The 72,089-nt window shown below is 41.0% G+C and overlaps 1 protein-coding gene across 1 annotated transcript; it reads left to right on the forward strand.

Annotated features, from left to right (window-relative positions):
* The first annotated feature begins 9,226 nt into the window (after window positions 1–9,226).
* RIC8B (RIC8 guanine nucleotide exchange factor B) lies at window positions 9,227–40,959 on the forward strand. Its single transcript, XM_063133427.1, has 10 exons — window positions 9,227–9,328; window positions 12,519–12,566; window positions 18,503–19,111; window positions 21,383–21,477; window positions 30,756–30,918; window positions 31,850–31,945; window positions 33,291–33,435; window positions 34,566–34,710; window positions 35,187–35,306; window positions 39,862–40,959. The coding sequence occupies exons 1-10, from the start codon at window positions 9,251–9,253 to the stop codon at window positions 39,971–39,973; spliced, it is 1,611 nt and encodes a 536-aa protein (XP_062989497.1). The 5' UTR covers window positions 9,227–9,250; the 3' UTR covers window positions 39,974–40,959.
* Window positions 40,960–72,089: the final 31,130 nt, after the last annotated feature.

Here is a 72,089-nt window from a genome sequence, read left to right on the forward strand (position 1 = left end):
TCACGAAGAAGCAGAGTAGCTGTAACTGCAATACACCCCGGTCTTACAATTGGGTCACTACCAATTTCCTCTTTTTTAAAAAAAATGGTGGGAATTTAAAGTGAGAGGGACGTATAAACTCCGCTCTTGTCCATGCTTCCTCTGCCCAAGACCCCTTCCTCCCAGCTATTTCCCGTTCAGCAGAGTTCTAACACTGGAAATAATTCTCATCAGGAGAAAAACATCTGAGGAGAGGTGGTTTGGGAGGGACCACAGGTGAGGGGAGGATATAGCAGCTCCCTCCCGCCTATGCTGTGCTTTGATCCCGTCCTCAGCTTTATAGGTATTTGGCACGAACCATATTCTGTCCCACAAGTGGTACCTCAAAGTGGCATTAGGCAAGCCATTATCTCTCAGTGTAGCTCAGTCCACAATCTGTAATATGGCGATAGTAATTTGGCCTACCTTTCTGGCATTTTGTAAGAAGTAATGATAGTATAAGTGAACTGCTTGAACACTCTGGCCCTGTTCAGACGCCGTGCTAAGCGACGGTGGTTAAGCATTTTGAGCTAAACATTATGACTTAGCGTGTCGTGTGAACTATTCCTAACCATGGTGGTGACAGAACCACAGTTTAAACAGACTCACTAACCATTTGCTGCAAAAGGATTAGTGGCCTAGTCGTGGCTTAGTGTGTCATCTGAACAAGCCCTCCGAGTATGACATGTCAATGCGAACTATTATTAGCTTCCAGAATAACTCGTGCAAATCACGAAACCATATGCAAATCTCCTTAATTTGCATAAGGGACTCCTCAGATTGCAGAATTTGCATTTTGTTGGCACAGAATTTTGGAACTCTCTTTGCGGGGCAGCGTACACACGGCTTTGGCTATAGTGCACCCCAAACAGAGAGCGGGTACAAACAAGGTGCAGGACATCAGAGCCCTTGCATGTTCAAATAATGAAACAAACCAAATAAAGACCAGCGGTGCAGTGAAGGAAAAAGCAAACTGTGCCAGGCCAACAATGCTATCCAAAGTGAGCTGATCCAATCAAGTACCTGCTCAAAGCAATATTGTGACGAGCAAAGGAGATTGCCTATTCTAGTACCCTTTGACAGCTTTTTGCTTTGTTCATGTACTCCACTAGTTTTAGTGCACCATTCTTACATTCCTATTGAGAAATTTTAAATGATCTTGAAGGAAATTTGTTGGGGAGAGAAATCTAGTCCATCTTTTTAGCTAAAGGTAAACAAAGCAAGTTTCTTCCCTTCTTTAACTGCCACAGTAGCTCCTTAAAGATGCTGTGCTGGATTAATTGTTATCCTCAGTTTCCTTTCTGAGGCTTCTTAAAATGGCATGTGATAAGTGTTTATATAGGCTCCAGTTTACACGTAACTTCTTTTCACGATGCACCTTGCTATTGATCACATGTGTGTTACCTGGACCAAGGGAAAACATGTAGCATTGGATGACACACTGCCTTATGTTGGCTGTGTTTCCTACCACGTTGTCAGTATTTGTACAACTGCATGGTTATGGGTCCATATTGACAAGGAATGAAATTCTGGTCGCTCCACTCATGTAGAGTATTAGAGTGTGTACGAAAACTCCGTGGGAGCCAGCATACAATCTCCCATAGGGCAGCTCTAGTCTTCTGGGGGGCATGCAGCTGTTCACTCTAAGGTGAGGTCCTTTGGCACATCCACACCCATACCTTTGAGCACATCCAGTAGATTGCTGTTACCAGCCCCACATGGTTATAGCGCTACTCCTGTGAGATCTAGGAAAGGGAAGGTATGGAAGGGCCCCGTGGAATGAACACCTTGGGCTCAATGTTGTGCACCCAGCAGTATGGACAGGTCCTGCCCTAGCATTAGGCAGAGTGAGGTGGCTGTCTCGGACAATGGATGCTGGGGTGTTGGGATGGCAGCAATGGCAGACGCCTGGCCACTCATTTTGAGTCCTTTGGCTGTCCCTCCTCTGTTCAAAGACAGAGCTGTGTGTGCCACAGAGCCTGATCTACACCTGTTATTGAAGGAAGATTCACTTGCCAGACCACTTGGCTTTTCTACGTGGAGTTGGGATTGTGACGGCGGACTTCTTGTCCTTCGTCTCAGACAGAAACATATCTTGGGCCAGCCTTGAGCATGGCAGCTGGCACAAAAGCCACCTACTTGGGAAGGGAGAGCTATACAGACTCCTATGGGGCAGACATGCGTCTGTGTTGTGGGTGGGGCAGGTGGGATTGCACCCAGCCTAATGATACCAAGGAAGCAACATGTTAATATTGTCGAACAAAACAAGTAGGTGAGACTCAAAATGCAAAAAAAAAAAAAAAAAACAAGAACAAATTATTTTGTTCCCTAGAGCTTGATACAAAAACTGCTTTCCTGGTTTCTTTGCCAGGATATTTCCATTCACTTACGCAAACATCAAAGTTGTGCCTTTGGACCTGTTCTATGTTATGTATTTGTGTGTGGGAAATTATTGTATTTTTGGGAGACTTTTTTTCCATTGGTATTTTTGGTCAGATTCATAGTTCTTTGTGAATTTTTTTGTAGAAAACTATTAACATAGGCTTTTTTGCTTTATATTATAAAAAAAGAAAAGGCGCCAAGCAATTATGGTGGACTTATTACCCTATGGGTAAGATATAATTACAAGGAGATATGACATCAGGCATTTTAATAATTGTTTTGTAAATAAAATATTTGATAGCACTCGACAGTGGTGATAACCGTGTTTATGGTTACAATGGAAATGTGTTATTTGTACAGTTACCAAGATATATGAAGGATTTTCACACTTAAATAAAAAAAATCCAAACAAATGAAATGAAGAATCTTAGCTTAATTTATTTGAAAAGTTTTGTTGTAAGCAGGTAATATGTGTTGTTGTTGTTGTTGTTGTTGTTGTTGTTGTTGTTGTTGTTGTTGTTATTGCAATGTAGTACAATTCTCAAACTGTCTGTCAGGAGAAAACAGCTAGCATGCAGGAGGGAAAGACACACACATAGGCCTGGTTTAGACAAGATGCTAAATCATGCTGCTTAACCACAAAATGGTTAAGGGAATCCCTTACCATTTTGTGGTTAAGCAGCATGGTGTAGCATGTTGTCTGAACCAGGCCACAGGCTTAGATCCTAAGTACATGTAAGGAAAGTTTCCTGTCCCCTCCTTGTAAGGTGGCCACATGTCCTTATTTTTTTTTAAACGGAGGACTGCCGTCTGTTTGCAACAGCTGAATTGCAGATTTTTTTAGTTCTTCACAATATTTTATGTTTAAACAAGTCTGTGCATTATTGATTGTTGATTTACAAGTATTTATAAACTGTTTACAGCTTAAGATTTCCAAGCGGTTTATGCAAATCATAAAAAATATGTTAACAAATACGTAACGTGAAAAGACCAGAAAAAGAGAGCCTTTTTTTAGTTGTTGGTTTTTTTTCATTCTGAAGCTCACTAGGATATGGACGTACAAAAAAATAAAAATAAAAAACCTCTGCATATGTTTTGCGACCATAAACTATAACAGCAAAAATCAATGCTTCTTTACTTCAGAGTAGTTTTCAGAACAGTAATTGTACTTAATTCCTTCCAGGATCTCGTGCAACATGGCAAGTAAAGTGCATATTAAATGCCTCTGTTCTCATACTCTGTCTTTGATGGATGGTCTGCCCCCTAACCTGTGTAACAGATCCCTAATGCTTTCCCCCACCCCCACCCCAAACAAAGGGAAAGCTACTGCAGGAGGGGAGAATTCAGAACAGAGAGATGTGGCGGGGGTGGGGGATGTGCATAACCCTTTTCTGGATGTACATCCTAATCTTAAACACACTGATGTTGTTGGAAAATCTGGCATGACTAACAGCAGAGTTACCTTATGAAGAGAAAGCATGGCAACACAGTATTTAGTATTGGAGGCAATAAACACAGACTAGAACCAGTTTAAAAGAACTCAGCCCTGTTCAGAAGACACCTTAAACCACAGTGGTTAAGTCTTTTTTGTTAACAGGGCCATTCAAATCAGCTTAGTTTATTAGTGGTTTTATTTATATTCATTGTCAGAGAAGACTATCTAACACTGTTTTAACTACAATTTTGTTATTTGCTACCCCTCTGGAGAGACCACATGGCGCTTGTTGCAGAGGCAAGAGAAAGGAAGCAGGAAAAAGAAACTGATCAGAGAACAAGGGGAATGAACAAGACATTCTCTATTGCCTCCTAGTGTCTGGAAGCATGTGGAGTTCTTCCTAGCAGCCAAGAGATGTGTGAATCTTTGGGCTCAGCTAAAGTGACTTCCCAGTAAGCTCACACAGAATCATTCTTACGGTTGTAGCCAGATGGTGTGTGCACTTTCTTGTAAGAAGATTCTGGTGACTCCAACAGGGCATACTCCCCGCAAGTGCAAATATGATTGCAGAATTTTTTTAATATGCTTTCTGCTAAAGCCTGTATCCCGCACACTGTGAAATTGTCATCCGGCCAGATCTTCTTTCTGGTACTGCTATATACAAACAAATGCATTTTACAGTGTGATCACATACATCAAGAATGCAGAACCAAGTCTGGTCCATTTGCGGTCCCAGTTTGGCCATCCAGGGTTCGCCAGATAGCAATACCTCCTTTCCCCCAACCACTGATCTTTTGGTGATTTCCTGGCTCGCTCTTTCTTTCTTTCTTTCTCCAGATTCTAGGTTGAAATGCCTCTCCTAAGGTTTAGCTACTGGGAGTAAGACCTTTAAGCTAAAATATGCTGGAATCTTTGGTATTTTGGGTCCGCCCTTTTGCCATTGGGCCAACCCACCAGTGGAAGGCATCTTGAGGGTTTCTCTGAAGTGTAAGTCTGGCCCCATGGGCCAGAAAAAGGTTCTCTGAAGTCTGGCCCCATGGGCCAGAAAAAGGTTCAATATGCCATCTATACAAGTATGAAGAGAGTGGGTTTTACATAAAACACAGCAACTCTGACAGGCTTTCATTGCCTTTGGGAATTCTGAGGAGGGGAGGCAGGGAGGGAGGGAGGGAGAAGAGACTCAGCATGCGCAAAGCTGTGAGAACTACATTCACTCCAATGAATCCCAATTTTTTTTGTCAGGCTACCTCTTGCTTCGGAGATCACCAGCCTTTGACAAAAATGGCCTCTGACCTTCCCCAATCCTGCAATTCTGGTATGATTGACCTCAAAAGCCATGAAATTCGCAGGCAGGCAGGCACTTCTTTTAGAGGTTGAGCTAAAGCTAGCTAATATGGGGAAAGCTCATGGCATGTGCTCAACTGAAAAGCTCTGTCAAGTCTTTGGGGAGGAAGACGCCATTTCTTCTGCTCCTTTCATTTGGATGCCAGTTCTAAAACATTTTTCTCACTACCAAAGGTGTGAACTAAAGCTGACCGCAGATTAATACCTCCCTGCATTAACCGGTTTAGAGGACCACCGAGCAATCCCAGACTCAAGTATTTTGGCTCACTACTGTTGTGGGGAAGGTTTGGCAATTGGCTCTAAAGCCTTTTCTCTTAACATTTATTTATATTTATTTAATTTTTTTTAAATCTAGGTTTGTAAACTAAGCATTTAATTGTTCTGGCAAGATGTTTCAGCAACTTGCTTCTATAGGAGTCTCCAGCATCGTGACCTCAAGGTGTGTTCAGTCATGCAGTCACACATCAGAGAGAAATGACTAAGCTCTTCAAGGTTGCTAAGTGAATCTAGCATCTCCCAGAGTAATGGAGCACTCACTGCTGAATGAGAAAGTGCCTTCTTGTGGACTCCGATCACGGCTGGAACTCCTTTGAAGTGAGAGGCCCAAAAACTTCAGCCTGCGGCAACCTGGAGAACAAATATTAAGTGCACAAGGCAACTTCTCATTTGCTCCTCTATTTCTGACAGATGCATGCAGCTGTCCCCAACCTGGTGCTCTCCAGATGTTTTGGACTACAACTCCCAGCATTCCTGACCATTTGGCCATGTTGGATGGGGCTTATAGGAGTTGATGTGGCAGTAGCAGTGGCTCTTAAGTCCTTTGGCTCACTTCTGCAATCATGAAGAAGCATAATTCCCATAGAGTAAACCCATTGCTTCTTATTTTACCCCGAGTTGGTAAAAATGGAAATGGAAAAAGAGAAATACAGGTCATGGAGGATGTATGGGTTGTGGCTTTTTTTATTATTGATGAAGCCAATGGGTGCCATATTGGTCCCAGAGACCATGGTTGCAGTTGTCACAGTCCATTGAACTCTGGGATTTATACACAAGAACACATGTTTAGCTTCAGGCTGCAGTCACATAAAAGCATATTTTCTAGGAAGGGAGGACATTTTTCTAACAATTTCAGTCTTCCTGTCAATTAAGCTCAATGCTTCTTATTTTGGCTGGGATGAACAATTAGCTAGAGAGAGCAGGGTTTTTCCTGTATTTATATCCCATTTTTCGTTTGCCACAAAAAAGAATGAAAGAACAAAAATGTTGAAAATACAAGTGGGTCAAAACAGGCCAATGAAGAGCTTTGCTTTTGTTCCCCTCCTGTTGCCTGAAGGGTGACTGGCTGCTGATGGAAGTCTCCATTAAATTACTTACTAACTCATAAAAAAAATAGTCACTTCAATTGAGGCACCCAGTACAACCAAAGGTTTTAGTCACAAAAGTCCTGATCAAGATACCCCTTGCACAAACTGCATCCACTGTAAGTAATGGGAACAGATAATGAAAAACAACCACGTGAATCCATTTCAGAAAAAACAACAAAGCATTTTGTGGTGCCTGAAGGACTAACACATTTCTTTCATCAGATGCATGAAGTTATATCCTGAGTTATGCATGGCTGTATACAGTGACGTCAAAGGGAAATTAAATGTAGAAGCTATAGACAATGAGGTTCTTCACATGAGACTTTTATCATGCACTCATGGTTGGTCATGTACAGAACTTTACAGGTCCTTTTCATGACATCATCACTCTCCAGTGCGTCTTCCATCATTTTTAAACATTGTTCTGCCATTTTTTTTAACAAGCTGAAAATGAAGTAATAAATATAAACTGATGTCAAAGAGGTGGTTTCTTCCTGGAATCGTTCAATATTGCAGCGCCATCTACTGGTTGTATATATGGAAATTGCCCACAAAGCAAACAGCGGGGGCGGGGGAGCATGTACTGTGTCAATCATAATCCCACACAGACTCTGGAAGATGAATCAGAAACAGAATAAAAAGAACAGTAGTTAGAAAATATTTTAACAAAGTAACACATGAAAAAGCTCCCTGGAAGAAATAGTCTTCGCAACTGCTTGTCAAAAGGCAGATTAACTTCCTTTGGAAGAATACTTCATTTTGGTTCCACCATGGAAAAGGCTCTTTCTCCTCATATTTTCCTGCCATAGTTCAGACAATGAGAGAACAAAGGGCTGGTCCTCAGTAGGTGATCTTAAGGATCAGGCATTTCAAATGATTGAATCTTCTTGTGTAAACATCTGGAATCAGTTTCCATGTGGGTCAGGTGGATCACCTGCAGCCTCCCACCTCACCTCACCCCAGAAGCTTAAAGGGCAACCTTGGATATTTACTAAGCTGACTTATACAGGAAGCCAACTCCAGGTGTTGCTGCAGCCACATGGAGCCCCTGCTACTTGAAAGCTACTTCACTGCAGAATCAGCCTTTCCACACAGGTATCATTCACTGTATCTATGTCTTATCAAAAATAACTATGCGTTAGAAAAGGGGGCAATGCATTTTTTGCCCTCTTTTTTGTCCCTACATGTGGGAGATTGAGGGGGGCAAGAAGTGGCTGTCATACTCATAAGAATATAAGAATTGCCATGCTGGGTCAGACCAAGGGTCCATCTAGTCCAGCACTCTGTTCACATGGTGTCAAACAGCTGTCAACCTGGGACCAACAAAGCAGGACATGGTACAACAGCACCCTCCCACCCATGTTCCCCAGCAACTGGTGCATATAGGCTTACTGCCTGGGATACTGGAGGTAGTACATAGTTATCTGGACTAGTAGCCATTGATAGCCTTCTCCAGGAATTTATCCAACCCCCTTTTAAAGCCAACCATTGTTCAACTATGCACAGTGTGAAGTACTTCCTTTTATTTGTCCTGAATCTCCCCCTAATCAGCTTCATGAGATGACCCCAGGTTCTAATATTATGGGAGAGGGAGAAAAGTGTTTCCTTATGCACATTCTCCACACCATGCATGGGGTGGTGCCAGTCTTGATCAGGGCCCTATAGTGAACTTTGAGGTAAAAAAAAGATGTGCTGCACACTTAACACAGCTTGTAGTTTAATCCTTACTCACAAAGTAATATGCATGCCTATTCAGAAGTCAGCACCATTAAATGCAATGAAACTTACTCACAGGTGCAGGAATATACCATTAAACAAAATGATGGGAGAAAAAAATTGCATGGCTGTATGTCCTACTTTACAGACGTGAGGCTTCTGCTTGAAGGACTCTCTTGTCCAAACACAGTTTAAAGAAGACCATAAGAAGATAGAACAGAAACTTTGAATTGCAATAAAGAAAAATCATCAGGGAACACCTGGACAGCAGATGAATCAGCACACAGGTCACCTGACCAGTTTTTTCCACAATTTCATTTTATTATGCTGAGATGTATTGTATTTAAATTATAGTATTTCCCTCTTAAATTTAGGTCCATAATATAAATTAGCACATGCAAATTTTGTGCAAATCAATGTCCTTTTTGAGTGATGCATGCCCATTTTTTTAGTGATGTGTAAGTGGCTGCCCAGGAGAAAACCTTGGCCTGGATTGAGCCCCAAACCAATAACATCAAACGTTTTATCAATTCTAATTCATTGATGTCACGCAGGAACCCCACCCACCCAAAATTCCTTTGTTGGAAGGACGGCCCCACCTCAAACCGCAGAAAGACCAGGAGGCCCACAATGCACTGAATTCCGTCGAGCACCTCCTAGTAGAGTCTCAAAGCTCACCGGGAAATGTAGTCTTTCCTTAGAACCGCCCAACCTATTTTTTTTCAGCGCGCACCCCTTACCCCGAGGTAAACAGAACCCAGCCAATGGCGAGTGACCCGCCCGCCCACTCGGCTTCCTGCCAGCCAATCGGGGCAGACATCTTCCTCTGCGGGGCTCGAGTGCTGGTCTCGCTGTGGCGTCATTCGAGGTGAAAGGTAGAAGGGTCAGGGAAAGGGAGGCTGACGCTGCCGTTCCGAGCACCGCTGGAGCTGAAGCTGCCGCACATCGGCGGGGGGGAGGCGGGGGCCATCCGGCCGCGCCCTGCTCCGGGATGGCGTTGGAAGCGGCGCTGGCGGCGGTCAAGGGGCGCGACGGGGCTGAGCGCGTCTTGAGCCGCTTCAATGAGCAGGTAACGACAGAGCCCCGCTCACCCCGCCTCCCTGGGCGGCAACGCCCCCCGGGGAACGCGCCTGGCCCCTCATCATAACGCCCGGCCACACCTCCGGCGCTCCTCAGTATAACGCCCGGCCACTCCTCTCGTCATCCCCACCGGCGCTTCTGGTGCCCGGCCGCTCCCACCGGCGCGCCTAGTCCCTCAGTATAACGCCCGGCCACGCCCGCCAGCGCTTCTGGTCCCTCAGTGTAACGCCGGTCCCTCGGTATGGCGCCCTTCTGCCAACTCCGTGGACAGCTTCCATGGACGCCCAAACCATGGGCACCGACTGGCCAGCGGGATGGGAGGAGGAGGAGAAGAGATCCTCCTGCTATTGTTCTTCAGATCCTCTCTCCCCCCAAGTGTACAGCTACTGGCCGGATATTGGGAGGTTCTATTAGGTCTGAAGCATATTGAAGCCCGGTTATATCCCTCCAATAAGTTCCCTTGCTGTTTCGCTAGCTGGAAGACTCGGTGTGCTCCTAAGGCTGCCATCCTTTGCAGGCTTACTTGGGTGTAAGCCCCTCCATTGAATGCAGTGGGACTTACTTCCGAGTAAGTAGGCAGAAGATTCACCCTCCGTGCTCCTCCCTTTGTAGCAACAGATTCTTTTCCCTGTCAAATATAAATGGTATCAACCCTCTCTACCTCACCCACCCTCACATATTTTTATTTCAAATTGGTATTCAGCCCCACCCTCCATGTATCAAATTGTGTGAAGTTGTGTTATTTTCTTTGAGAAACATTCTTATAATTTATCCAGTGTACTGCATTATATGTCCCCTGCTCCTTTCATGTGTAATCTGTTCTGTAGTTCCCTCTCCCTCCTGGGGTCCATCTTCATCCACAGGCTGCATTGTCTTTTCTTTTTTCAATTTAAATAGGTGGTTTCTACATTATTTTCAGAGTTTCTCCAGAATAGATCTTGATGATAATAATTAAAAATAATAAATTTATTTCTTACCTGCCTCTCCCTCTGGATTGAGGCGGGAACAACATTGAATACAAAAATACTATAAAATGCTTAAAACTGATTAAAAACATATAAAACTAATACTATTAAAATAACAGTCGGATATCTTAAAATTTGACTGGGTAGGCCTGCTGGAAGAGATCAGTCTTTATAGCTTTTTTAAATTCAGAAAGACTTAAGTTGGCGAATCTCTCCCGGCAGGCCATTCCACAGCCTGGTCTTGCCATATAATTCACATCTTCCTAATAAAATACTTTTTGTCATTTTTAGAGAAATGGCGTGCTCCCTCTCTTGTATAGCCATATAAAAAAGTAAACATCTGTAACAAATTTAAGAGGCAGTTGTAGCAAAAGTGCCTGGCACGATGTGGGAGTTAGCTACACTCTTCTGTAGACTGCAAACTGGTTGGCTAGGATTAAAGGACCTGTATTACGTTGTGTAGAATGCAGAGGTTATGGAACAAGAAATGCTTTTAAAAAATTAAGATCCATTAAAATAATTAGTATCTGGCATTCCTAGTCTTTCCACAGTGCCATAGCTACTAAACCCACCCACCCCATCTAGTGTTCTCTGGTAGTGTGAGGAACAGAAACCAAAACACCTCATTCAGCTATATTAGATGGCTGTTTGTTTCTCCGTGCTGTGTATTGAGCCATTATGTATCCGTGCCCCTCCTATGGGTAGAATGCTCTAAGCAAGGTTACCTTTGAAGCTTCAGCTGGCCTACAGAGTGGTTGCCTAGTTACTAGAGTGCCAGCTATAGCAACACTGTTCCACTGATCTACATTGCTCGCTAGTGTATTGTGAAGGTAATTAAAATGTCTGATTAAAGCAAACTCTTTGGACCCTGGTTGAAATATTTATTTCTTGATGGGTGTGCTCAAAGCACTATGTAGCTTAGGGTCAAAATTCAGGTTGTAGCTTGTACCAGGACATATTGGTACTTGTACAGAGTAGTCCCTCGCGTTTATGTGGAGATTAAATTGTCAGGCTCGTGCGTTCTATCTGCTGATGCAATAATTCTTTCACAGCTGAATATTTTAGTAGGCATATCCACTTACTTGTGGTTTCCATTTAGTTACCATGGCTAACAGCTAATTATCGACCTTTTCTTTATGAACTTCTTTTCAAAAACCATCTTATCAAATGGCCATCACCATAGTCTTGGCAAGCACCCTTTTGCTGAGCAATTGAATATCTCTTCATAGTATTTTACAGTGCAATCTTGAGCACAACTACCTGAGCACTGCCCCTACCTGGTGCCCTCCAGATGTTTTGGACTACAGTCCCTCAGCTCCAGCCAACATGATCAATGGATTACCCCCCACCCCTTGGTTTCAGCGCCACCTCTAGACTGGTGCAGTTATGTGGAGAGTGAACGGGCTTTGAGTCCAGCAAATGCAAGGCTGCCCCTGGTTCATCCCATTTCAGGGCCTGCCAGTAGCAGAACTCCTACACCTGCTTTCCACAGGCATACCAGGGGCATCCAGGTAGCCACTGTGCCAGCAGAGCTCCTCTCTGTCAGCGGTGGAGTACTTATGACCCATCCTACCCATGTTCTGATGGCCATTCAAAGGGCGGGCAGGTAAGGATTGCTCTGCTCAGCTCTAGAATGATCATTCATAATTTAAAAATAAAATTAATGAGGGCCTCAAACTTCCATATCCTGTTTTAAGCATGAGTATAGTAATGGGAAACTAGCTTATTTCTGTATCTATTTACGTCAAAGATGGAAGTGCATAAAGCTAATTCGTTTAGTTTAGGTTAGGGTGACCATATGAAAAGGAGGACAGGGCTCCTGTATCTTTGCATAGAAAAGGGAATTTCAGCAGGTGCCATTTGTATGCATGCAGCACCTGGTGCAATTCACCCTTCATTACAACAGTTAAAGCTGCGGAAGCTATACTAGAGTGACCAGATTTAAAAATGGGCAGGGCATCTGCAGCTTTAACTGGTGTGATGAAGAGGAAATTTCACCAGGTTCTCCGTATATACAAATGACACCTGCAGAAATCCCCTTTTCAATACAATTGTTAGATACAGGAGCCCTGTCCTCCTTTTCATATGGTCACCCTAGTTTAGGTTTTAAGTAACGTTGATTAAAAACCTATTCTAACAAAACCAAAGTGTATACTTGAAAGTGAAACCGTTGATACATAGTTTTTTTAAAATAAATTTTGTTTGTTTTTTCAGAATAGAGCGACTTTCAAGTTTGAACCCTCAGATGAAGAAAAAAGAAAGGTAAGTATTCATATTAAAGCTGGCCTTGGAAGAGCATGTGCGTTTTCTTTAGGTTTCACATGGTACATGGCATAGTATGGTTTTCATGTGCAAACTGTTTGTATTGCTTTAATACTATAGTATTTATACATTTATTTGAAGTGTTTTAGTGCTGTTCTGTAGCCAAAAACGCCAAAGCAACTTACATGTAATCAGTTAAACAAGATGGTCCCTAAAAAGACACAACACACAAGAAAAAAAGGAATGGGGAAGGAAGAAGGGAGGATTAATTCTTTTAGCACAGCTGGTGGAATAGCCCTGTTCTCCCTCAGCTCAGACTGCTAGAATCACTCTTGCTGGTGGCAGTTCAGGGAGGAGGAGCACAACAGGTCCATTGGTTCTTTTAATTTCTCTTAGTCACTTCAAAAGCATTTTGTTTAGGATCATCCGTTTGACCCAAAGCCCTACAAATGCACATGGATGAATATTCATCTTCATTGTTTTGTGAGCTGAGTGTATTAGGACGTAATACGACGTACGTCTTAAAGAGTAGATAAGCAGATGGCGATCCCATTGAGTACAGGCTTTCCTGTTTGCTGTACTGCCAGGTTTGACTCCAAATACACTTTTCACAGTATGTGCAGACATGTGTCTGAATGGGGAGAGCCTGTGTGGATTCGTAGCTTCCATATATTAAAAAAATGTAATAAATTAATATAGAAGGAAAAGACAGACTCTTCCTTAAATGGAAACTTTTGTCTTAAGAGTTTTGCAGATGGTTGGTGTTGGAAGCAAGGAACTTCCAAATCACCTTGAGTGGCATTTTGGGGCAGAAAGGCAGGATACAAATTGAATGAATGAATAAACATTGTAATATATATTTTGAAATAATAATAATAATATATTTATTTCTTACCCGCCTCTCCCTTTGGATCGAGGCGGGGAACAACATTAGAACAGGAATCAATATATCTTAAAAATTCATGATTTAACATTGATCTGGATAGGCCTGCCGGAAAAGGCTAGTCTTTAAAGCTGCCTTAAAATCACACAGATACTATGGGGTATGCCAATTGGATGTACTTGTTCTTTTGGAAATGGTCATGGTGGAAATAGAATATGTAGGAGAGCAATCGTATTGCCCCTATGTCATAGGATAGTTTGGATTCCTGAATCCGAGTTTGGAGATAGCACTCAGACCTTGGAGCCAGGAGTCCGACCTCCCTCTCAGATGGTGCAAAGGGAACCATGTTGCTGCCTCTTAGGAAGGGAGAAGGGGTATGCCAGTGGGAGGGGACGGCTTATGCTGTATCCACAAGTCTCCCCAGCCCCTCCCAACACCTCAGCTAAATGGGCAAAAAAGCCCTTCTAGCTAAATTGCAGAGCGGGAGGTGCAGCTGAGGCAAGGATCTGAGTTCAGAGGCTTATAATTATCAAGAGCAGATCCTATAGGATTGTGCCCTAAAAGAACTTTATTCTCTCTCTTTGTATCACATAGTTTGTAAACACAGCCAAAGCCACTGAATAAATTAAGGAAAATATTAATAGGGTAATCATGATTTGGTTGGTTTTTTTTAAAAAAATGACCACACCATTTAGTCCTTGATAAATCCAAGAAGTAGGCATTGATGCATAGCAGAGAGATTCAAGGGGTTATCTTTGCCTGTGAGAAGTATGATTAAGTTGACTGCATTATCAAAGTTAATCTAATTGCAACAATGGTTTGTTATATTACTGTCGTTACCTATAACTTAAAATTTCTAAAAGCATAAAGCATGGGTAAGACTGAATACTGTTCATCTACAAAACTCATACATACTCCCTAGCAAAAGCATTGAATGATGGAGGAACCTTTTCAGCCCTGCTAGAATGTAATTAATGTTTAATAAATTAGACCTTTTGCCCCGGAGTTTGTTGTTCTCCCTCTCCCCCCACCCACTGACTAAGTCATCAGCTGCAGTGCAATCTGGTCTTTCTCTGGCGAAATTCTACCACATTTCTTTTAACTATAATAAGAACCAATTGGATATTTAATACATAGAGAAACTCTAATTTCCTGATTGCTTTTGACTTAAGCGTGGGGAAGTGAAAATATTTTGCAGTATAAATCCTGAAAATAGGAACTGAATATAAATATGATACTCTGCCTTTCTGAGAAGGCAGTCAGCCTAGAACTATACAGATGCAAGGTATATATTACACTGACACACTAAGTGAACTTATCTGCAACTTAATAAGGGCAGCTCATATTCTGTTCCTATTAAATCCTTAATTGCTGGTGGTTTCTAGTCAGTAAGTCATTGGCATCTATTTCCCCTGCTTCTAACATCTCATTTGACTCTTACCGACTTAGCAAAAATATTACACATCTTTCCCTGTAGCCTTCACCACTGTTATATTGTGCTGACCTAAAACCCTGTGACACGCAGAAACTTAAACAGTGGTTGCCATCCCCTGGTGGTGGGTTTTTTATTATTATTATTATTATTATTTACATTACTATACCAATTAAATCAATTAAAAGCAATATGCAAAATTTAATACCACAAAAATATGCAACATACACAGAAACATATCTAAATACAATTATAAATAACTTTATAAACAACTATAAAAACAGATCCAGGATTGATGAAGCTCGTCACATATTGCTAAATGCCTGGGAGAAAAGTCTTAACCTGGCGCCGAAAAGATAGCAATGTTGGCTCCAGGCGGGCCTCGTTGGGGAGCTCATTCCACAATTGGGGGGCCACCACTGAGAATGCCCTCTCCCTTGTTGCCATCCTCCAAGCTTAAATGGTGGTCACCATCCACTGGTAGCAGGTACATATTAACTAGTTGTGGAGGGTTGCACTTCATGTGATCCTCTTCTCTTGGTTCATCATCCCCTCTCTCATAAACTCCTGTCACCTTAATTTCTCTCCAGTTTAACCTTATGCCCTTCCAGTAACTTGTGGACACAAGTTACAAAAAATATTTGAAGGTGCATTCTACTTCTAGAATCCAAACCCCAGCATACAGCTTAAATTAAAGTGTAACTTTTTTCATGACACTTAAATGCCATGATTTATTTATTTATTCCTTGTCATGGTATATTTACAAATGCTTCTCGAGATATGTTACCTTGTATATAGCTTAAGTGAACCTTACCCAACCTGCTAGTTTAAAACATCTACCATCAGCCTCAGCTAGCATGATCATTGATTGGGGTTGGTGGAAATAGTAGTCCATAACATTTGAAAGGCACCAGCTGGGGAAGCTGTCGTATGTCAACCCTCTTTAGCTAGTAATTCCCATCCATGTTGGGAGTCAATGCAGGTGGGCAATTCCACAAACCATGTTTATTTGTTGCAGCAAAAATAACAAAGAATTTTGGAGCCATTTCTTGTGGCATAAGCTTTTACGGGCCAAAGAGCCAATGTTGTCAGCTGCATAAGATAGTACTTAAGTGGATGTGGCTTGCCATAATCAGTGGGCAAGCTGCGGCTAGCATGGCACAACAACCATGCTAAGAAACTTAAGGCCCAATTCTGGCAACGTTTAGACAGAAAAAAGTCCTGCAAGCCAAGGCATTCCCCAGCCAGCGTGTACGACTTTTTTCTGTCTAAACATACATAGGATTAGGCCCTTATTCTTCATGTTTAGCAGGACTGGATGTCCCTATCCCCCTGCCTGGCAACTTTGGCTCACCTTCAGTAGCGATTGTTATTCTCAGAGCTGCTTGCAGCTAAGATTTTAGCTAGTCCCTTATTATAGTCTCTTAACTTGTTATGTGCCCTACCAGTGCAACAGTAGGGATGTTTTTTTGGTCCATACAAGAGTTTGTGTGAACTATAGAGAAAGTGAAGAGGAAGAAAGCAGTTTATTTATAGTCTACTTTATTCCTGAAGTTCTCACTGACTTGACTATCATTCTGCCCAATGAAAGGCTTGCAGGACTAGATTGAATTCAATAAATTAAAAACATGCCTATCTCTTGAGCCCCCTATGGAGGGCTTAATTAAAATCAACTCAGAATTTAAAATTGAGGGGGCCCTGGGTCAAAAGACATAATGAGCTAAAAAAATCTTAAGGCTAGGCCAGGAGAAGGCAGCATGGCATGATGCCAATTATCATTTGTTTGGGAGAGGGGAACGTTGTGTACTTTGGAAAATAAACTCCAATGAGACCAAGTACTGGGGACTGGCAGTGGTCTTGTACAAAGTGGTATACGGGTCTTTTTTCTGGCTGAAAAAAAATTGGTGGGGTTTTGTTTTTGTTATTTGCTTGCCTACTGTTTGTGTACTTTCTAACTGCCTATTTGTAAAGATGAAGTTGTAGAGTTGTGGAAGGAAATCTGCTGCAGAATAGTCCTTTTTTGTTTCTTAGTCTCCATAGATGAAAACACAACAGCTGCAAAACTCAGCTAGATCTCTGCAATCCTAGAATTGGCTTGATGAAATATTTGACAACAGTATATGTGGGGACCTTCTTTTGGGTTTCCAAAAGCAGATTTCCACATATTATTCCCTCTATTTTCAGTTCAAGTTTTTGTGTGCTCATGCACATGCAGCCAAAAGTGCACCACCCCTGCACAGGAAGGGAGGTATTGGCAGACTCAGAGTAACCCCCAGGTTTATAGAACTACAAAAAAAATCTGTAGGAGGGAGGAGGGAAAAACATGAAACAGCCCTGTAAGGACTTAGTTGCCGTGGAATGATGGCTGAGAGGGGAAAAATAACTTCAGCATTGGAGGGGGGATGCAGTGGAGTGGCTGGAAAGAATAAGAGACATATAGATATTAAAAGGGTAGAGAAAAATAGCTTATTGTCTGGATCTGTCACTTCCTGTTTCAAACTCAGGTTATTTTTAAATTCTGCAGTGAAAAAGTGAGGGCTGCCCATAGAAATGACTATAGAAAAGTAAGATTTTAATATAAATGGGATGGGCACAAATATGTCCACCCCACAAATTCCAAAATGGAGAGGGGAACCTGCAAAAATAGCCTGATGTCGATTAGTATGCTCAGTAGCAAGAATACTGACTGCTGAGGGTGGGGAAGGAATGGAATGTAGTGGCTGGAAGGAACCCTGAACAGAAATACTACACACTGCAGCATTTTGTTGTAGTGCCCCACTTGTGGGGGTTTATTCTTGCATTCCTTTATTTATCTGATTTCTGTCTCTATTGTAATGGGTGGTATCTGAAATAGACTGGAGTATACCCTAAGGCCCATGTGGGTTTTTTTGGAATGATACTTGCTACTTTCCCTCTAATGGCTTATTAAGTAAGCATTTATGAGCCTAACACAAATTATTATCTGATGTTAGTGCAACAGATAATTAATTAAAAGTTCATCTTTGCATATGATGGTGTTCCAGAGAGAACTTTCTCTGTCTCAAAAAGAATCTTCATTGGACAAAGAGCACAATATGTTTAAATGTTAGCCACCCATTTTTGCTATTTGGAAATACTATAAACCACTGCAGAGTTTCATAGATTGCTTCTTATTTAATATGGATGGAAACCCTTGAAGCAGAGGCTGATACACGTAAGAACTATATAGCTGAAACTTAAAGGATGCACAAGTTGTTACTCTTTTTGCACAGTATAATTTTCTTTTTATTTAGAACACCGAGTTTCTTTGGCTATGTCCACACATTCAGAAACATTTAATTCTTTGTGTGACACAACCAAACAATTTTGATTTTCAGGAGATTGGCAGCTAGTGATAATGCTACTGAAAAGCTATGATATACTATTTTTGTTGTTTCAATTCATTTATTGATTAAATTAGAAAGAAGCAGGTGTTCTGTGTTCTTATTTTGAAATGGTTTTCTAATATTGAGCCAGGTTGAGCACATAATGAGCTAACATTTTTTTGAAGAGCATTGAAGCTTTATAGTAGAGCATAGGTGGTATGTTGGATTCCCAGAACACAATGGTAACATCTTCTCTTTTTTACCCTTATTTGTGCAGCAACTATGTGAAGGAATATTACATCTATTGGACAAAGATATAAAAACATCATGTAGAGTTACTTGTCTGGAAGCTCTTCGCATTCTCTCAAGAGACAAGAAAGTCTTAGTTCCTGTAACAACAAAGAAAAACATGCAGATCTTGATGAAGCTGGCAAAGTTGGTTACTGTGGAGGATCCTTTGGAGGATGTGACTGATTTCCCTGTCATAGTGGAAGCTTTAAAATGCCTCTGTAACATTGTATTTAACAGTCCAGCCGCACAGAAACTTAGTCTGGAACTGAACCTGGCTGCTATGCTTTGCAATCTCCTGAAAAAATGCAAGGATCAACAATTTGTCGAAGACATTAAATGCTTCGATTTACGCCTCCTCTTCCTCCTCTCCCTTTTGCACACAGATATCAGGTCTCAGCTGCGTTATGATCTCCAGGGATTACCACTGTTGACTCAGGCCTTGGAAAGTGCATTTAGTATAAGGTGGACAGATAAATACATCACAGCTGAAGACCAGGAAATGTCACCTTTGTCTCTGCAAGAGACAGATTGTGCCATAGAAGCACTGAAAGCTCTCTTTAATGTTACTCTTGACAGCTGGAATGTACACAGTGAGGTAAGACTTGAGCTGAAATACTCTGACCATGTTCATTTCTCTGCCAAAGGTTTATAGTTGGGGCAACATGTCTTTATATCCCAGCTAGAACACAAGTGAACCCATGTTGGGAGTAGTTTCCCAAGCACAGTGCTGAAGGAGTTGCAAAAGGAAGGTGATCTTTGCATCTCAAGTTGAGATGGGCTACCCAGCTTCTAGAATCATGCTCAAGTACAAAGCAATAGGTCCTACACTGTAGCTACATAATGGTGGTCTTGTTGTAGGAAAGAATCCATTTTATGTCTGCCTTAGTTGATCTGGAATTTGGAGGCAGATCTGCTGGCTGAGAAGGACTCTTTTCTTTAAGCAGTGTTCTGGACTCTTCCATCACCACCAAACAAATCTGGAATGTGTAAGATCCCAACCAGTTGTGGTGCTGTTTGGATACAGTTAATTGCATATCTGCAAAGAACAGCATAAGAATGTTTCACGGGAGAGAGACAAAGGTAGTTTAGATATTGCAAACATACTTTTAGAGTACAATCACACCTGCATTCTCAAGCCTGTTGTAGTTTACTTCCGCTAAGTACATCATCTTGTGGGGACACTAGGTGTGGGGACACTAAAGTGAGCAGGAGTTATTTACTCTCCACTGCACTAACAATGCAGAACAATACTGATAGAGAAAACTACTACTGTTTGAGTGGATAACTGAAAATGCATCTTACGTAATTGTCTCCTCTAAAGCCATAGTTGTTTGTAAACATTTCCAGTAAGTATTCCCTGTGGCTCCTTATTAAACTTTGGTTTACATCTTTAATGATCTAGACAGAACACTAGTTACAGGTGATGAAAAATTAGGTGGTGTTACAAATATAATTTTTCCATGGTGGAAAAATTGATCTACAAAAATTAGACCTGTAATTCAAGCTTGTTTTTTGTAGTAATTGGCAGTAGGTAAGAATGTTTAAGGAGTGTATTGCAATGTTGCATTGAATGGAGAAAGGAATATTGAAGCTAGTAATTCTGGGCATATTTTTCACATTTCTAACACTTAACATACTTCTAGTGAACCCTTGAGTTCTAACGTACAATGTGAGTGTTTTGATAACCATGGGCCCTAAAGAACTTTGCTTCCAAGTTAGGCAAAGTGCGGCAAATTAAATGAAACTAAGAAAATATTGGTCTCCATTGTCATATTTTTGCTGCTGCATGTTCTGCTGCAGCTTTTTGTTTAGGCTTGTCCACAAAGATTGTACCACTTCCGACTGTAGGTAGGGTACTGCATATCTTGGAATATCAGGTTTAATAAGGACAAATGGTCCCTGTGCAGTGAGGTTGATTCTTCTGAGTTTTCCATCTCACAAAAAAGTAGTATTAGATTGAGATCATACTTTGCAGTTTGAATAAAGGGAGTAAGTGCAAGGGATTTTTTTTGTAAGATAGATGTATTCAATTTGGATATTGTTAGCCTTATCCACAAATCATTTAAGCCTGCATATCTGAATATTTTTCAAAGGCAAGCTGGCAGGGCTCAGTCCCACACCTATAGGCCAGAGGTAGTCCTAGGAGCAAGGCCCAAAGCCAATCACAGTCCCCAAACACATCTGCTGCTCCTGGCAGCATGATGTCCCAGGAACTCCAGGCAAAGTGAGCCAATACCAGAACTTCATGAAGACTACAAGTCCAGTTCTAGTCAGGCAGGTGGATGTAGAGAGACAGGCCTAATTTGCCCTAAGCAAACAACCCCACTTCAAAAGCAACTGATGCAAAGTCTGCCTCTATTTCCAAGGCCATTTGCTAAATGGTGTCAGCCAGTCAGGTAGTAGCTGGTTCAAAACCAGTTAGTGGGACCGGCAAACCCTATGCATGTTTAGACAGAAACAAGTCCTACAACTCCCAGCATTGACCAAACAGTCATGGCTTTCTAGGAATGGTGGGAGTTGTAGGACTTGTTTCCTGTGTAAACATGCATATGATTGCATCCTAAGGCATTCTTAACAAAAAGGCCAGTCCAAGGGCTTGTTCCTGACATGTATAATCAGATGTTATTGTTTTTAAATCTTGCTTGACTTTAGAAAAGACTACTGAGCCAAAGTGGCTTGATCTCCCATGAGCAATATAGAAGCCTTACTTCAGTAGATATTAGCTTGGAACTAGACAGGTTTCGCACCAGTAAAGATTTTATAATGTGACAGTCCTATTTTAACTTAATTCCAGTCCTATTTTAACTTAATTCCTCATTTGCAGCCTTGGTAAATATGGACCTCTTCATACTTTGTGTTTATACAGAATGACTCTCATGAATTTCGTTATATGACTGCCATTCTGCGTCACTGCTTATTAACTCTGGGACCTACTGAAGACAAAACTGAAGAGTTGCACAGGTCGGTGAAATCATAGATCCATTTATATATTCTTGATTGGTTTTATTTGTCTGCTAAATCTAATACATCTTTGCTTAGAGCACTCTTATTCTCTAATTTTTTTCTTCATTTGAACCATCAGGAAAGTATTTTGGTTTCATTTCACTTTGACGTTGATATGCTATGTTTGTTGTTGAAACCTGTATAAGTATTGTGGATGTTTTCTCACACAGTATTTTTAATAGCAGCAGCATAGCTGAAGACACACATTTTATATTTGTTATGTACAAACACACTCAAAAACTTTGAGATTAAATTTCTGTAGTTGCATTGTTTTCAGAAAGGAATTGTTATAGTTAGGGTTTAGGTCAGCCTTCCCCGACCTTGTGCTTTCCAGACGTGTTGGACTACAACTCCCTGCATCCCCCAGCCAACCATAGGGAAGGCTGGTTTAGGTAATAGTATTGTACAATTACAGTTTTAAGCTTGGCTGTTTGGTCTGCCAAAGTAAAATCTTTTTTTGTACAAGTAGGGTGACCATATGAAAAGGAGGACAGGGCTCCTGTATCTTTAACACTTATATTGAAAAGGGAATTTCAGCAGGTGTCATTTATATATATGGAGAACCTGGTGAAATTTCCTCTTCATCACAACAGTTAAAGCTGCAGTTGCCCTGCCGTCTTTTAAATCTGTTCACAGTATAGCTGCAGTACAGCTCCTGCAGCTTTAACTGTTGTGATGAAGAGGAAATTTCACAAGGTATGACATGCATACAAATGACACCTGCTGAAATTCCCCTTTCTATGCAACTGTTAAAGATACAGGCGCCCTGTCCTCCTTTTCATATGGTCACCCTAGTACAAGTAAACTGCAGGGTTGGTATGGAATTAACAGAAAATTGTTTTTTAAAAAAATCAGGAAAATTGCCTCAAGTACAATACTATTCCATAGAGGTAGCTCAGCTGCAACTCCAAGTGTTCAATAATCAAATGATATACATGCATCTGTGTACAGAGAACTGGAGTAGAGTCCCCCTGCTGGGGCAAGGGAGTACACTGAAAGGGCAGATATATTTATTTTTTAAAAATTGGACACTTGTCTAAACTAAAGCCAGGAATTAATGTTCATCCCTTTGTTGTCTCAGAGTGATGATTCTAAAGCACACACAAACTAGTTACACCAGATCTAACTAAATGTATGAATCTTAAGATAGAATGTCTTTTGGGTGGATGTTTTTATGAGCTCAGAAACTGGGGGCTTTCTCTCCATTGCATATATTAAAATAAAGATTAAATTTTAATTTCATTATTATCCGTTTATTTGTATGCTGCTTTTCCATGGTAAAACCATGCTCAAAGTGGCTTACAGCAACATCAGGAAAAAAACCATAATAAAATATAGCAACTTTTCCAGATAATTCATGAACAAGTACAAGTCATAACAAAGTGTAAATAGGCAAATGGGCTAAACATCTCACAATAAATATAAACTATGTTTAAACAGAAATAATCTAAATAACAGGAAAAATAATCTGATTTAAAGCTGAACGTTACCCAGCCACAAAACCTAACCAAGTTCCACCCTAATTGTCTGTAGACACCTTCAGCAACAGGAGAAATCTTTGCAGCTGGAGTCCATCAGGGTTCATCCAGGCCTATTACAAAGCAGCCAAAGAGAGGAACAACAGACAGGTCTTGTAGGACTCACAGCTAGATCTGAGAAATTCTTCGAAACTATCAAAAGCTTTCAGATCAGACTGTCTACTATGCCTTTGTGTCTGGCATTCAGATCTCTTCACACACTGGACCAGCACATGGCTTCCACTGCCTTGACGTAGTGGTAAAGGGCTCCCGTGAGAGATCTGCCCTTAAGAGTAACTAGGTTTGCAGAGAAGGTGGGAACACAATGCTTAAGGCACCATTCAGTAAGAATTTCAGTACTGGGTTTGGCAACTATAGCCAGTGTAGTCAGGTCATCTGTGTATGGGTGCACATGCATGCCCTAGTGTTTGGTTGTCGTGCTCTGGGTCTGTATATGTATGGTGCTCCAAGGTAAAGTTTGAAACTGCTATAAATAAAGAGTGGCCTTTTGTACCATGTGCCATACAGATGCATAGGATGTAATTAATTACTCACCTGTTTCCATTCTTCTCTACCGACATGTCAAAAACACTTGTGGGTTGGCCTTCACATTAAAGGCTTAACCTGAAGTAAAACCTGCCAAAGGTGAGTTTCTTTATCTTGATGACACTTAGCTTTGTCTGATCCCTTCTGTTAGTCATTTAACAGCTGCAGACCCAGTGCCATTTTAGCAGTGTTTTGTGACTAGTTTTAACTAGAGCTTATCTTGCTGCATTATTTCTGACTCAAAATCCAGTTCTGCAAAGCCTTCTCTGGCTCACCATAACTTTTCCTCTTTTTCCCTGGACCCTCCATTACTATCCCAACCTTTACACCACAGGTGAGGATCCTGTGCCCCTCCAGATGATGCTGGACTCCAACTCCCATTGGCCCTAGTCAGCAATGCCAGTGGTATGGGATGATGGGAACTGTAGTACATCTCCACCTGGAGGGCCACAGGTTTCCCACCCTGACTTACACAATCCTCAGTGTGTTATTATCAAGCTCTGTTCTGCTTTCTCCCATTTGCTCACATCTGCTGGTCTTAAGACCTGATTAAACACTACTTTTATCTTCCCTCCCCACCCCACTATAGTGAGATCAGCAGCAGTCCTTGGGCTTATGCATTTAGTTAGTCCCTGCTCCTTGTGAGTAAGGTCCAAACCAGGAGGTCCCACAGTCATTTGAGCATGGGTCCTCCATCTTACCCTGGATATTGGAAACACAGTGCCTTCTGCTCTCACAATGAGGATAAAGGAGCATGAGCATGGATCAAGTGCATGAGGCCCATTCCTGATCTCAACTTGCTTAGAAGTGTAGGTTTGGAGTAACATCGGAACAGGCCCTGAGATATTAAGCCCTTTAGGTCTGTGTTCTGTACAGTATTAGCAAGTGGTGGCTGCTAGAGTAGTATGTAGACAGTTTTAGATGTACGGTATGTTGCATGTGATTTGACATTTGGTCAATTGGACACATTTTAGCTATTTAAACAAGTTTATTATGGCATATTAGAAAGTACAAATAGTTGCAGTATGGAGTGCTCTTGTCCACGAAGCCAGCCATGGCCTTTTCCAGGATACTCTATTCTGTTCTCCTCATGCTCTCCATGGTTTTCTATTTTCTCCCCACCTCTGTTCCTCAGACACCCAACATTCTGTGCCACTGAGCATGCTCAGTCCAAATTAGACTGTGTTTGGGTTTTTCTCTTCTGCAAACCTTGAGGTTTCTTGAGCCCCAGCCAATATCAGTAATGGTTGGGATTATGTCTGCACCATCTGAAATAAACATTGGGTTTCCTATGTCTGGTATATAAGATATGATTTTGCAACATTTTGCAGTCTCCAGATATCTGTACTTGCCACATACATCATGTAAGAAATAAGAGACATGGATATTTTCAAGTCCATACCTGAAAGAAACATACTTGGCTTTTGTCGTCCATTTATGATCAAATTCTCCTTGTCATAGTTCTGAAGCAAAACAGCTTCCAGATAAATTTCCCTGTATGCTCAGTGCAACTACAGTGCAAATATGCTGAATGAGATGGACCTCTTGGTCTGGCTCAACATGGTCTCAAATAACTTTGAAGGCATAATCCTATGCATGTTCAAACAGAAAAAAGTCCTACAACTCCCAGCATTCCCCAACCAGCAGGTCTAAATATGCATAGGATTGCACCCTTAGCTCTCTGACCACAAAGCAGGTTCTTGCATTCAACTCTAGCTCACAGTTGTGTGTTAAATATGGGCTTAAGACACATCCAAGGGCTCTAGAATTATGTGCTTCAAGCTTCCACACTGTGGGACCCCAAAAATAAAGTTTTTGTAACTAATATTCAGGTGTAAAGTATGTCTTATGGATAGTTAATTCCATATTCTTTTTTGTAGGAGGGGGGTGTTGATGAAAGGAAGTTGGGGATTCTTTATCATGGGGAAAATGAAGGATTGGGTCAACAAGGGGAGAGAGGGGTCTATAGCAGGAATGCCTGATCTTATTTTATGGTGTTCATTTTTGCATTTTTATACTTTTGTGTTTAATTCAATTTTATTTGTGTTTAATGCAATACACTGCTTTTGAAGGCCTTTGTGGTGGAAAAGCAGCCATAGTATATAATATTTTCAGGGTGTGTGTGTTTCTCTGTGATGAGTGCAAGTTAGGAACTTTAAATGATCACACATCCTCAGGATGTGAATTCAGCGTAGTTAGATTGCAAATGATCAGCCTTGATATTTATTGTATAGCATGGATGGAGGGTTATTCTGTTGAGATACGTGGTATAGTCTTGCACCCAGAAAAAAATGTGAAGGTGGGGCAGGAACAACGACACACAATATTTTCAAGGCAGTATTAGCAACATTTTGTTATAGATAACAAGATCAGTTTACAAATAAATAGAACCCTTATAGGGGCAGGAGCATAATCCATATTTTGATTATGCAGCCCCTGACTGCTTAGGGGAGCAATCGTGAAATTTAGGATTTATATCTATGTCAGAAACTAAGAAAAATCACTTGAAGTGCCAGAATTGTTTTAGAGGCAATGGCTGATACTTTATTTTTAATTATTACGTTTATATCCCTCCTTTCCTCTTGCAAGGTACTCAAGGTGACTTACATGGTTCCACTGCTCTGAATTTTTTATTTACACAGCTGTGTAAGTAGTTTAGGCTGAGAGTCTAACTGGCCCAAAGTCACCCAGTGAGCTTCATGGCCAAGTGGAGACTAGAACTCAAGTCTTCCAAGTTTAGCACTCTTAACTACTACACCACACTGGCTCTCTAGTTGGGACAGAGCTACATTTCTGGAGGACATAGAAAATAAATGTGCATGCTGTCTGTTTGGCAGAGTCTAAATATTCAAAAGCTGCAGAAAAATAAATAACAATTGACGACCAATTCTGCCATGTTAAGGTAAGTCAACTGAATTGCATTCCACCTTTATAACCAGAAATTTGGGAGGTGGGGATGGTATGGCATGTACTGAGAAAAGGGTTCAACAGACTGATCTGAAACTCAGCAGTGTAGGAGATGTGGGTTTGAGGAGCATCTGTGCAAATTTTGAGGTAGAAAGGGCAAGAAATTGCTTATTTGTAGGAGTTTAAAGTTTGTCAAATGCCCACGAGCAGTTTGACAGGGCTTTAGTTTGTCAACTCTATCATTCTATGTGGATGGTATTGGTTCCCAGTTGGATACTTGTAACGTAGATTGATAGCTTCAGTTGCATAGCCTCCATGTGTCTATTCCAGTGAACACACAAATCTGGGACTAAAGTCCACCATTCTGCCACTGACAGCCAGCCATCCCCATGGTCATGGTGAAGCTGGAACTAACCACAGCAGATGATACCATGCTATATGCATATTGCCTAAATAGGGAGTGGCCCTTAAGCACTGTGATTTCCCAACATTTTGGAGCTTGCATGAACTTGGCGAGCCTTTAACACAACATGCTAAACCAAAAGGTGTTTTTTGTTCATTGAATATTTATAATGCTTAACCTGGAAAGTAGCAGCTGATGGGGGAAGAGCCTCTGTCTGAAACATTGCCAGTCTGACTAGACAATACCAGGTTATGTTTACCTAACTGGGTATTGTCTATTAGGTAAATATTATATATATTATAAAAGCTGCACATTTTAGTCCAGTCATTCTTGTACTTCGTTAAAGTCTACTTTTCAATATCTTTGAAAGAGGGTCATAGATTCAGTTTTAAGAGACTGTGAATATAAACTTGAACATATATGTTCCTATTATATTCAGATATTATAAACATTTCTTTTAGAAAAGTTATTTTAAAGAGACTTTGGATAATTGAGACAATTTTTTATTCCTCCCTGTTTTAATGGAGGATGCATGTGGCAAACGTAGGTTATTGTGGCTCTATACATCATGTCACTTAAAACGCTTCAATACCCACAATTTAAATTATTGTATATTAAAGTAAGTGCCATGTTTGCCCACTAACAAGAGTTTAATCAAGGCGTTTGATGGTGCTAAACAGTAGTTTGTGTTCACATTTGCATATCAGGAGGGGGCTGAGAGCATGAGTAGGCGGATGTCATGTCTTGGTGATTAATGATCTGTAGGAAGCTGAGAGAGAGAGAATAATATACGCAGCATTTCTACCCCCTGGAGGAGGAATGCAAACACTATTGTGCGGATCTGTGCACAGTCACTGACTTCCTGGTAGCTGGAGAATTTCATACACTCCTCTACCACAAATAAAACTGTCAGGCGGAGTGACAAAGATCAGAAAGCCAGGCCTTCGTTATTGAAAAGAATAGCTTGAGCACAGTGATCCAGAAAATTAATTTTGTAGGTGTTGGGGAACACCATTGCTTAATAAGAAACCAGTAAAGAGGGGCTATCTGTGGAAAAGATCCAAGCTGCCAGTTCGTTTTTTGCTGAATTGAATTTTGCTGTTCCTTCACAATTCTGTTTTGCTGAGAGCAGGTTATCTTGCAGAAAGAGGCTAAAGCAAAACCCTGTCTACAGCGTATGTTCTGCATTTCAGCTTCTGTTGATGCAGCTTCCAGGTACAGAGAAGGAGCATTAGTTGTACTATGGCTGCAGGGCTAGGGGATGCAAATATAACTTCATAACTACTCCTCAGTAAAATATTTGCATCAGGTGAGATAAAAGAGAACAATTACTTTGGTCCCTAATTCTTGGTTAACCCCTTGAGCCTAACTGCATTCCTTGAAATCAGTAGCATTTACTTTCAAGTAAATTTGCTCAGGATCAGAGTTAATGTTTGTTGACTCCATTTGTGTTCAGGTTGTGGCCCAAATGCTTTGTGGATATGGGATACAGAACTTAGTTGTGTGTTTCCCCACTCTGGTTCTCCCCTATCCAAGTATAAGCATCTTCATACTTTGCATGTTCATCCTTCATATTTTCTTCTATTTAAACCTTTATGTTTTCCCTTAATAAATTTGGATTAAAATATCTAACACATGTAATGGCCTAAAGCAGATATTGTAGCTTCTGCATTCAGGATTAGGAAAAGAAGTCAGTTCTACACTCTTAGGTTTTCTGACCACCAAGTTTGCAAAGTTCCAAGCCTGATCTTAAAATTAGCTACCCAAAGGAGTGGAAAGAGGAGTGTGTGTGTTTAAGCAGCTTGTCAAATAGTTTCAAAAAGCCTCTTGCAATGCTTTGCAAACTAATGACTTTCAGAGATGGGAACAATAAACTACTCAATGAGGAATACAACTGGTCCAGACTAGATAATTCCAATTAACCCTCTAAAGTCTGGTTCCTAAGTCTTGGCATCCAGTGACACATGTTAATAATTGTAAATTAATTCTAAACCTCTCCAACATGAAATCTTTGGGATTTTGGAATATTCTTTTTACCATATTGGTACATTTTCCTTAGCTTAGTCAGTAGGAACCATAAAGTAGCAGGATACAAAATGTACTTAGAGCAGAAAAAAGAGCGCAATTATGCAAGCTATACTTCCTCCCTGCTTCTTGCAAAAAGAAAAGAAAAAAAGAAAACCATTCCAGAACACAGTATAAAAATCATATGTGATAAAAAAACCCTGTCACTCCTAAGTACCAATAGAGATCTTTTAATGAACAAAGTTGCAGATTGGTGTTCCCAGGGTTTTTGAAAATATATCTTTATGTTCCTTATTGAAGACTGCTGAAAAGAACCTTCATGTTGAAGCTCATCAAAGCAGACCCCCCTCTTCCCTCACCCCATTGCTCTTCTGAAATGGATGACAGGGCCATATATGTGAAGTGGCTGCTCAAATACATTTAATTACACAATTGTGCACTGAAGTTCTTTCCCCCGATCGTTTTAGTGTTTCTCTTCTACGAGTTATTTCTTTCTCTGCTCTTGGCAGTGTCAGGTTGCCAGCTTTTGAAATAATAAATAAAACCTGGGCAGGGCAAATGTGCCTAACTGGGTGAGAGTGAGAAAACTTCAGAAAAGCTTCTTTCATCAAAGGTATACAGATGTTTCATGGTCAACCTGCAGTACTTTCCACAGATGCTCTCAGGGCCCTGCGCAGACCACACAATCCAGAATACCTGTTTGAAACAGTCATAGAGCAAAACCACTTGCAGAACAGATACCCTAAGTGGGTCAAATCCCAGACTTCAGGCCAAGTTATACACATGCATTGCATGGTCAAGGAATTACACCTTTAGGAAAGGTTCATATACAGAATATGCCTTGCTTAGCTGCGCTGGCTACTTGTTTTTGAAAGTGTCACAATGAGGCAGGAAACAAGTCCCAGCTACAGTTGGTTCAGACTGGGGCTGTTCAGATGATGTGACAGCCTTCTATGAGTTATTTATCCCACTGTTGTTTAATTCTTGTATAACCCACCCTTGCTAATTCACTCGACATGTTATCTACAGAGAAGCAGTTGCATATTCAAAATGGTGATTGCATGCACCGAACCTCACCCTGGGTTATTTAACCCAGGGTGAAGCTGCGACACATGGGGGCCGCCATTTTGAACACAAGCCCCCACTCAGAGATTGTTGTGTAGTGCGAAACTGATGAGTGGGGGTTGTTTAACTCATAATTCATGCTCATCAGGTTCGTGTGACACACCAACCCCTGAACAGTGGTTACATATTCAACCTGGCACCCATGGGTATGGCAGCTTGTCCAAACCTAGTAAATAAAACAGGGGCTTTGAGCAGAATGCTTTCTTCAGGGTCTCAAGTGTTTGAGGGGAAAAAACAACAACTCCCAGAATCCGTTCTGAACCACCTTAATCCCAGGGACCATGAGCATATTTGTCATCTCCAAAGATATTTTGAAATATGGACAGAGGTATATAAATCTATTAAATAAATATATAAACGCTTGCATAGGTCTCCATTGCTGCATATAATAGACATTTCTGTTCTTTTAGCAGGAGCTGGGCTGCTCCCAGTGCCAGAGCAAAGGGAAGCTTTTCCCTTGCATCACCACTGGAAGGCTAACATATGGTTTGTGTTATACTGCAGTATAGTACATAGGATCAGGCTCTTTGTTGGGGCTGTATATAACTAATGGGGCGTACTATGGTTTTATCCCAGTGTTGCAAGGACTTCACTCCCATGTTTTGTTCACGATTCTTCATTACAGATGCTTAGAGTTTGGATGTAATGTTGTTTTAGCTATGACTTAAACAAAACACTGTCATGAGATTGAATGTCCTTAAAATCTCTTTCAGCAATGCGATCAACCTTTTAAGCAATGTTCCAGTTTCTTGTTTGGATGTCCTTATCAGTCCATCAGATCAAGAGGATACAGAGGGAACAGATGTAAAATACAATGGCATGAATATGGATGCAATTCAAGTGCTATTGAAGTTCATGGAGAAGAGAATTGACAAGGTATGGAGGTCATATATTAGGGCTAAACGAACTTTAACATAGTAGATGTGTGTTAACACTCTTGGGTCCTCTTTTCTTTTTAGGGTATCCATGGGTGGAAAAACAGCCTCCAGGGAGTGACTTGAATCAGAAATGAGGGGAGGGGAAAAGATTGAGCATTCCCCCCTCCTGTGCTTTCCACTGCTCCAGTCAAATTCTTTATCACTTAATAAAAACAAATGTGCATTGTTGGGTACCTGTAGTATAAAACCTACTTTGGCCCTAAAATGAAATGCCTTTTAATAACATAAATGGGCCTGATTCACAAAACCTTAATTTATCTGCTTTATTTATATAAAGCTTTCAAGTTTGGAAGATAGCCATGATCAGGTAATTGGGTCTACCTAGCAGTTGTTTTTAATTACATGATATATTCAGTGTTTCCCTGTGAAACCAAATACACAAATGTGCAGAAAAAAATATTGCAATTAAACTTCTGATTTTATATTACGTATGGGAGATACATATATAAATAATTTATCTTCTAGCCTGTGTCAAGTTTTTCAGGATCCTCTGTGCACAGCAGAATATGAAATAGCTGGCATGCTTGTGTGTATGTGTGTGTGCGCGCGCGCATGTGTGCTTGCTGCTAGTCTTGTGGGCTACATGCAGTTGGCTTCATTGAAACAATACTGGTCTGATATCATGCCCAGAAATTCAAGATAGAATGACTAATTTATGCTTCAGGAATATTTTAATGGTATCCACATCTGAACTCATGTGGTAAACATGTGCATAAAAGTGTTGATTAATACAGCTGTTAAGGGCAGACATCTGTGAGTGTTCAGATGTAAAATATATCTTTTTATAAATCTTATTAAAAAAAGAGTTGGCTGACCCACTATCTCTTGGGGGGGAAATGTAATGGTGTGTGAATTCTTTATTCTTCTAGGGGAGTAGCTATCGGGAAGGTCTCACTCCTGTTCTCAGTTTACTAACAAGATGCTGCCGATCCCACCGGAACATCAGGAAGTTTATCAAAGCTCAGGTGAACTTTCCAGACATACTTTATTTGTAATAATAAGTTTGCTACCTATTTTTGATTATTTAAATATTATATGGGAGAGGTTTTCAAAATATGTTATAGTAATTGGTTTAGGAGTTTCTTTTGTTCACCATCATGTTGTTTTGTCTATTGAGGCCTATTTTGACTATTATAATTGGTTTATCCCAATACAAGATATAGTATTTTATTCTGAAGAATTGGATCCAGACCTTATTTTGTAGGAAGGAGGCATCTTTAAATTGATTAGTTGATATTGCATATGCATACTTCAGTTGATGTGAATGATTGCTATCTGACATTCTGACTTTCTGTGTGGCAAAATATTCTGCACTGATTATACAGGACCACCAGGTATTTCTGTTTCTCATTCAAGTGTCGGTATCTGAAGTCTCATGGCATCTTCAAGATTAATGGTATCCTGGCATAAACTTTCATAGACTAATTCATTTGTCTTTAAGGTGCCATAAGACTCTTAGTTGTTTTGGCTGTAATAGACTAATGGCTATCTAGGAATTGTATCTGTCATTTATGTTAAGATATTTTGATAGTTATAGCAGTTTCATTCTTGAATAGTAAGTGTTTTTCAAAACTTGACTTTCTGCTTTAAGTTGACATGCTTTTAGCTATTCCTCTGATGCTGCAGCAACGATTTCACTGTTAGGGTTTTGGAGTATTTTCTATGCAAGGCTATGGATTTACATCTTTGAATATGTTCTTCTATTGATACTGATGTTGCCTGGAATGATTGCTTACTGAGGTTTGGAAGGAAGGGTGAAGGTTCTGACCACTGCTTGCAGGACAGATTCCCTGAAATAATTTTGGAGTTCTGGTTCTCTCCGCCCCCACCCCCACCCCACCTCCGAGAACATATATGTGACTTTCATAACTTGGGGTGTATAGACTTTCCATTGAGGCTTTTTAATGATACACTCTAAACTTGGGTCATGAATGTGAAAATGAATCTCTATCAACCTCATTCAAATCAGAATCTGGCATTTAATTATAGTCCTGGATTAAGTCATATCTCTAACGTTATTTTTCAATACTTTAAGGGCATAACTAGACATGACATGAGCAATCCATAAGTACCATCTCCTGCAGGATTTTAAAAAAAGCATTAGTCATGGAGGGGTCCAGATTGCAGTACTGGAGAAAGGAGATTAACCCTTTCCCTTTCAAAAAGGAGAGGTGTGTCTTTTTTGCATTGACCCCCTGCACCCCCAGTTGTTTAGTCAGAAAGAGTATCAAAGCAGAACCATTTCAAATAATTAAGTGTGGCAATGCTTTCCATTGGGATTAATTGCTCTTCTTGGTTTTTTGTCTTAAGGTGTTGCCTCCCTTGAGAGATGTATCTAATCGTCCTGAAGTCGGCACAACACTAAGAAACAAATTAGTGCGCCTTATGACTCATGTTGACCTAGGAGTGAAGCAAATTGCTGCAGAATTCCTTTTTGTTCTTTGCAAGGAGAGAGGTACAGGCTGGTTCTTATCTGTGCATGAGGGTGGTTACAGCAAGCTTGGAAATAGTCACTGGCTTGTTTGTCTCTTGCTGAGTAAAAATTGCCTTCAGAAAAGCTTTTATAAATGGAAGAGAGTTGATTATTTCACATTAATATGCCACAGATTACCTGCACAGAATGTTTGGGCAGGTGGGATAATTACCCCTGTGGATTTGCTTTGCAAATCTGAGTTACAGGCAATGACACATTTTGTATTTTGTGGTCTGCTAGATAATGCAAGTGTTCTTCTTTATGAGCAAACCAGCAACTTATTTTAAGCACTGTAAATCCAATCCCTCAGTTCATAATACAGTCACAATTCTGCAAGTTATATCATGAATTATGAGGTATCAAGGCCTGGAAAACCTAGTATTGCACTGCATTTTGCCAGAGCTGACATAATTCACATGTTGTTCTCTCTCTCTTGCATGTAATACTGCAACTGATAACACTATGTACTTGCATGCAAACATCCTGGGGCATTATCTTTCATACACATTTTATTTGAGGACAAAAAGGTGTAAATTCTAATTCAAGGTTTAGAATTCGTTTATCTCTAGCTGACAATCCTTTACTTAGACCCTCTGTACTATAGTGCTTTTGATTCCTTGCATCTTTTTTCTTTTCTTTTTTTTTCAGTTGTACTGTGCTAGATCAGATTGGATAGTTTTGAGAAGGGGACTTAATACAGGGGGTGGTAACATGGTGCCTGCAGGCACCAATGTTCCCCCAGACACCTTACTCCTCCCAATTTTTATTTAAAAATATTTTTATATTTTCTTACTGGCAGCTGAGAATGCTTCAGAGAGAAGTGGGAGCCTCTAGATGCTGCCATGTTAATTTCCCATGAATGCTTCCTGGCATGTTACTTGTCCTTTGTGACTAGCCCTGCACACCCATGGCAGCTATTTTATGGTTGTGCCCAGGACAATTTCTCAAATTTCCTAATGTGCCCACAGGCCCCAAAGATTGCCTATTTGGACAACTCTGGGTATATTTAAGTTAATTGTCATGATCACCTTGTGGAACTTAAATGTTGTTGTTCTGTTTTAAAGCAATTGATTTGGCCTACCCATGTGAACTATTTCCCTGACATTTTGCAGTTGATAGCTTACTGAAGTACACCGGCTACGGCAATGCAGCAGGGCTGCTAGCAGCAAGAGGCTTATTAGCAGGAGGAAGAGGCGAAAACTGGTACTCAGATGATGAAGATACAGACACTGAAGAATACAAATCTGCAAAGCCAAAGTACAGTACTGCTTGGGTTCTCCCCCCCCCTTTATACAGTTAATAAAACAAGCCATTTTGACTATGTTCTCTAACTTTTGGGGCTGTGTCTTCTCATTTAGGACTTATGGGCTTTCATTTTGACTAAAATCACTTTCAAGCTGGCATTGCCATTGCTGCCCAAAGTACTCTGAAATTGGCTTTCTGATTTACCTTTAGTCAACCCTGTTTCCAAGGATTCTTTGTTAGGGAAGCCATGACAGTTAAAGTGGTGTACATTTTTGAGTGTTAGAGACCCTCACAAGTTCTGGAGTGCCATTAAAAGTCTAGGTGTTTTCATTTTGTGGTAGTCTACGATTGTAGATATTACTTGAAAAATAATATGATTTTTGAAGGAGGAGGTTGTTGTTTTTAAAACAGATAGACTGACCAATGAAGCATCTTGAACAATACTTAAACTTTTTTTTTTTCACTATTTCCCCCGCCCGCCCCCAAAGCATTAACCTTATTACAGGTCATTTAGAAGAGCCGATGCCCAATCCAATGGATGAAATGACCGAAGAACAAAAAGAATACGAAGCAATGAAACTTGTCAATATGTTTGATAAGCTTTCTAGGTAACGTAGCTATTTTAGCTTTCATTTCTATGGAGGAATTCTTTGGCTGTATAGTGCCTTTTTTTCTTACTAAATTTGTGTTGTGTTTGCATCTGTGCAGCTCTTAATATGTTTAAGTACTCCACCTTCCAAGGGCCATTTTCTCAGGGAATGGAAATGTCATTGGCAAATACTACTCAACTATTCCAGTGAGTGCCAGTTGAACAAAAGAGCTTTTAGGAGCTGCAGATAGTAGGCACTTTCTCCCATTGTGTTGCTTGAAATATTGAGCCCACTTACATTATTGTGTTTTGTGTAATTCCCTTTCTGTCTGGAAATATTATGATTTTCTTTCTGTGAAGATTCCACAGTTAATTGCTACTTTAAAAAATGATCATTTGATATGAAATTGGGGAGAAATCGGATAAATGATATAGTTATAATACAGCTTTCTATAGGCACTACAAGCAAAAGATACTACCTTGTATTTCATGCCTCTTAATTTTCTGTGATCAACATGGCAACTTTAGCTAGATCCGTTTTTCTTTTGTGTTTTTTTAAAGAGAGGCATATCTATCCCTATGGGACTTACTGCGTGCATTCGCAAATAAAGGAAGTTTGGTTCCAGCTGTTTAATATAAGACAAAATCTAACTGCATTTTGTCTGGGATATGGTAAATCACAAGTGGAAAATGTATTATATTAAAGGGAGAGTAATTGAATGACATAAGTTTGTGGTTGTTCTATCTCTGGTTATGGTTTTGTTTGCTTGGTTGTGTTTTACATGCAAACTCCCACATGTTAACTGACTTATGCTACTGTTAAATCTATGTCCTTGTTAATTCTCATGTAATGGGTTGAGGGAAACAATAAGGCATATTAGATGTCTCTAGAACCCGAGAGAGAGAAAAGGCTGAAGCTTGGGGGCCAGTGGAGACAATTCATCCAAGTGAAAACAGTCGCCCCTGAGAGGGTTGCTTCAGAGTTTCTGAGGTAGAAACTGGAGAAAGGTGGAACTGGGCAGAAACATCACAAAGTCCAACACATCTGGAGGGCACCATGTTGAGGGAAGGCTGCAGAAGAGTACTAGATATCTCTTAATCTTTTAAAATCAGATTGACTTTCTGGTTAGAAGCATATGACAGGCACTAACTAAATTTGTTTTTCATAATATATCAACTATTGCCATTCCCCAAGCTGCCTTGTAGTGCACTAAATATGTTTTGGTGTTGTAATATGTAAAATGTACGTAGGTAAATTAAATCACTAGTATGATTTTAATTCTTATGTGAGTGGGAGTTTTCAGTGTTAATTAAAATGCTTTATAAATATTTTTCCTGCAGTTATGAACTGGTGGCACAATTACGGATTAATTGACTAATTTAAAATGTCAGGGTGCTTTTTCCAAGCCAACCCTGTATTAATACCAGGAATCCTTTTTCTGATGAAACAGTCCCCAATTATCATCGTTTGGGTTTTGTTGTACATTGACAAGAAGTCAGCAAAACAAGTATGTAACAGAACCTGCCTAAGTAACGGCCTTACTCATTAAAATACAGAATTAATCACGGTGGTGACTGAAGAAAGCAGTGCCTCATAGCTTTTCCTCTCCTTTTCTAAGCGTGGAACAAAATCGTGTACGTAAAAGGATCGGCACTATTATGTAGCACTCAATTATAGGGAGGTGAATAGGTCCCCAATACACTATTTTATCAAAGGAGCAGACCGGTGTTTGCAATACGGTTGTTTCATTACAGACAACCGTCATTAGTTCCATGTGTTAACACTGACCTGTTGTGCACAGAGCAGGCAAGAAAGAAAGACCCTTGAAAACAAGGGAATGGTTTTGGAGTCGTTATCAAGCTAAATGGCAAGCAGGAAGCAGAAGCAAAGAATGGTATAGGTGAATTTGTAGGGATTAATGGGAGATTTACAAGAGGGGAAATAATGCGTTTATCAAGGCTTTCATAATGACATGTTTTCCATCAAATATTTCTAGATTATAATGCTTTTAATGTGGAAGAAAATCTGTTATTGGCGAGTACCCAGTCATCATCATCATTATTATTATTATTATTATTATTATTATTATTATTATTAATTTATATAGCACCATCAGTGTACATGGTGCTGTACAGAGTAAAACAGTAAATAGCAAGACCCTGCCGCATAGGCTTACAATTCATGTGAGGTTCAGTCAAGGATGTTCACAAAATGCATTTGCACATGTGTCTCTACTTGGAATTAAATTCTGGAAAATGTCCCAGAAGTTGCAATTTTGCCTTGCAAGGAAGGAGTGGAATGGTTAGTTGTGTCAGCTTAAAATGATTCCTATCATCTTTATTTCAGAGAACAATCTTCTACCTGTGCAACTATAGGTTTCTTGGAGGGTGGGGTTAGGGGAGGCGATTGTGCCTGGGGAAATCCTTCATATTTTAGGAGCTGGCACTAAATGTTTAGAGCAGACTTCCCCATCCTGGTGCTTTCCATATCTTTTTGAACTAAAATTCCCATAATCTCTGGCTATTGTTTGTCCTGGCTGGGGTTGATGGGGGTTGTAGTCCAAAACATCTGGACGGCACCACATTGGGAAGGCTGGTTTAGAAGAGTCTTAATGGCCAGATGCTTGGAATATGCCAAGTTTCATATTATACAAGTGTTTTATACAAATGAACCTAAATTCCACCTTCATCTTAGTTTTCCTTGCTACTTCCAGGGGAGGCTAGTGGCTCCAATTCTGGTGGGGCAGAGCTTCCATTCTGGATTTTAGTTAGAACCAACTAGAAGACTTAAAGGGTCTCTCCAAGGTGCTGAACCCTATCCCCAAAATGGGTCCAACACCTTGGATAGCTCCTTTAGACTTCTGTCTGATTTTAGCTAAAACCCAGAATGGAATCTCCACTCTACCAAATTTGTAGCCACCAGTCTTCCCTGACTACTTCTGTTACCTGTCAACATCACTCAGAAGAGTTGGAGTACGAGTTATGTCGGTGTGTTGGAATCTGAAGGTTGCTGCTCTCCCTATGTTTCTGACATCGTTCACTTACATTTGTAGTCCTATACATGCCTACGCAGTGAGCAGACAACTATTGAGTTCATGTGACTTTCTTCAAGGGAAGGGCAAAATCCAATGTAACATGAGTGGACTTTCTCCAACTTTTTTTGTTTGAGCCCCAAAATCTGCTCCAGAGGGTCACTCAACCCAATTGCAGAGGGCTGCTATGGGGAGAAGAGCTGTTCTGTGAGTGAGAGGTGAATTGGATGCCATCCTGTGTGGATACTGCAGTACTTCAGACGTTTCTCATAGCTTGGTGGAAAGGCCTGCCATCCTCTGTATACCCACGTTCTGACACTGGGATGGGCAATTATTAAAGAAACCAGACACATTTCTATAGAGATCTCTTAGGATGAGAAGCACCTGGGAAACTAGAATGCACTTGTAGACTTCTTTAAGCCTCTATGAAAATATAGTTGAGGGCTCGAAATGTTGCAATCGTTGACCTTGCAGCTTTTGCCATAATCCACATAAAATAAATGAGATGATAATCATAATCAGATGTGAGGCAATGAAAGGATTAAAAAAAATTGCTAATACTGTTTGATTGGCTTAATCAATAATTAATCATCTTTATATGAGGCTGTAGCTTGTGGAGTAGATATAATTGGATTAACTGTGAGAGGCCTTGGGAGCTTTGAAGAGATTAAAATGGCTGTCAATCCTGTAATTAAACAGCCGCAAACAAAAGCAACAGTTTTAAAAAAGAGGGGGAACAGGGAGAAAAGGCCGTCTGAATCTAAATGAAGCCACAAGCACTTAAGCACCACTAGAGGTTGACCATGTAGTACAAATCTCTTTTCCTGACTGACTTCTTTCACTCAGTGAAATGAATATGTATACAATTGTGGTTTTGAAACAGGAGGGGTGGCTGTTCCCTAAATGGCAGGTGGAACTGTAGCAACCATGTTAGCAGCATTTTAAGAATTAATAGAGGAAGTATCTTGATTTACGTACTTCTTATTTAAACAGTGAACCTGTTCTTTGTCCTTAGCCCATTAGTGGTTGACTTCTCTCCCCGCCAACCCCCAACCTTCCATATAGGTCTTAATTGGTTTAGTGAATGTGTCCAGCCTGAATGAAGTCTTTATCAGTGTTCTGCCCGTCTGCCTCTATCCACCAATACATTTTATATATAACCCTGTTCATCCTTTCATTTTGGGAATGTGAGCTCTCTCAAAAATGAGAACCGCTTCACGTTTGTATTTCCTCCCCTACCACCCACCCCAATTAGTTTTGGCTTTTTATGGCTCTCAAGACTTAAATACTTACTTTCTTTTTTGCAGCCCAGTAGTTTTTGATAGAATCCCTATCATAGATTTAAGTAATCTTTAATCCACTTGCTGAGCTTGATTATGAGGGCAGAAATTGCATACTGTGTAGCTGTGTGTTAAATTTGCATGGATGTTGTGAAGGCATGTTGCCCATGTGTAAGTAAGCTAGAAAATGGTCTCTGCAATTCTAATATATATAATATAACAAAATAACTGTATCTGTTTTGTTTTTGCTTTTTTACTTTAGAGACAAGGTTATAACCCCTATGGGAGTGCGACCAGATGGCACAATGACCCCTTTGGAAGATGTAGTGGGCCAGTATCAAACCAACGAACAAGAAAGTTCAGACTCTGACTAAAGCATCAACTACTTCAGTGTCTCCCCCACCTTTCCTTAAACTCACGACATCTTTAATGATCTAAATATTAGACCCTTCACATTAACCCTGTGTTGTAGCAACTGTTTTTTCAATCAAAATGTTTAAATTATAAATTATGTGGTGTAATTATATTAGCGTTTCCAAGACCTCAGTTTATATAGCAAGAAAACCCCAGTTTGTTAACTTTACGGTAATTGTATTTCAGTGGGATGAAAAGTGTGGTTGAACTTTTAAGGAGATTAAAATATTAATATTTACCTATGATATTTTCCCTTTTATTTAAAGAAAACCTGCCTTATTTCAGACCTCTAGTTAAAGGAAGGAAATAGAAGGTCTAATTAGATAAAGATATTATGAGAAATATTAAATAAATACTCACAGTAAAACTGTCATGTTGATTAAAGAAGCTACCCATCAGATGCATTTATTTAATCATTTTTTGCTTCATTGTTCCTTACTATCATAATGAAACTGTCTCCGAAGGACTACTGAGTCAGGTTTTACCATTAATAACAAATGGGTTTTTAGTGTTTCGATACTACTTAGGCTCCAGGTCAACTGAATATCTCCTTTGTCCGGATGCTTTCATTTGTTCCCAGATCCAGCTTTGAGAGCAGGCTTATACCCAATGACTGCAGCAGGGCTGTCTACGTGGCACACCCTAGGGAAGCCTTCTATAACCACTACCACCCCAGGCCTCGGCACGATCCCAACCCCATCACCAATGACTGGCCTAAAAACATGTGTCGGCCACAGCTGATAGACTGGAGGGTTGGGCAGGTACCATGTGAAACATCCGTCTTCTGCCACTCAGTTGCCTTCTTAAAGGATCTGTATGAAAGTAGGCTCTAATGCATGAAGATGTGGATGGCAAGTTGTCTTGAATTATGTGGCAAGAATCTAACTATAATGTTCAGAAGTGGAGGATGTGTTGCATTCTATCAATAAAACTTTATATACAATTACGTAGCTTTGCAATTTTTTTTAGAACTGTAACTTTTTTGCTTACGCTTCTAGACCACCCAATAACCAGAGTTCCCTGAGGAACTTAAAATTAAAAACATACAATACCAAACAATAGACAAATGATAAAACATCACAGTAAAGGATAAAGAGCACAAAAAACAAAGGTAAAAATCCAGCAGCAGAATAAAAGCTTTAATGCACCCCTGTACATTTATGGAGGGAGCTTTTATCCTCCATAAATATGTAGGGGTGGATTAACACAGAATTAGAGATGTGTATGTAGGTGAATGGTTTGATTTTTATTTATTTTTTTAAAAATCAACCAACGAAGGATCTCGTTCAAACTTGACATGCCTGAAACCCTACTTAAGACCTATCATGGTACCAAGTTTCATCTTTTTATATTTAAAAAATTAGATTAGATTAGATTTTTATTATGCGGTCACAGACCCAATAAAAGCAATACCAACAATCATTCATTTAAAACCATAAAATCACAGTCTTTTGTTCAACAGGCTAAAAGAGTTATTTAAAACATACACATATTTAAAATATATAGGCATAGTTAGTAAAATTGGGAAAGTGGGCCCCATGCTGCATTATTATTATTATTATTATTATTTATTTATATAGCACCATCAATGTACATGGTGCTGTACAGAGTAAAACAGTAAATAGCAAGACTCTGCCGCATAGGCTTACAATCTAATAAAATCATAGTAAAACAATAAGGAGGGGAAGAGAATGCAAACAGGTACAGGGTAGGGTAAGCAGGCACAGGGTAGGGTAAAACTAACAGTATAAAGTCTGCACAACATCAAGTTTTAAAAGCTTTAGGAAAAAGAAAAGTTTTTAGTTGAGCTTTAAAAGCTGCGATTGAACTTGTAGTTCTCAAATGTTCTGGAAGAGCGTTCCAGGCGTAAGGGGCATCATCATCATCATCATCATCATCACCACATGCTATAAACTTAAAGACAACTGCAGCTAATGCCCTTCGGACACGGGTTCTATATTTTTTACAAGTAATCTGAAAGATTTTATTATATGCTGTTTGCAAATTTTAAAGCTTATTCATTGACTATGTGTGCTGTGGCTTCTCTGGCCTAAGCCCAACAGAGTTGTGCATGGTTAAGTCCATTGAAATCAACAACTTAGCTATGGCTAACTCTGCCAACAGCAGTCTTACATAGAGTAGACCCACTGAAATGAAAGGGATTTTAGCTAGTTGTGAGTCTCATTCTACTCCACATAGGACTAACATTGGATATTACCCTCTGTATTGTAGCCTTATTTATTTATTTATTTATTTATTTAAGGATTTTTATGCCGCCATTCAGCCAAAAAAGGCTCTCATGGCGGCTTACAAAAGTATTTCTTGACAGTCCCTGCCCACAGGCTTACAATCTAAAAGACATGACACAAAAGGAAAGGGGATTGGGAGGGAGGAGGAGGAGGGGGAAAAGGAAAGCAAACTCAGGCACTACAATCTTAGTTGGAAAGTTCAGCAGTTACAGGTGACAGCAGGAGGGAGGGGGCTCTCAGCTGGAGCTGGACCCAGGCACGGTGGAGAGGTGCGCAGCTGCTGCCTTCCTCAACCTTTTGCCCTCTAGATGTTTGGGACTACAAATCCCATAATTCCCAGGCAGGTTGGGGAAGCCTACAATATTGGATTAAATCTGAAGCAGAGTCCTCTGGGATGGGGAAGAAATTTGTTAAGTTTGCAATTTAATGAGAACTGACCTAATTTCACATATTCAAACCAATATGCAAATTGAAACTCAGTTATTCCTTGAAATTCACATTTCTCAGAATTTTGCAATGGAGTTCTCAAATAAAAAAAATGCATCCAAAAACGCACATATTAGGGCAACTAATGTTTTAAAAAATGCATTACATTAGGCAAAGATCTTACAAAGTTGTATATATTAGACAAAACTGCTTGCAGAAAGATACTGAAGATAATCTATAGCCATCAGGACTAGTAGCCATTGATAGCCTTCTCCTCCAGGAATTTGTCCAATCCCCTTTAAAGCCATCTAAATTGGTGGCCATCACTACACCTTGTGGAAGTGAATTCCAGAGTTTATGCACTGTGTGAAGAAGTAATTCCATTTATCTGTCCTGAATCTCCCACCAATCGACATAATGGAATTACTCAGTTGGGTTCTAGAATTATGAGAGAGAGGAAGAAAAAAGTCTCCCTGTCTACTTTCTCCACACCATGCATAATTATGTACACCTCTCAGACGTTGTAACCTTTTATCATAGGGGAGTTGCTTCATAGGGGAAGGAAAAGTATCAGATTCTTTGCGGGCAGACACCACCACCACCACCACCCACTTTAGTTTGGGTATTTCTGCTGGGAAACAAGATGTGCACCCAGTTTCCCACCAGAATTGCTGGGATTCCGCAACCACGGCCACACGGATGCAGCCCCAGAGGCTTCCAGCAAGGGCAATGCAGCCCTCCAAAGTTGCCCACCCCTGCTGTGGACAAACAACAGGGAAGCCTGCTGTCTCATGCTCTATTCATAAGCTTCATAAAATCATCGGGCTGACCATTGCGGGAAGCAGAATGCTAGACTAGGGTGGATTCCTGCATTGAGCAGGGGGTTGGACTCGATGGCCTTGTAGGCCCCTTCCAACTCTGCTATTCTATGATTCTATGACTAGAGACCTCCTTGGATCAATGCATTAGGGCTTTTCTTATGTCCTTAAGCGTAAACTTGATTTCTACCACGATGAGAAAGAAAAAATGATTCTTTAATTCAAGCATCACCTTGTCTGACACTACTAGATATTTCTCATCATATCCATTCACAATGTACCATATAATCGCAAACACTACTAGCTGTAAATCAACAACTTCTTGCACTGTCCAAGAAGTAATAGGGTCTTTCTCAGGTTCTATCTGTTCCTGCATGCTTTTCAGCATTTCAGGGTTCCCATTAGTTCTGGGGTTTACCAAAGACTTCCAGTGCCACTGAATTACATTTTCTCTTTGTACTGCTGGCCGAGCTCAATTTCATAATCACCAACAGCTTGGCATATACAACATCCATTGAATATAGAGCAGCTGCTTATCATTTTCCAGATCCGCTTATCTTAGGAGGTAATAAAATGTGAAAACCAGAGAAAGATGTCCAGAAGGGAGGTAATATGGAAAGAAGAAGAATATTGGATAATTTATATACTGCTTCTCCCTAAGTGCTCAAAGCACCACATCACACAGATTCTCAGTAATCCTTACAACAGCCCTGTAAGGCTAATATTATTAACCGCATTTTACAGAATTGGGGAGAGCTGAAACTGAGAGTGCTACTAAGAGGCTCAGCCTTGCTGTCATTCTGTGTCTCACCCAAGCACCTTGATTTCGGAATCTCCATCTTCTCTGGGAAAAGGTACCCAAAGCAAAGCTTATGCATACAGGGCAAGGAAGTAGGAAGTTGTAGTGTACAAGTGGCTGTCAATTAATATAGAATGTGAGAGAGGTTCCTGACTTCTAGCTGGCAGGCCTAGGAGCAGTGGAGGCTGGAGGCTCCTATTTCAGTGGGGCATGAATCCACTCTGGCTATCAGGGCATGCCTATACGAGATTTTTATCCTGGGGTCATCCCTAGGTTGTTCCTGGGTGTCCACATGATGCACAGGGGATCTGAGGGGCAACAGGGATGACCCTTCCATTTTTCATGGGATAACTTATTCCCTAATTATCCCGATTTTGCCCACAGTCCCAGGACCATCTCGCAACCGTGAATGGTGTGAGCGCCCATCCTGTCTGGAGCCCGCTTACTTGCGTGGCACCAGAAATGGGCACAGAGCCGCACAGTGCAGCTCCATGCCCATCAGTGCAGGGGGTGGCAGGTGGATCCTGGGTCTGGACCAGTTGAAGACCACTAGCACATGAAATATTCTGGCCTCTTTTGTACAAGGTGTTCTAACCATGCCTATATATTTTAAATATGTGTATGTTTTAAATAACTCTTTTAGCCTGTTTGCATAATGAACTAATGACTGTGATTTTATGGTTTTAAATTAATGATTGTTGGTATAGTTAATTTAAAAAATGACTGGGTTGGTTGTTGTTTTTTAGAAAAACAGCCTCAAACTTTTTTTAAAAAAAATCCTTAATATTAAGGGATTAATAGATCTGCTTCAAACTGGGCATGGCTAAAGCCCTACTTAAGAGCTACCATGGTGCCAAGTTTCATCTCTTTATCTTTAAAAATGAGGGAGCTGTAAGCATTTTGGTTAATTCTCATTGACTAATTTTGTGGTGAAGAACAGCCGCTCTTGCATACCCCTATTGTCTAGTTTTACAACGTTTCATCGGCTGGGTGCCATTTCATTAGTTCTGTAATATTACATTTCTTGAACTTATTTGAGGTTTTCCTGTTCTTTTGGAATGTTTTGTTCTGAAACAGTCTAAAAATGTGTATCTTGAACAGTGGCTATCTTGTAAAGAGTTATAGTAACAACTCTATGTGCTGTTATTTGGGAAGGGGAGAGAAAGAGGACCATGATGATTGTTGCAGCAGAAACTTGTTGCACAGTAGAAATGAAGCACAAAGAATGGGATCAGCCCTTGCTTCCTGACACTGGTCTCCTTGGCATTCTTTGAAATATACTGCAAAACAAGTGTGAGCTCAAGGGATCCCATTATAAGTTGAATAGTGAAGCAGTGTTTTTTTGGTGGAGTCTGCTGCAGTTAATATGATAACCTGCAATTCTATTTAGCAATTGGATTCACAAAATAAAGCAGACTTGACAAACCCAGCCACACCTTTCTAAAGCGGGAATGGGGAGCCTTTCAAGGTGGAGACTACATGGCCAATTCTAACCTATGCTAAAGTACATGTGCTTTGTCTTTGATGCACTCACAAAAGTACATATGTATGTGTTCCATGATTTGCATCCTGAAATGCTCAGTACAAAATTCAGCAGCCTGGCAATCTTCCTAGCCCCAGAGGATGAGTTTTTGGAAAGCGAATGTGTGAATGGTGCTAAAATTGCAAGATGCTAGAGGGCTGGGAGTGGCAAGGTTTCCAAAAGCCAAGACCCCAGGCTTCAGTGCCTGGCAGTGTTCCCAGCTCCTTCCCCTGACTAGCAAAAAAGCAATGTATGAAGGTGGACTGAGGGTGTACAATTCAAGTTACCAAGCAGGGTCAAACATGTTACTTTGAAGATGTTACAGCTACATTGGTCTTTCGTACTCTAAGGAGGGTTGCATCCCAATCAAGGCCTTAGTGTGTGTTTATTTATTTAAGTATTTTTATGCTGCCATTCAGCCAAAAACGGCTCTCACGGCGGCTTACAAAAGTATTTCTTGACAGTCCCTGCCCACAGGCGTACAATCTAAAAGACATGACACAAAAGGAAAAGGGATTAGGAGGGGGCAGGAGGGGGGAAAGGAAAGCAAATTCAGGCACTACAATCTTACTTGTAAAGTTCAGCAGTGACAGCTGGCAGCAGGAGGGAGGGGGCTCTCAGCTGGAGCTGGACCCAGGTACGATGGAGAGGTGCCTGGCTGCTGCTTCCTCCCTCACTGGTGACCTCTGCAGAGACAGTTGGTAGGAGGAGGCTCTCTGCTGTTTCCTCCTTCACGTGTTGGGGGTGGGGGGAGTACGGAGGCTTTGTACTTCGCCCGGAAACTAATTAGCAGCCAGTGAAGAGATTTTAAGACTGGTGTGATGCGGTCACCCCTAGGTGTACCGGTGACTAACCTGGCTGCCATATTTTGAACTAGTTGAAGTTTCCGGACTAGGCACAAACGTAGCCCTATGTAGAGCGCATTGCAGAAGTCGAGCCTCGAAGTTACCAGCGTGTGCACAACCGTTTTTAGGTCTTCTGACTCTAGGAAGGGGCGCAGCTGGCGTATCAGCCGAAGCTGATAATAGGCACTCCTGGCTGTCACATCTATCTGGGCTGTCATTTGGAGTGACGGATCCAGAAGCACCCACAAGCTGCGAACACAGTCTTTCAGAAGGAGTGTAACCCCATCCAGAACTGGTTGACACACCTCCAAATCTAGGTTATGATCTTTGACAGCAAGCACCTCCGTCTTGTCTGGATTCAGCTTCAGTTTGTCTTTCCTCATCCAGCCCATTACCACCTCTAAGCATTCATTCAGAGGAGAGTAAATGAGAGTAAAACGATGAGAGCAATTGATGAGCAAGGTGAAGAAATTGATGAGCAAGTGTTCCCAAATGGGAACACTATTTCTAACATGCAGACCTCATTGGGCTTTCCTCTATTTTGTTCAGTTGTGGCTATTGAAATGATTTTTAAAAAAAGATGTAGAAACATCAAAAACATTTTTTAAAATCTATTTTCCATTTGCTGCAATCCTTTTTCTCAGAAAAAAATGTGTGTGGTGGTGATGAGAGATAACACTTCTCCAATGATGCATCGAAGCTACAATTTTAAAGCACATTTTAGTGTATGTGCCCATCTACTATGGATTAAATTAATTCATGCAACCTGCCAAAGGAGTTCTATTTAGTCACTCCTGAATTTAGTCTCTACTCTCCATCAGAGAATGACTGGCCATGAACTAAACAGTCAATATCTACAATGGTTTTAAGGTATGACATGCTGCCTTTTTTCAGTAGAGCAAACATTACCATATTAATTCTCCACTTGCATCTTATTCAGAAAGAGCAAAGTAAACTCTGAAGAGTATTCAAGATTCTAAATGAGAATTCTGGTGGGTTCTCTTAGCACAAAACAGCTAATGAAACCCTGAACTTTAATAAGGCAGGCTGTAGAAAGTCTATTCTGCTCTTGAAAACCAGACTTTACAAATTTTTGATGAGCAACAAGTTAAATAGCCACATTCTTTTCTAATGCACCTGTATAAAAATGCTAATTAAGGAAGTAGGTCAGTATTCCCTACAATCTGATATATGAAAATCTGTTAGCATTAGATTTGAGATTCATACAAAAAAGAGCATTTTAGTATCAACATTATGCAATGTTTGGATCAGCAATTTATTAAATTCTTCTAAAACTTGTTTGATTTTTATATGACAGTATTCAGTGCAGACTGGCAGTTCCAATTTCAGTGGGGCTATGAATCCTTTCTAGCTTTCAGTCAGAACCAGTCAAAACTCTAAAGGTACTGAGGTACTGAGCTCTGTTACAAGAATGGGGAGTAAACCCTGGAGAGCCATTGCCAGTTACTGTAGTAGGCAATATGAGGCTGGATCAACCAACTATCTGAAATGGTTTAAGGCAGTGTCCACCTTCCTCATAATTATTAACATTGCATATCTGTGTTCAAACTTTAGCTGCTCTTTGCTGCAAGGAAGGGGAATCAAATACTTAACCATAATTCACTGCCACAAGACATAGTGATGGCTGCCAATTTGGATGGCTTTAAAAAGGGAATGGAGAAATTCATGGAGATGGCTATCCATGGCTCCTAGTCCTGATGGCTATGTGCTACTTTCAATATCAGAGGCATGGGTGTACACCAGTTGCTGGGGAACATAGGTGGGAGGGTGCTCTTGCACTTATGTCCTGCTTGTGGTTTTCCTGTGGGCAGCTGCTTCACCACTGTGTGAACAGGATGCTGGACTAGATGGATCCTTGGTCTGATCCAGCATGGCACTTCTTACATTCTTAATTGCCCCTTCCTTCTAACCCATAAGAAGTGTTTTACCTTTTTCTCTCAATAAAAAAATCCTGCCTTTTGTTGACTTTCTTTAATATATATATATAAAAATCCTTTTTTCCACCATGGGAAAAAGTGGTGTTGGTAGTTCCCAACTCGTTTTCAGTTTAGGTACTGAGCAGCCCCAGACTTGCTTAGTGCTTCAGCATGGGTGTTATATCAAGTCCCTTCAGACATACTAAGGGAAGCGGGAAACCACCAACAGAAGAAACTATGAGTTTCTGGAAACAGGAATGAGATCCCGAGGTGGGGGATGCACTTTTATGTTCAGCATGAATATGTTTAATAGACTAAGTTTGAATATATGATACAAATGCTATTTTATGTTTATGTATTATGTTTCTTTATTTTTGTTAACCGTTGTAAAAGTTAATAAAAAGAATTTTTTTAAAAAAAAAGACATACCCTGTGGTAAAAAATCTTGCCTACTGTCAACTTTCTCCCAATATAATCCTCTCAAGAGCAGGGGGGAAATTTGTTTTACGTTGTAACATTTTTACACTGTAAATCACTTTGAAATATTATTTTGATATAAAGTTGTATATACATTTAGCAAATAAATAGAGAAAAGTTCTTAAACGAACCACTGAGAATTAATTAAATTTCTGTACTGGTCAAAGCTCTCTGCACAGTTTATTTATTTATTTAAAATACTTATATCCCGCCCTATATCATTAAGATCTCAGGGTGGCATACAGATAAAAGCATATATAAAACAGTAAATATACACAGCTAAAAACAAATTAAACCATAAACCAAGTTAAAATAATATATAATTTAAAAGCAGTAAAACAATTTAAATAGTTAAAACAATGTGCCATCTTAGTGAATTTAACCATTAAAAGCTTTGTTAAAAAGCCATGTTTTCACTTGGCGCCGGAATAAAATCAGCATTGGCGCCAGTCGGGCCTCCAAGGGGAGGGCATTCCACAGCCAGGGTGCCACAACAGAGAAAGCCCTCTCCTTTGTCCCATCACAGCAAATATGTTGTGCTGGTGGAATGCGGAGAAGGGCTCCTCCAACAGCTCTCAAGTCTAGGGAAGGCATATATAAGGAGAGGCATTCCCTCAAGTAGCGAGGTCCCAAGCTCTTTAGGGCTTCAAACATTATCAACACCGACCGGAAGCGTATAGGCAGCCAGTGCAGTTCCTTTAAGACCGGTGTTATGTGGTCTCTGTAAGATGTACCCACCAGCAGTCTAGCTGCTGCATTTTGCACTAACTGCAACTTCCGAGTCATCTTCAAGGGCAGCCCCACGTAGAGTGCATTGCAGTAGTCTAATCGGGACATTACCAGTGCATGCACTACTGTGGCTAGGTTGTCCCTGTCCAGGAAAGGCCATAGCTGGCAGATCAGACAAAGCTGACCCCAAGTACTCCATGCCATGGAGTCCACCTGGGCTTCCAGTGACAAAGATGGATCTAGGAGTACTCCCAAGCTATGCACCTGTTCCTTCAGAGGGAGCGCCACCTCATCCAGAACAGGTCGCTTACCCAATTCCCAGGCTCGGGAACCACCAATCCACAGAGCTTCCGTCTTATCAGGATTCAGCTTCAGTTTATTGGCCCTCATCCAGCCCATTACAGCCTCCAGACACTAGTCCAGCACCTTCACATCCCCAGCTGACTCCGATGACAAGGAGAAGTAGAGCTGAGTATCATCAGCATACTGATGGCACCCAACCCCCAAACCCCTAATGACCTCACCCAATGGCATGAGTGATAGAATAGAACCCTGTGGCACCCCACAGCTTAATTGCCATGGGGTGGAACAGGAATCCCTCAATATCACTCTCTGAAGTCGGTCCTGCAAGTAGGAGTGGAACCACTGTAACACAGTGTCTCCTACTCCCATCTTGCAGAGCCGGTCCAGTAAGATACCATGATCAATGGTATCAAAAGCCGCTGAGAGATCCAGGAAGATCAACAGGGTAGCACTCCCCTGGTCTTTCACCTGGAGTAGGTCATCAGTCAGAGCCACAAGGCTGTTTCAGTGCCGTGCCCTGGCCTGAAACCAGACTGAAATGGGTCCAGATAATCCATTTCTTCCAAGAATGTCTGAAGTTGCCCAGCCACCACACGCTCAAGCACCTTGCCCAAAAAGGGGATATTAGCGATGGGGCGGTAGTTCTCACATACCTCTGGGTCCAGGGAGGGCCTCTTCAGGAGAGGGCACACTATAGCCTCTTTCGAGGCAGCAGGCACCACTCCCTGACAGAAGGAGGCATTTACCACCCCTTGGATCCACCCAACCAATCCACCTCTGCTAGATCGAATTAGCCAGGGTGGGCAAGGGTCAAGCTTACATGTGATGGGACGGACTGATTCAAGCGTCTTGTCCACATCATCAGGCTGCAACAACTAGAACTGATCCCAAGAAACATGACCAGACGGGGCACTATACACCTCCCCAGGCTCTGCGATAACTGTGGCATCAAGTTCTGAGCGAATACGAGCAACTTTCTCCTCGAAGTGCCTAGCAAATTTATTACAACAGGTTACAGAGGGTTCCAATTCTGGTTTCTCAGTTCACAATAATTAAAATCATTCAAAACAGCAAAACAATGAAATACAAAACTTTTAAAAGTTTAAAACTGTAGTATAAAACCAAAGTAAAAACCCAGCAGTGGTGTAAAGTTCAAGAAATGCATTAATAGTTTAAAAACAAAACAAAAACTAAAGCCCTAAAATGCCTGGGAGAATAAGAAGGTCTTCACCTGGTGCCAAAAAGACCACAGCATAGTCGCCGGACTTCTCTGGGGAGAAAGGTTTGCATCCCACCATTTCCTCCTCCTGCCACACAATGGGATTTGAACATCATCCCTGTTTTTATAAGCCACGGTGGCTGGTGCTCACATCTGAAATGATTATGACTACATAATGACTCTGATCAGATGACACACTAAGCCATGGTGGTTAAGCACTTTGAGCTAAACATTATGGCTTAGCGTGTCACGTGAACTATACATAACCATGTTTTAAGTACTCTCACCAACCATTTGCTTCAAAGGCGTTAGCGGCCTAACCATGGCTTAGCGTGTTATCTGAACAGGCCCAATGAATCACAAGCTTGTGATGTCACTTTTAAAACAATAAAAACATCACCTTTAAAAATTAGAGAATTGTAGTTATGTTAGAGGAAATGATTTAAAATGCAATATTTTGGCAAAAGGAGACATACATCTGAAGTGATCATGACTACACATTGAATCAGAAGTATGATATCTCACTTTCTTCAGAATTTCAGCTTTGAAACATTAGAGAATTTCTATAAGCCATGTTAGAGAAAACTAAAAATTCAAGAATTTGTGTGTGCTCGGAACCAGAAGAGTCTAAGCAGATCTAAATACGACTAAATCCAAATCATAGCTGTCATACAATATGTTATCAATAGTTCAAAATAGCAGCTGCAGAGTGTGAAATGACATGCTGGATGCTTTATTTATTCATTTATTTAATATCCCTCCTTTCTGCCCAAAAATGACAGAGCAGCTAGCAATAAAATACAAATTAAAAACAATCTTTTAATTAAAACATAACCTAAAAACAAAAAAATTAAAAACACATCAATAAAAGAAATAAACAGCACCAACCAATTAAAACCCTTTTCAGCAACAGACCAACGAAAAGGAGGAACCTGGGAACTACAGACCAGTCAAAGAGTGCTTATCAATGGTATCTTCTCAAACTGGGGGGAGGTAATGAGAGTGATACTGCAGGGCTCAGTCCTGGGGCTAATGCTCTTCAACATTTTTATTAATAACTTGGATGAGGGTGTGCAGAGAATTATAGATTTGCAGATAACACGAAATAGGGTGGGTTAGCTAATACCCTAGAAGACACAAAACAAACTTCAAAGTGATCTTGATAGGCTGGAGTGCTGGGTTGAACAGAATGAAATTTAATAGAGATAAATACCAATTTCTACACCTAGGAAAAAGAAACCAAATGCAGTTACAAGATGGGGGATACTTGCCTCAGCAATACTACAAGCAAGAAGGATCTTGGAATTGTTATAGATCACAAGATGAATATGAGCCAACAGTGTGATGTGGCTGCAAAAAAGCAAATACTATTTTGGCCTGCACTAATAGAAGTATAGCTTCCAAACTGCGCAAGGTACTGGTTCCCCTCTATTTGGCACTTTTTAGGCTGATCTTATTGTGGCCAGTTCTAGGCACCAACCTTCAAGAAGGATGCAGACAAGCTGGAGGGGAGGGAGTTTTCAGAGGAGGGCAACGAAGATGATCAGAGGTCTGGAAATAAAGCCCTATGAGGAGAGACTGAAAGAACTGGGCATGTTGAGCCTTGAGAAGAGAAGACTGAGGGGAGACATGATAGCACTCTTCAAATACTTGAAAGGTTGTCACACAGAAGAGGGCCAGGATCTCTTCTTGATCATCCCAGAATGCAGGACATGGAATAATGGGCTCAAGTTACAGGAAGCCAGATTCCAGCTGGACATCAGGAAAAACTTCCTGACTGTTAGAGCAGTGTGACAATGGAATCAATTACCTAGGGAGGTCGTGGACTCTCCCACACTAGAGACATTCAAGAGGCAGCTGGACAGCCATCTGTCAGGGATGCTTTAAGGTGGATTCCTGCATTCAGCAGGGGTTGGACTCGATGGCCTTTTAGGCCCCTTCCAACTCTACTATTCTATGATTTGCCAAAATCTTGCCTGAATAAAATTATTTGCCTGCCAGTAAAAGTACAACAGATAGGGAGCCAACCTAGCATCACTCAGCAGAAAGCTCCATAGCCTTAGAGCAGTCACCAAGAATGCCCTGTCTCATGCCTCCACTCTGAAAGCAGTGGAGAAGTGCTTCCACTGAAGATTTTAAAACTGAGACAGCCTCATATGGGACAATGCAGCCTTTCAGGCAGCCTGGTCCTAAGTTATATAACATCACGTTCAGGTGTATGTGTGGCGTTACACCCCACAAGTCAATTCCAAATGTATGTCTGCAGTTTGTAAGTCTGTGGTTTCTAGAATGTTGGCCTGAGTGGGCGGAGTTAGAATGTCTTGGGAGGGGGGAGGAGTGATATATAAGGGAATGACTGAGGGGATTGAAAAAACTTTTCAGGGAGACGTGTTAGGTACTCTTAGAGTCTGTAGTGCTCTCTGTGTTTATGGTACTTAAGTTCTGGGAAATTTGAGAGTCAGTGTAGTAAGAGGTGTGGTGTGCACGTAGTTGAGGTATATCAATCAATACTGATAATAAAGAAAGTTCAAGAGTGATTGTGTGAGAAAAAGGAAAGCGCATATGTGAATGAGTGACAGGATTGTATGAAAGGTTTCAAAAAGGTTTTTAAATGTTGTTAGTTGAAACAAAGCTTGTGAACTTTTAAAAATAAATTTTGATTGTTTTGTTTTTAAACTACCACAAAAATCCCACGTGTCTGTTTAGCATTTATCATCTTAAGTTTACACATTCAGCACCCACTCTGACAATCATTCACCTAAGCAGATATAACTCACAGCGCATTATTATATATATTAAAATCCCTCTCCATTTTAAACCCCTTTCTCCACATAGTATGGAGGAAGGTGGTTCTTATCCCTTGCCTCAGGCGTATCAAGCGGTGGTGCTTGGCTTGAGCAGGGAGTAGCCTCGGCTGGGTCTGGTGTTCAGAGCCTGAGTCGTGGCAGTATATCCTTATAAAGTATGTGTAGATGCATCCAGCTCCATTCAGAGATAAAAGCTGCAATCCTGTAACATTCACCTAGGAGTAAATCCTACTGAACTTAATAGGATTTACTTCTGAGTAAACATGCATAGGACCAACCTCCTAAGACATGGCATGATCTATGGCATGATCTATTAGGATGATGCGTGATAACTTTAGCAGATATTGACCCCATTCAGACAACATGGGAAACCATGCTGCTTAACCACAAAATGGTTAACGGAATGCTTAACCATAGTTTACGGTGTCATCTGACACACGTTTTCCCTAACCATCTGCCCCGTTAACCAGTGGTTAGGCTCTCTAAGGAAAACTTAACCACAAAAGGGTTAAAAGTGTTGTCTGCAAGTATTCCGCATGCGGTTAGCATTAACCACAGCTGAACAAGATTAAGCTAACCACAAAGCCCAGAGAGTTGTCTGAACCAGGCCAATCTTGCTTGTACCAAATTGAGATCCTGAGTGATCAGAAAGACTAAATAATTGACTCACATGTGTATTTTGATTTGTTACTGTCCATTGTTACTTGGAAAAATTCAATAAAAAAGAAAACAATAAGGACATGCATAAGACTGTGTAGTTAACTGCTAGGGACCAAGCAGAAATGCAGGTTGCTTACCGGTAACTGTAGTTCTTCGAGTGGTCATCTATGCATTCACACATATGGGCTCTGCGCCCACGCGGAGACCTGAACTGGAACCTCAAATAGCTAAAAATAATGTTTTAGGCGGGAACCATCCCCAGCGCCACTGCGCATGTGCACGCGGTTCCCGCCTATACCTCAGTTTACAGGAGTCCGATATTGTGGCCCCATAAACTTTGTATAAAACCATTTAGTGTAATTAAATTCACAGAAAGTATCAAGATACACCACCAAGAGGGGATGGTGGGTGGGTTGTGTGAATGCATAGATGACCACTCGAAGAACTACAGTTACAGGTAAGCAACCTGCATTTCTTCTTCGTGGGCTCTATGCATCACACATATGGGCGATTAGCAAGCTGACATACCTGGAGGCTGGTTGGTGTGTCATCTTAATATCTCAGACAGGACCGCTCTTCCAAACGAACAATCCTGTCGCGCCCTTACATCAAGGTTGTAATGTTTGATGAACGTGGATGGAGCTGACCATGTTGCTGCCCTGCACACTTCTTGTAGAGGGACACCCCTTCGAAAAGCCACCGAAGTTGCCATCGATCTAGTGGAGTGGGCTGTCACGGTGTCAGACAGCTGCAGATTAGATAAAGCGTAAGCCATCTCAATAGTCTGCGTTATCCAGTGAGAAAGACGTTGGCAAGATATGGGAAGACCCTTCCGAGGTTCCCCATAACACACAAACAGCTGTTTTGTCTTTCTGAAATTTTCCGTCATTGCTTTGTAGAACGCAAGGGCTCTTCTGACATCCAGCAGGTGCAAGGTACGGTCCATTGGCGTTGTAGGATTAGGAAAAAAATGCAGGCAGTACAATGTCCTGCATCATATGAAAAGCCGACACTACCTTCGGTAGAAAGGCTATAGCGGTATGGAGTATCACCTTATCCTTGTGAAAGGTTAAGTAAGGTGGGTCAACTCTTAAAGCCCTAATTTCGCTTGCACGTCATGCAGAAGTCACTGCTATGAGGAATGCTACTTTAAAGGACAATAGTCTTAGGTCGATCGTAGCCAAAGGTTCGAATGGTTTCCTCGTCAAAGCATGTAGTACTACCGACAGACTCCAAGTTGGTATCATGTGTCTAGTCGTCGGTACCGAATTTCTTAGCCCCCATAAAAACTTTTTCGCTACCGGGTGCATGAAAGGTGACTAGTTATCGATGCCTTTATGAGATGCCGTGATGGCTGCTAAGTGGACTCTTATAGATGACATGCTTAAGCCCTGTTGATACAAGTAGTGTAGGTACTCTAAAATATGCATAATAGAGCAAGAGTCAGGTTGGACGTTCCTACTTCTAGAGAAGATAGAGAACCTCTTCCATTTGCTAGCGTATGACTTTCTAGTCGATGGTTTACGGGACGCTAGCAGAATGTCATCGATAGTTAAGGTGCTGGAGTGCAGAGTGATATCCTCCACACCGTCATTTTCAGTGTCGACAACTCCGGATGCCGTATCATGCCTCGATCCCGAGTCAGCAGCATCAGTATCGACAGGAGCCGTATGTAATTGTGGTTCGACAGTCTCAGCGCATGGGAGAACCACGGTTGTCAAGGCCACCAGGGGGCTATCAAGATGCAGTCCGATTTGTCCATCTGGATCTTGGCTAGGACGTGTGTTAGCAGTGGAAAAGGTGGAAATAGGTAAAGTAGGGCTCCTTTCCGTGTCCTGGTGAACGCGTCCCCTAAGGAATGTCTGCCCTTGCCTGCTCTGCTGCAGAATTTGGGGCATACGGTGTTGCTTTCTGAGGCAAAAATGTCGATCATGGGGGTACCCCAGTATTGAAAGAGGTCCTGCCTCGTCCCAACATCGAGCTCCCACTCGTGGTCGGTATGGAACGATCTGCTCAGAAAATCTGATACAGTGTTCGTCTTCCCTGCAACATGGATGGCGGTTAGGAAGATGTCTTTCCTTATGCACCAGTTCCATATCCGAAGGGCTGATCTTGTCAGTGGATGAGATCTTGTGCCCCCGTCTGTTGATATAGCAGATGACAGTATTGTTGTCAGTGGCTACAAGTACACTGTGACCCTGTAAAGTTGGTACAAAGGCTTTCAAGGCTTTTTCTACTGCAAGCAACTCGAGGTGGTTGATATGCTCGGTCTTCTGTGGGGTAGACCACCTGCCCTGGACCTGGAGTGATCCGCAATGAGCGCCCCATCCTTGCAACGAAGTGTCGGTAACAATCGTCTTCGATGGGCTTGGGGCTTGAAAGGGAACTCCTTGAAGGAGATTCTTGCGTACTGTCCACCATAGAAGAGATGACCGCACCGAAGGCGGTAGAGACAGTCGAGCTCGATGAGGATTGGTACGGAGATCGAAGGTTCTGAGAAACCAGTTCTGCAGGATTCTCATCCGTAACCTCGCGAACCTGATGACTGCAGTGGTCGCGGACATTAGCCCCAGTAGTCTCTGAATCGACCAAGCGGTGGTAAGGCGTCGAGCTCTGATATCGAGCACTTGGTCGCGTAGGGTTATGGCCCTCGATGTTGGAAGGTAGGTTCTTCCCTCTACCGACAACAGGGTAACACCTATGAAATCTATCTTTCTTTGGGGAGTTAGGATAGATTTCTCTAGGTTCACCCAGAGTCCCAGGCTGTCGAGGAGTTGCAGGGTAGTGGCAATGCTCTCCTGTAGGGTAGCGCTGTCTTCTGCTACCAGTAGCCAGTCAGCTATGTAGGGGTAGACGGAGATTGCTTGTTGCCTGAGGTGTGCGCATACCACAGCCATCACCTTCGTAAAAACTCGAGGTGCTGTTGCGAGTCCGAATGGAAGGACGGTGAATTGGAAGGCTTGGTCCCCAACTAAAAAGTGGAGGAAGGGTTGGCTCGACTCTCTGATAGAGATGTGAAAGTAAGCATCCTTCAGGTCTATTACAGCAAACCAGATGCCTCTCTAGATCAGTTGAAGGACTGATGCCACCGTGATCATACGGAACTTCTTGGGGGTAATAAAAGTGTTGAGCTGTCTCAGATCTAATATTGGTTGAAGACCCCCATCTTTCTTCGGGACAGTAAAGTAACGGGAGTAAAACCCCTGATTGAGTTGGGGGATCAGCACTTGCGAGATAGCTCCCTTGTCGAGGAGCGTTTGAATCTTTTGGAGAAGTGGAATAGATGGTGTTATCTTTACTCCCGAAAAAGGAGGGATGGTATCGAACTTGATGCTGTATCCGTTGCGGATGATGGTAAGGACCCAAGAGTCCATGGTTATTGTTTCCCATTGTTGAATGAACTACTGAAGTTGGTGACCAAAAGGCAGTAGGTAATGGTAAGGGCAGTCAAAGGTGCTGCTTCTTGCCGAAGTCTTGCTGTCGGCGGGCTTGCTGGTACCGAGGTTGAAAACTCTTCTTTCTCTGCATTTGTTGTTGCTGCTGTTGTCTAGGCTGTTTGTCATATTGAAAACGCTGTTGTTGTTGAGAGAATGGCTGTCTAGACCCCATCCTCGGTCTGTATTGGACCTTCGGTGCGGAAAAACCCATTCGTTTTGCCGTAGTACGGGCCTTGTGAATGGAGTCCATTGCCTCATCTGTTTTGGCGTTAAAAAGACCCTCGCCATCGAATGTCAAATTCTCAATATGGGTTCTAGTCTCATGGCTTAGACCAGCCGACCTAAGCCATGCGTGTCTACGAAGGCCTATGGAACCCATCATAGCTTTAGAGTCACAATCTGTTTGATGCCTCGCGGTACTGAGCTGTTGCATTGCGATGGCTGAAGTGCAACTAACGCACTTTCTAAAGGGAGCCTTTACTGCCATAGGACAGAAGGCCCTAGCGACCCGTGGATCGCTGCGAAAGGGAATACTATATCTAATTTAAAAAAAAAATTTTTTTTTTTTTAGTAAGAAGAGGAGAAAAAGAGAAGTGAATACTGAGAGAATACTGAGAGAAAAAACAGTGAAAAGGTAAGTATAAGAAAAATTACGAGGAAAAACGCTAAGAGGTCGGTTTTCTAGGTCTAGCCACAATGACGGACGACAAAGAACTGAGGTATAGGCGGGAGCCGCATGCACATGCGCAGTGGTGCTGGGGATGGTTCCCGCCTAAAACGTTATTTTTAGCTATTTGAGGTTCCGGTTCAGGTCTCCACGCAGGCGCAGAGCCCATATGTGTGATACATAGAGACCACGAAGAAGAACTGCAAAGAATGGCAAAGTTAGTAACTCACAAAAGCTATTTTAACAAGACATCCCTAAAAGGGGATATAGGGACTATGATTTCTCAGGGATGTGTAACAGAAGTATCGACTTTTCATGGTAAATAGGGACAGCTGGAGTATATGTTTTCATACAAGATTTGCAGACATCTTTAAGGGCAACTTGTATTTCATTTCACAAAACAGAAACACTGTTCTTTTCTTTAACTAATCTTTTAACTCCCAACTGGAGAAGAATGGTTTGCTCCTTTCAAATTGTGACATGCACACTTTACAAGATGAAATTGGCCTGTACAGAGCCAAAGAAATCCAGCACATCTTACTGAGCATACATCTCTCACTGTTGTATATTTTTTACCAATTAGCATATTAGCAAGCCTAGTCGTTGCTTTTCTTTCTTCTTCTTTTTTTAAAGAACTTATATCAGACAGAGCTTTTCTCAAGCTCTAAGCTCTTCCATCCTTTTCTTGATTATGGCCAAGTGACCCATATTTAAAAAGCATTTACAATAAAATTATAGCTCTCGCTTTTGTGCTCCTGACTTTCCCAGTGAAAAGCTTAAAATGTTTTAAAATGGTCACTTTTTGACGGAGGTAATGGCTGTAATATATTTAGTCTCTTTCTCCTTGTTGTGCTTAGAATGACTATGCTAATAAAGGGCACAGCTGTAGATTCTTTATGGCCTACTTTTGAGTGGGGGGAGAGAGATGGGGGGAAGCCCAGATTGACTATGTGTGTCAACAAATGCAGCTGGGAAAGAAAAAAGAAGCCCCTTGAAGGCCTCTGCAACTTAAAGTCTAAGATAAATGATGTTCCCATTTTAAAAAGAGAGAGAGGGAGAGACAGAAAAGTAAAGGAAAATGGAGATTGGAATTCAATAAAAGGGAGGCTGGAAAAAAAAGAATTGCTTAAAACGAAAGCCTTTCTCCCCTTCCAGACAGCTTACAAGAGAAATGAGCAAAGCTGAACTCAGAAAGGAGGGGAGCAACTCCGAAAGAAAACAAAGACCTTTCCTAGAAAATATATTGCACTACCAAATTATCTGGAGTGGGGGCTGGAAAGACTATAGTTTAAATGGAGATGCAATGGCCATCTCTGACACCCTTGTCACTTGGCAGGGGAGGGAGAGACAGCTTTGTTTATTTCAGTATCAATGTCAAAAAGAAACAGTACTTCCAAGCACTAGAAAATATGTTCTCTCCGAATATGTTAAAGGTGAGCTATGGAGTCCATTCAATTGCGGTCCTCAGCATGTACAGCACCACCATACTCTACTGTGGCTTCACCTGGTTTTAACTTAGACCATAGCTAGACCTAAGGTTTATGCCTGGATCATCCAGGGGTCAAACCTGTTCATCTAGGTGACACACAGGGGATCCAGTGCTCAGGCAGGGGCGAACCCTGGATGATCCCAGGATAAAACTTAGGTCTAGCTGTGGCCTTAGTTAACATAGGGGCACCTTACATTGAGTGATTATTTTTTAGCGTATTTCTAGGAGCTGTTTCCACACCAATGTATCTGCTGAGGAACCACTACACATCTGCTATAGAACCCCCTGCATGGTCTCTGGGGGCATGTTCAAGGGTGCACAGCTGAACAAGTCACTGAATGGGCATCTTTACCTTGCCTGAATTAAGAGTACATCCTAAAATACAGCCAACACAACCCTGAATGTGTGCATTGAAGGGAAAGATGGGTCCTGGGGTCCTTTCAGACTGTACAATGAATGGACATATGTTAGAGGGCAGAGCCTATTGGCCCAACGCTCATTAATTGTATGTGCAGAAAACATGTGAAAAGGGCTAGCGGAAGATTGGTATTGGTAGTCAATTGTCTGTATTTAGAGATCTTCCCATTGAGAAGATCTTCTCAGCCTTGATCAGCTTCCGAGGGACTTGTGTTGCTCCCACTACAGAAATCCTCTTCAAAGTAAATCTCTCTCTCAAGTTTTTATTGTTTATAGCCAATGACCATCACAAAACAAACACAAAGCACACAAGTATAAAACAGAAAAAACATTTGATACAGTAAAGCAAGGATACAATAAAATAATCAGGATTTAAAACACTCCTTCTGTTTAACCCCCTTAGGATTTGACAGTGGGATGGTTCAGAAAGGCTGCTCTTATTTTTCTTGCAGCTAACACAAATAAAGCTATCCTATAGCTGATGAATTTGTCCACAACTGCCAACAGCCATCTACTTTTAAAATAATCTGATTGGCCTTTTAAGGTGGTCTGGAAAGGGAGAATAAATTTAGCCCTGGGCTCTTCAAAGTAGGAGCTAGAACTCAGAGAGATATACATCACTGATGAGCAGCCCATGCCAGAAGACCAGGGGGGAGCCTGAGCCCTCAGGGGACATGACCACAGATTCATCCCTGCAAGAGGAGGAGAATTCTGCCTCTGAGACAGAGGCTGAGAAATCCCTTAACTTCCAGGAGTGTCATATCCTCAAAACACAAGCTAGAAGAACCCCTGTGAGAAAAATTCCCCATCCTAAAACCCTGCTTTTGGACCTTGCTAAACAGATTTGTTCCTTGCTTGCCCCAGGGCTGCACCTGACCGAGCCAAAACAAGACAGTACCTCTGGGTTTGTCATAACCCAGTTTGAAAACCATTGTTCTAGAGATATACATCTCTGTGGCCTTTATGCCACTCTTGACCCAGTATACATTCACATTATCCTTCACATATCACACTCTTTCTACCATCACCATGCTTCAAGATCAGCTCTCAGGAGCATAATGTTCTATATTGGAGTATACTGGTTTTAGTCTACATGGCAACTTCTCTTTCTCCCACATCACTGCATTCTTAAAACTAAGAAGGTAAACTTAGTATGCAAGTTAAATGTCTACCAATCTGGTGTTTCTCCTCTTCTCCTTCCTCCATTGCCCTGGACAGTTTCAACATGTCTGACAATAAAAGTGAAATCCAATCTCACCCAATTAGAGGAAGATGAATGGCTCAGCTATAATAAATGGGCTTTGAATAAGAAGTCAACAAGAGAGCAACGGATGCTCTCCCCAGACCTCTTTCTCCCTGACTGTTAATTGACAACCAACTTCACCAACTGATTCGGAAATCTTTAGAGCGTACTGCCTTTTAACTAATGGGTGCAAACCAATCTTACAAAGCAGTTAAGCCAGAGTACTTGGAATTTACAGCCCAAGCTGAAGATTTGTTGTTGTGCAACACTGCACTCAAGATATACAAATGTATTGTTGTGTCATCAGCACTATATCAGAAACATGTGTACAAAGCTGGCCTTAGAGGTGGGCATGCTGAGCGGTCACCCGGGGCACCAGGCTGTGGAGGGTGGCGCCAAGCTGAGCTGAAAGGGGCGCCATGCTGAGCTCTGTGGCATTTTTGTTTTTTTAAATGTACTGTCTGCCATGAGCTAGGGTGGCAAAAAGCAAGTGGTCTACGGCTTGTTTGGGAAATAGCTACAAAAACAATCTTCCTTCAATTAGCTTTAAAGTATGTTTCTTTTCCAGTTTCCACCTTGATGTCATTTGTGCTAAGTAACAACTAGTGGAACACAGCTTTACTTTGAAGCAACTTTACTGAGCACGTAGCACTTCAAATTCTATAAAGACTATAAGCACTATATAAATAATAATAGAAAAAGCTGTAAGAGGTCAGCTTGGTACTTTTTTATGTATATTTTTTCTTTATTATTTTTAAAGATAAAAAATGGATATTTTAAAATAAAGTATGCTGATTAAAAATAGGAAATGTTACAAATCAAAAATATAAGTAAAATCGATAGTTCTGCTGTCTTGCATAGTGCACTACTACTGCTCAGAATGCCACTTTTGGGACTTTGGCTTGTGTAAACTGTAGCACAGTGGTTGAGAGATCAAGGTTTTGAGCAATGTTGTTCTTGATGGACATCACACCTGCACCAGGCCCCATAAATCCTCTAGGTGGCCCTACAAAGCTGACTGGGGGAGGGCACCAAAGAAAGTCCTCACGCAGGGCGCTATTTATCCTAGTACTGGCCCAGCAAGTAGAGCTCTTATTTATTATTTATTTATTTATTTTATTACATTTATATACTGCCCCACAGCCGAAGCTCTTTGGGCGGTTCACAACAAGCTCTTATGCAGTTCTCTTTCATTTCAGTGAGGCTTGGCTAGGAGAAATCCCCACTGAAGTTTGTTTGGTACATTTATATACATTTGAGGGTGGGGAGGAGGAATTTGATTTGCTGCCTCAAGTACCAAAATGTCTTCGGCCCATCCTGATTCAAATCCGGTTGCTTTAATTTCTGTCTCTGGGATATTATTACAGCAAATAAAACAATCACTTTGTGATAATCTGGGTAGCGTGGGGGGAAATTATATGATTTCTCATACCCAGTGGAACGAAAGATAGCAATACAAACACATTTCTTTATTCGGCTGGATTTAGTCAAACAAAGTTGTGTTTAACTGTTTTAATGGGTCAGGAGAATGAAGAATAATCATTTATTTTGACTTCAAAATTTATCTTGACTTCAGCAAGAGTTTTGACATGGATCTGTGTGCTGTTCTGGTCAAGGAATGAAAGAATTGTGAGTTAGATGGTGATACCAAAAATGGATTGCCTCAACTAAAAAGTATTGGTTCACTGTTGTGCATCGCATTGCAGTGAGACACCCTAAGTCAGTCCTGGGCAAGTGCTATTCATAGAGGACCATCATTTATTTGTTTATTTTTATTTACAATATTTATATATCACTCCCCATTCAAAGATTTCAGAGTGGTGAACAACAAATAGAATAAAAGAATAAAACAGAATAAAAACACCATGTTAAAAAGTTGATAAAACCATGGCTGGTCATTCAGGAAAGCTTCCTGCAACAACATTTTCAGGAAGCACCAAAAGCAATACAATGTTGGTGCCTGCCTGACCTCCAAAGGCAGGGAAATCCATAGGAAGGGGACCACCACACTAGAGGCTCTTCTTCTGGTGGAGTCCAGTCATACCATAGGTCCATGTGGAACCACAAGGAACATGTCCTCAGAGGACTTCAGTGACCAGGCAGGTTGGTAAGAGAGAAGGAGCTTTCTCAGGTATCCTGACCCCAAATTGCTTAGTGCTAGAATCGTAAACCTGGCCCTGTAGCGAATAGGCAGCTAGTGCAGTTCTCTCAAAGGAGTTGCATGTTGAAAAGGGGCAGCTCCCGACAACAGCCAAGCTGCTGCAATCTGTATTAGTTCCAACTTTTGGAGCAACTTTAAGGACAGCCCCACGTAGAGCACATTGCAGTAATCCAGCCTTGAGGATACTAATGCCTGTTACCTCCATAGCCAAGCTAACCCTTTCCAGGAGGGGCCGTAGCTGGTGAACCCAGTGAAGCTGGTGGCTACTTGGGTGTCCAGTGACAGTGATGGAACTAAGGGTATCCATAAACTATGAAACTGAACTTTCCAAGGGAGTGCAACCCCATCCAGAAAGAGTACCCTATTTGAAGCGCTGCCCTTTCCAATTCTATTTTAAAGATAATGTACCCCAACAATTGTTGCCCATTAACTATTAGCAGCTGAATAGCAGGCCGAAGAGGCAGGTACAAGGTCGCCTAATCACATTCTTCCACAGAATGGTGAGATGTACTGCATTTTTAATTTAAATACTGATAATTACAATAATTAGTTCTAAATTTGCATGTATATATTAGAATATGCAAATGTTATGCAAATCACTCCTCACTTTTGTCGTGTTCTTTGGTAATGCATGTAATCTTTTTTGGCAATTCATAAGTGGCAATCCTATTACCTGCTCCCCACGACTAGGAATGCACAAAAGGTGAGTGAAAGAAAAGGCTTTTTTGGTGGTTGTGGAATTACCTCCTGTTTGAGATGCATCAGGCACCCTCATTGCTTGCATTTTGTCAGGAAGTCAAGATGCATCTCTTTACCCAAGCTTTTGGAAGCAGATGAAGCTTTTGGATTGTGACTTGAATGGAGCATTTGATGGTGGTTTTCAGTTGTTTATATTGTTTTATGGGTATGTATTTACCCCACCCTGAGATCAAAAGGTAAAGGATGGGATATAAATTTAAATAATAAATAATAAAGCCAATGAAGAACATACAAAATATATCCAATTCAAAAATTTACGTATTTAATTTCATTTTGACTCATTAGACCAACCAGACACAAGAAGATGTGTATCTGATATCAGTGCCTTGTTCTTATTCATGCTTCTGCCTTCTTTGCAAAAATGTCCTTTGTGGTTGTTTGTTTTGATTTTTTCCCCTTGTTTTGTTTTATTTAAGCCCCCAGGAAGACTGTTTTTTAGAAGCGACTCAGGCTGACACGCCTCCATTTTCATTTTGAAAGGTCAGGCTGAGAGCTGGCAGTTGTATAGGAGCTGTTCTCTGTAAAGAAAGTCTTAACTAGCCAGGCAGGGACTTAACCCAGCCGTCGAAAAACTAACATTGTCACTAGGATATGGAGAAACCATGGCGAAGAACTAGCAACAGCACGACCACGGCAGAGTGAGCAGTCGGAATCTGCTCGGTGGGCCTTTCTCATGTCGCGTTGTTTGTACGACTCAAAATGTGGAGAACGATTGTTGAGATGATGTAGACAAATTGACTCAAATTAGTTTAGCATGGGCCAAGCAAAGTTTAAACGTGTTGAATCCAGACACATAGCAACAGTCCACAGCACTTTTGGAAGGGAGTATATTGGAATTGCTAATTTGGGGGGGGGGGGAGAGAGAGAGAGAGAGAGAGAGAAGATCACTGGAACCCAATGAGTGCTGTTGCTTTTTTTTTTTTTAAGAATTACAACCAAGTTTTAGTTTTAAATATGATCCCTATTAGAACTCTTTCTCCCCCTTCTCTTTAGCAGTAAATTAATTTATAGGAGTACTTGTGTACTTGAACAATTTTATATGCCTTTCATCTTTGGAGTGTTATTTGACGGCAAACAAATCCCTAAAGAACTAGCCCCCTCCCTTAGGAAAAAAAAGATTAAAAGGATTTTGAGATTTTTGTTTTTGTTCCCTGCTTTCAGTCAAACCGTCCCAAATCCGACAGCACAATACTTGAGTGCCCTATGCCACTCACAGACCACCAGGGGTGAGCATCTTATTGTATTTACTGTAATCTAATTACATCAGGTCTTCAATTCACAGCCTGCTCTGGTATACAGACTTTCAAATTGCAGTCAGGGTTTCATTTTTTAAAATCTTTTAAAATAACAGGGGAACAGAGGAAAGGGGGAGGGGGAGAGAAAATGCAAGAGAGAACAGGGGCAATCCAGCAGAAGTTAGTTGTGACTAATCTCATTCCATTGCTTTCATGACTAATGTTGGTTAAATTGTGCCCCAGTGTGTGAAATTCTGCATTACCCTTGCTTTCTATTTAGAAAACATTGGATTTTTTTTTTAAATGAATGGCCCTAGATATAAACTTCCTAGGAACATACTTCATATGGATTAGCAGAAAAAGTGAAAATGCTCTCCTACTGAAGCCAATGGGACCTGAATGTGCAACACTTTGGCTGGATCCTATCCCAAGCATTTTAAGGTGCAGTCTTATGTTGAGGCAGAAAAACATCTGGCTGGGGAATGCCAGGAGTAATAGGACTTCCCCCCCCCCCCCCGCATATAAACATGCATAGGATTAATAATCAAATGGACAAATTCATCTTGGCATGTCGAATTATCTAATTAGACTTCCATCACAGGGAGAAACACAAAAAGATTGCCATAAAGATTTTTTTTAAAAATTCTTAAAAGTAAGGACAGTTTTCTTTTCTGTATTTGATTGCTAGGAAAGTGTTAGCAATACCTACAGAAGGATTTCCCCTTCTTTTTAAAGTGAAGAAGGCTCTTCTGGTTGTGCAAGGTGGCTCCCTCCCCACTTTCTGTCAATTTCCCCTCCTACTACAGCCCCACACTTCCAGCTGCCGCATCAGACCCTTCCAGAGACTTTCTTGACCCAAAGGAGCAGCTTTTCATGAGTGCAAGGGGCTGTGGTGTAACTGGGGAGGCACAGAAGTCCTAGTACACAAGAGGAGTTCCATATGTACATCTTTAGATCTAGTCCAGAGTGCAACCTAAATAAAGCTTCTCACCCTTACCCCATGCACTTTTATTTAGAAGTACATTGATTGGGACTTACCCCAAAGTGGTATGACTGTAGCATTAGAACCACTGAAAACAATGGAAGTAAACTACACAGATAAACCTTCTAAGACTCCATGTTTTTAATGGACTTAAGCATGGTTATTTCTCTCTAGATCTGACTGCATGCAATGTCCCAAACCACTGATATAATGCATAACTTTTTTTTAAAAAAAAGGTTAGTGGGGTACTAAGTATGCACTCAACATGTCAAAATTCTGGATATTTTTTGCACATATGCTACTCCTAAACATACATCTAAACTCTAAACCCCCATTTGAAATGAGCATTTCTACAAAATGTCCTTTGATGCACATTTGCATACATAGTGGGGAACATATGATAAAGCTGCTTTCTATTGAATCAAGCTACTGATCATAGCTTATTATTGTTTATACTGTCTGGCAGTGGTTCCCCAGGTCTCAGTTAAGAGGCTTTTCCTAGCTCTATTTCTTAACTAGAATTGCTAGGGGACTGAACCCAGGGCTTTCTGCATGTGAAGCAAGTGTTCTACCACAGCTCCATCCATGCAAAAAGAACATAAGCATTGGTACGGTAAATGCATAATCACTTTTATCATAGATTGTGAAAAACAAAAGTCAGACCTTCAAGAAGTGACAAAAGTTACCTACTCTTCAGATGTGCCATTACTGCCATCTAGCTGCGCAGAGAAATGTTTCTCCGCGTTATTTCTCCCTGAGGGATGATGCATTTCTCTGTTTTATGTATTTTTATTCCGCCTCTCCAGAAGCGTTCGAAGAGGCTTACAATAATTAAAACAGGGTCATCTAAAACTATAATACAACAGGAAAATAATACAGGGCAGAGTGAAACCCCAAATAGCAATAACAGCAAGATCCTGAAGCAGAGTACCCACCCCCGATAGTGAAATAAGGATCTGCAAGAGGTGGGTTTAGCATGCTTTTCTAAATCCAGCAAGGAAGTGCACCGCCTTCCAAAATCTTGTGAAATTACACCATAGGAAACAGCCTTCTATCAGGTCAGACTGTCTCGGTATTGTCTACACTCTGATCAGCGGGAGCATCCTAGGGTCTCAGGTAGAGGTCTTTTCCATCACTGACTTCAGGGATGGGGAACCTCTTTTAACCCAAGGCTAAATTCAAATTCATAGAAGCTCTTGGGGGGTACATCCCAGTGATATGCTGAAGGTAAAAGGGTGGAGTCAACGGTAAAAGAAGTGAGGCCAAAAATACAAAACAAAACAAAACCAGCAACTAAGAGCTTTTCTACACATAGGAAAAATTCCATGCCTTACCAGGGCTGTTGTCGCTACACGCTCCTTTACACATGACCACATGATTTGTTCCCTTCTTGGAAAGGCCCCATTCTATCTTAATGAGAGAGCACCATCTAATGGTGGAGAGATCCCAAGATATCCAGATAATACATTATCTGTGGTTTTTTAAGTTGCTCGATTTCTAGGGGACGAAGTCATGTAATGGACCTGTAAACTTCCGTGAGTGGCGAATCACTGCATCCTTGCTGCACCTGAAGGCAGCAGGCTAATGTAAGGGGTGCAGAGCAGGCTGCATGGCATACAGTTTTCTCCTCCAACACCTTGCTGCCACCTCCAGCAGCGTTTGCTGCCTAAAGCAACTGCTTCACTTTTCGTAATAGTAAGGCCAGTCCTGGTCAATCCACAGCATCTCTAGGTAAGACTGGGAAATATTTCCGTCTGAAAACTGGGGGAATTGCTGCAAGCCAGTGTAGTAGACAATTCTAAGCTAGATGGTCTAATGGTTTGATTTGATATAAAACAGCTTCCTACGTTCCTGAGAATCGAAAGGATGTTTTTGGTTTTGTTTCTATTGGAGCATAAGAAAGTAAGAATTGTCCTGCTGGGTGAAACCACAGATCTAGGCAAATATCCTGCTCCCAATGCTGCTGGACAGATGCATCAGCTCACAGACAAGCATGTGAGGCAGCTAGCCATGCCCTCTTGCTTGGCCTCTGGGGTGCTGCTTCTGGGCAGAGAAGTTCCTTTTGGGACCATTTATGATACTCTTCTAACCCAATGAAAGATTTGTGTGTCTCTTGGAGTTGCTGTTTGGAGAGGGTGACCTCCCTTGAACACTTTGTAGCTATTTTATCTTGCTGTGTGCTAAAGAAACCCCACTGAGCCCAGGGCCCATGAATAACGTGGATGATAATGTACCTGTAATTACAGATGGACAAATATGTCAATTTCAATTTCTTTCCATTTCTCATTTTTGCAGGCTTAAGTTTTATTTGTCTTGAACTTTGAGAATTACTTTTTAAAAGTCTGCATGAAATTCCTAATATATGTGTTTTTGTATGCATTTTTGCCTAATACAATATACATTTTTGCATGCTATTTTCTTACTATAATGCATTTCTAATGTCATTTCTCCTAATGCACGTGTTTTTGTACACATTTCTTAATTCATAAAATCATAGAATAGTTGAGTTGGAAGGGCCTTCAAATAAGGCCTTCAAATTCAACTGCCTGCTCCACTGCAACATTCGGAAATGTGCGAATTTCGAAGGATAAGGAAGTTTTGGTTCACATACTGGTTTGAAAGTGTAAAATTACAAAAGTTCACATTAAAATGCAAACTGAATGCATTTCTTCCTCATCCCTACCCGTAACCATCCCATAAATAAAGAGAGCAGATAGCCAAAGAAGTCTATTTTGCATAATTTAAATTCAATTATATTGGTTTAAATGTTTTATGGGTTGGCTTCCTAGGATCTAATATTATTACTATTGTTAATAAAGAGATTTGGGTTTTGTTTTAAAAAGCATTTGTTTAACTGGATTGAATAGATTGTTCTCTGGAAGTATAGCTGCAAGAGCTCCACCTGCTGTCATTTTAAAAGTAGGGCCTCTCAGCAAATCCCCATGTTGTCAAATGGGATATTGTCAGATTCATTCTAATTTTGGCTAGAGTCATGCAATAACATTTTTCAGAGAGCTGAAGACAGTATGATAAACCCATCACTGCTTGTGGTGTACATACTCATTCCCCCCCACCCCTGTCTAACTATTGTCTTTGGTGCTTCCAGAAAGGCCTTCATGGCACCATCACCCTGCTTCATTCATGGAATTTTACAGGGTGTGAAGACATTGTCATTTTCAACTCGTGACCCTCCCATGTTTTTCCACTGGTTATTCTGTCTTTTTTCTTACTGCAGAAAATCTGTTAAGAGAAAAAGACAGAACAGTTGAACAATGCCTTCTAACTGGTAGTGCTAGGAGCCCTCCGTCTGGAAGCACCCTTGGTACAAGCAAGGGTTTTGTTGTGCTTTGATAATGCTATCAAGGTTTTCCTTACTTTTTCCCACTCCCAACTGCAACAAAAAGCAGGAGCCAAAGAGAACAGGGACGCTTCTAGAGAGATGGCTCGTAGTGCTATGAGTCAAAAGATATAGAATAGCTATTCTGTCTTTTCTTTTTAATGGATTTTTTTTTCTGGTAAGAAAAAAGATGGAAGAAATAGTGTGTGTGTTGGGGGGAAACAGGAGGGTTACAAAATGAAGACGATTTTGTTTGGAGACTCTGTATAATTCCGTGAATAAGGTAGGGTGATGGCACAATAAAACCTCTGTATGGAAGCACCCTGAGACAGTAAAAGAGCCCCAGGGCATCAATTTCCTTCATGGTTTCAGGCTACTCAACAAGAAGTGAAGTGTTACAAGGAAGGTGTTTCAGCAAAGAGCTAGAAGAGGAATCTCCAAAGACAAGGATCTGTAGTGGCTGTCAGAACTAATAGCTCCTACAGTTGAACAGAGGTCTTTGGACTTATAGTGCCTCACTTCCAAGTTAACGTGTGAACTGTGCCTTTATAGGATTGTATTCCATAGTAAATATAGTTAAAATTGAAGTTTAACATTGGGATTCACTGACATAGTGCCTTGTGCATTGTTGGCTTTACTCTAATAAAAGAGTAAAGTGACATTTCAAGGCAAAGGCTGCAATCCTATATCATGGAAGCAAGCACAACTAAACTCATTTGGATATACTTCTCAGTAGGTATGTACAAGATGGCACTATGAAACAATGATAACCCTATCTAAGATAACAACAGCCTATGCAAGACTCTAATTAGTTTGTTAATATATGACCTGTGTGAAGTACTAAAAAGCTTTTGGTTGCAACCCTGTACAAAGTTATGCATATTTAAATTCCACTGATTGTAGAGGGACTTGGGTGTATGTAACCAGGAATAGGTATGGGCAGCTATTTGATTGAAGTTATTAAATCTGGCTCATATCTGCACCAGTAAATAGCTTTTCTTTCTATACACTTTCTATTGCGATGATTTGGAGCTAGGAATCATCTCACTCTTCTAAGACAAAATCCATAGCATACTTATAATGTTTGCAACACCTAGGCAATTGTGCTTCTAACTTGTCATTCAAGGGGGTAAAAATAGAATAACTGCAATCTCTCATTTTACCAAAAGTTTGACCATGCTGGTATCTAAACTTGCTGCACTGAAAGCTAGATTATAATAAGTCTAGAACATTTATTTATTTATGAAATTTCTTGCCCACTTTTCATTATAACATAATTCCAAAGCAGGGTACAAGCAGTACAACACAGTAAAATAATACAACATTGACAAAAACATAAACAGGCGAGAAAAGTAACAGATATATTATAGTTTACACGATGCAGCAAAAGAAAAGTGAGGAAGAATTTTTTTAAAAAATGCCGTGAACTTTTTGAAGCAAAGTTGTTGCTAAGTTAAAGAAATCTTAGTTCTTTAGTTAATAAAAATCATGTAATTAACAGATCAATTAAATTAGCATATGTATGACATCAAGGATTCTGATGAGCCCAGTACCTCTT

Source organism: Elgaria multicarinata, chromosome 9 (genome assembly GCF_023053635.1).
Source record: "Elgaria multicarinata webbii isolate HBS135686 ecotype San Diego chromosome 9, rElgMul1.1.pri, whole genome shotgun sequence".
NCBI classification, from domain to species: Eukaryota; Metazoa; Chordata; class Lepidosauria; order Squamata; family Anguidae; genus Elgaria; species Elgaria multicarinata.

Excerpts from the sequence above, each read along its gene's own strand:
- RIC8B (XM_063133427.1), top strand. The coding sequence starts at position 9,251 with ATGGCGTTGGAAGCGGCGCTGGCGGCGGTCAAGGGGCGCGACGGGGCT. Across the intron at positions 21,478-30,755 it reads AAAACTGAAGAGTTGCACAG|CAATGCGATCAACCTTTTAA; the intron begins GTCGGTGAAATC and ends AATCTCTTTCAG. Across the intron at positions 30,919-31,849 it reads TGGAGAAGAGAATTGACAAG|GGGAGTAGCTATCGGGAAGG; the intron begins GTATGGAGGTCA and ends TTATTCTTCTAG.